Genomic DNA, 72,089 nt, shown 5'->3' with positions numbered 1-72,089 from the left:
GCGATCCCGCATTTTTTGAATTTTTAAAAACTGCTGATGGTGTCTTTTGTAAGACATTTCAAGAAGCATGTAAAAAACATGGTTTTCAAAATGATGATAATGAATGAGATGAAATAATGAGAGAATGTTTACAATGCGACTAATCAGATTAGAGAGCTATTTGTACATATTATCGTGAATTGTCAAGTGTCTGATATTAGAGGTTTGTGGAACACACACTGGAAGGAAATGTCTCACGACATTGTCATGCAGCAGACCAGAAATAAGCCACAGTCTGATGGTTTTTTGAGTGAGAAACAATTGGAATATAAAGTCCTCAAACTTTTTTTATTTAAAAATTTATTTTCCTATGTTTGTCGTGTTACAAGTATTTGTTTATTGAAGATCAACATATTTTTTATAGAGGTTGATAAATTGCTCAGATGTAATGGGAAGTCGCTAAAGCAATTTGGTCAGCTACCCCAACCTCCTGCAGCCTATCTCCAAACTGGTTGTCTGATCAATGACGAGACAAGTTATGGTGTCCAAGTTATGGATGATGAATTTGGTAAGCTTTTCCTCAACTGTAATGCTGAACAACTTGAGGTTTATAATGTTGTAATGGATTCAGTTGATACGGGTGACGGGGGTATTTTTTGTTTATGGTAGCGGGGGTTGTGGGAAGACTTATGTATGGAAGACACTAATATATAAGCTTAGATCACTTGGGAAGATTGTACTGGCGGTAGCATCTTCTGGCATTGCTGCAACTTTAATGCCCGGAGGGTGTACTGCTCATTCGCGTTTTAAAGTCCCAATTGTCTTGGATGAGGATTTCTCTTGCTCAATATCTGATAGTTTAGATATTGCTGAGCTTATCAAACGAACCAGTCTCATTATTTGGGATGAAGCTCTTATGCCAGGCATGTATGTGTTTGAATGCCTAGATCGTTTATTAAGAGATATAATCAAATCAGTGAGCAAGGAGCGGGGTCTACTGCCCTTTGGAGGTATCACAGTTCTTCTTGGTGGTGATTTTAGGCAGATTCTCTCAGTTATATCACTCGGTCACAGGGCTGATATTGTATCTTTATGTATTGCGCATGCAAGATTATGGCTTTCAGCCACCATTTTTATCCTGAAGCAAACCATGCGTCTTAACCAAGGTAATACTGAAGAGGAAAGAGAAAATTTGAAGCTTTTTGCCGACTGGGTACTTAAGATTGGAGATGGTAAGGTTCATCATCTTGAGAGTGATTTTGTTACCTATGATAGGTTATTCCACCAAAATTTTGTGACGTACAAGTGCAAAACACCATGAAAAATATGATTAAATGGATATATCCCAATTTTTTTGCAAATTACCAAAAACCCCAAGTATATTAGTGAGCGTGCAATTTTGACACCTACCAACCAAACAGTTGGGCATCTCAATTTGCTATTGTCGACACTATTCCCGATGAAATATTTACGTATTATAGTATTGAAAAAGCTGAATATTTTGGTGGTACAGCATCTGATCTGGACTTTGCCTTTCCTCCAGAATATTTTAATTAATTTAACATTCTTGGCCTTCCCCCACGTGAACTGAAACTCAAAGTCGTTGTTGTTGTCATGCTTATACGCAATTTGAATCAGACTCTTGGTCTTTGCAATGGAACATTTATGATGGTTACCAAGTGCTTAAAGCATTGTGTACAATGTGAGGTAATCTGTGGTGGTTTTGTTGGAACTAGACATTTTATTGCTCGAATGAAACTATGTCCCAGTGAATCTAAGCCTCATTTCAAGTTGTTACGGAAGCAAATGCCTTTACATATATGCTATTCGATGACTATTAACAAAGCTCAGTGTTAGTCCCTACAAACAGTTAGATTATTTTTACCAAAATTGATTTTTACTAATGGTCAACTATATTTGCTTTGAGTAGCGTAATATCTCCAAAAGGCGTACAAATCTTCATTAATGCAAACAATGATAAATCTACTAATGTGACCAAGAACATTGTATATCATGAAGTATTCTACAATTAGCCGGTTATTTAAACTTCAGATTCACATATCTTTTTTGAAGGCAAATTTTTGTAGTTAGACCTTGAATCTTATTGTCTAGAACTGACCACAATGTTGAAAATGTAGTATAATATTTTGTATCTACATTGTGCATCAAATATTCTTTTTCTTATGTGTACGTATATGAACTTTAATATTTTGTTTAATACAAGGCTTGCTGCTCATTGATTTCTTTTTCCATTCTTATCTCATAAAGATTTATCTCATTATTTTGTTTTAAGAACATTTCCCTTTTATGTATATGTCATGATATATCATCGAATTGATGGCTAATTCCAATTTTTATGAGAATAAATATTTATCGAGGTTGTATTGTATTTATAAAAATATGTCTTCTACAGATTTTCGAAATCATATACTTTATACATTTTGTCATTACCACATCATTACGATATCATAAAAGTCTTATTTAATACTGTTCATAATTGCTTATATATTTAAATAGATATATTAATGTAATTTAATAGAATCGTTGAAAAACTTATTTTGTGCAAAGAAGATTTCATACATATTCCGTATGAAATGAGATACTATATTATAATTTTTAATATAATACTCAATATTGTTAGAATAAAGAGGAATCCAATGTTTAGACAAGAATATTCACAAATATATTGTACGGTAATAAAAATACAGTATCTTTGTCCAATGATGTGTCCCAGAAACAGTTGTAAGGTTGATAATTCAGTAATTCACCAACGCATACTATGTTAGTCAAAATTTATCTATTTACTGTATAGTGTATTATTGAACTGTATAGAAGCTATAATCCACAGACCATCTACTCAAGCAACCAGCCCATAAATAAAAACAATCCAAAACACAACCTATGTTATCAAAGGCCAAAGTCACCAAATAAATAAAAAAGAAACCGGCGATACTTGCTTTCATCGAAACTCATCTGAACCTAGCTCATTTAAGTACTGAACACTGCTGTTGCCTACTGAAATTATTGAAAATTTGATATAAAAAATGAGATTTTTGTCGAATCAGAGTCTTTGTCATATAGTTATTTAATTATTATATTTATAATTATTCTAATATATATATATATATAATTTTATTAAATCATAATAATTAAATATTCTAAAAATTGGCTGATTAATCAATAATCAGACGGATTTTTATTCCGATTTGACGAAATTCGATTAAATCGATGATTAATTGGCCATGCGGAACACACGATATTGGCTAGCTAATTTTCAGGGATAACGTGTTTTAAAAACAATTCAACCACGATCATGCGAAATTGAGAAATTTTATCAAGATTTCCTACACCAAAGCAAATGGCTCCGTATGTTTTTTCAACACAAAGTGATATTTTTGTTGCTTGTTTTGTTGTTCACAATTTTATAAGAATGCAAAAAGGGCTGACAGGGATCGAGAAGGAAATGAAATCATGTCAGAAGAATCCTAATATGAATCACAACACTGTACCGAAGAAACATAATTTATGAATAATTTGTGTGATCAAATTGCTTTAAAGCTTTTGACAAGTTCTTAAACTTTATATTTTATTAGAATTGATGACCTGACATTTAGATGGTACTAGAATATATAATATACTTCCTCCGTCCCATTATATTCTTCACGTTACTTTTTGACACACATTTTAAAGTTTCTGTAAAGTATACTTACATTATATATATATATTTTTAAAAGAATTCTGAATTTTTTTTTGCAATTTAAACTTTTATTAAAAAAAGAAAAAATTGAAAATACATTTTAGAATTATATTTTACAAGAGTCTCAAAATACGTGCAAATAGTGTACGTAAAATACGTTATAAGACTATATTTTTTTGTTAATAAATTTCATTCAGATATTATTTAAAAAAAGTGTCAAATAGCTTCGAGTAAAACTAGAAAAATATTTCATTCATATTTTATGAAAAAAATTTCATCAAATTATATTATCTATTCAGATATTCAGATCATTCAGATAAATTTGCCAAATGATCCCTTTATTTTTTGCAAGTTTAAATAAATACATATGAGGCCTCTAACCCAAAAACTTCTTTAAAATGAAATTAGATTTGAGGATCCAAACAGCTATATATTTCAATGTGCCAGCTACCGAACATCAAAATCAAATGATTGCTCGAACCTCTAATTTCTCGGGAAAAAACTCCGAATTCCTAACAAGGTCAATATATAGGTATCTTATATGGTATTGAGTTATTTTACAAGAACAGAAGTAGGGTAGATTTTGTTTGCATTTCTTGAGCAATATTATGTTCCAAGTTCAGCCATTATGAGCAAGATTAAATATTAAATACTTAATGAATAGTGGTTACCTGAAAATAAAGACCGGCAAAGAAGTTTGGAGATGTGCTAGTGATAAGGATGGAGTTGCATTTTTTGACACATTACCTAAATATAAGTTTAGGACAATGAGAGCATCTCCAATGGTGCTCTTAACTCACTCTTTAAAATATAATATAATATTTGGCTCCTAATGAGTTAAGACATTGAAAAAGATTTCAACTCCAATGCTCCTTTTTATACTTGCTCTTTATTCATATTTTATTCATATAAATGAGAGAAAAAAGTAAAAGAAGAAGATTGTTGGAGATAAAGTTGGAGGAAAATCAATATTATATTCATGAAAAAGAAATTAAGAGCTCTTACATGCTCTTTAAAAGAGAGGAGAGATGATGAGCTCCTAAATTTTTAAAGAGCATCTAGGAGCCCATTGGAGCACTAAATTTTGATTTGCTCTTTAAATTTTGATTTAAGAGCTTGTTTAGAGAGCCTATTGGAGATGCTCTAAGTAACCTATTGAACTTGCTCTAACATTAAACAATCGCCATCCTCCATTAGCCCAAATCCTTTCAAACTGCGCAATCTCCCAAAACGTTGTTATCCATTTTCTCCTGACAATGAATTTGTGCCAGATCGAAAAGAAATGAATATGCATGCAGAGCATAGACAGTGGCTCTCTTCTTCACTTTCACTCAACGTTTTCAATTAGTTCCAACCAGCTGAAAATTGAGATTGAAAAATAAAACCGGTGAGCTCAGAAAATTTGAATACCATGTTGTTTAATTAATTAATTATAACTTTAACAACACGAGATTCATTAATTCTCAGTGTAGTTTAATTAATAAGTAGTATGTGAAGGGGAAATGATACTAACTTGGTGTAGAGTGAAAGCAAAATAATTGAACGAGGCAGATTGGCATTTGTTGTCCGCCTTTCTTGGGTTGATTCTAAACTAATCAAACCAACCAACCAAACCAACTCATTAGCTTAGTCCCTACTCCCTACAACATCAATTCTGCTGTTCTGAATATGCATAAATTTCCAGTCTGCAAATATTTCTCCACAAGGTAGAGCTATATATACTCCGGTTACTCGATTTTTTCTAGAATATGAGTAGTTAATCGTTAAAATAATTACTTGGGACTTTGGAGGTAATTTTCAATAGTATGCATTATATGTATAGATACTGTACTACTTGAACATATATATTACCTTATAATAAGTAAAATATGCAAATGGAAGAGTTTTGATAGCTAGAAGTGACCGTTTCAAGATCCATTTTATTCCTTTTTGTGCATTGTTGAGAGTGTTGAGAGTATATATATCGTAAAAGATAGACGGATTTTGAGGGAAATAACAAAGGAGGAAAAATTTTAGAGAGCATTTGGAAACGTGCATTTCAATTTAAATGAAAAATTCCAAATGATGAGATTTGAATTGTTAATTCAAATTTTCAAATTTATATTAATATTTCAATGTGTTGGATTTTAAATGAAATACATTTCCATTTTATCAAACAGGTTATTTGTTATAATGCAGAATTTTAAATGAAATTCAAGTTACCAAATCGACAATTTCATATCATCAAATAGATTATACGCTAAAATTCTAAATTTCAAATGAAATTCAGATTCTCAAACCGACATTAAACTAATTGCAAGCAAGGGTTTAGGATGGGTGACAGCACATCAAAGTGAAGGTGGGTAAATCTCATTATGCATGCATGGGTCCTTGTCTTTCACGTTAGAGAAAAATGATCAAAGCGATCTCATCACCCCAAGTTTGGTCGTCTCCATCATCATATACATGCACAGGCAGCTGGCCGGTGATACTCGTTGGAATTATGATGAATTTAAAGTAAAAAAATTAATTAAATAAAAGGAGTCCAAGAACCGTAGAAATGGAGTGCATGAATAGAGCTGCTATAAATATCACCAATTCTTGTGGCTAGTCTCATACATTACCTTATTGTTCTCTCTTCATGCTCAAGGCAGACATGACTTGTCATAACACTATCATTTTCTTAGGTTTCATCTGCATTGCCATTGTTGCTGTCTCTGCTCAATCTCCTCCCACCACCCAAGCCCCGCCAAGCACGCAGACCCCACCCACCACACAAGCACCACCAACCACCCAAGCACCACCTATTACACAGGCACCACCAACCACCCAAGCACCACCGACCACCCAGGCACCACCCACCCCTCAATCACCACCAACCACCCAAGCACCACCCACACCGCAATCACCACCATCCACACCCCAAACACCACCAACCACCCAAGCTCCCCCCACCCCTCAAACCCCACCAACCACCACCCCTTCACCTCCCACCACCTCTCCACCTCCAGTCGTCACCGCTCCTCCGGCCTCCACTACGCCACCTCCCGCCAACATTCCCCCACCAGTCTCCACACCACCAGCAACCCCTCCTCCAGTCTCCACTCCACCACCAGCTCCCACCACCCCACCACCTCCATCCCCCACTCCACCTCCTCCCGCAGTCCCCCCGCCAGCATCATCTCCAGCACCAGCCCCAACCAAGCCCGCCTCTCCGTCGCCACTTCCCTCTCTAACAACCCCTCCTGCATCACCCACCGCAGCTCCCACGCCAAGCCTAGGCGGTGCCTCCGTTCCATCAGCCACCGACGCAGTATGTCCCCATTAAAAATACTAAAAATATTTTATACAATTTTTTTTTCCTATAATAATATTTCTAACACACTTTTAATTGTCACGCAGAGTTCAGCAGAGAAAATGTGGTGTCCGCAGAGCATGGCTAGGGGCTTAGCCCTGGGATTCGCTCTAATTTATTTTCTGCTTTAGATTTCATTTTCCCAGTGTCTCTGTTTTTTTGATGCCTGTACTATATATATATATTGCTTCTTTATTGTGATTCGGATTATTATAATATTTTATCGGTTGTATTCTTTTGGAGAGGAAGGCTATTGTATTGACCACATTTATTTGATATTACGAGAGTTTTGTCCCTTGTTGATTCTTTGTTCACTTTTCCTCACAAGCTCGGCCCATATATTATGGGCTTCCAAATATTAAACATTTAGCTAATTAAAGAAACAGCAATGGACCTAAATTAGGAAACCAGTTTGCAATATAAGCCCATCCAGTTGTCGAAAAGTATTCCGGCTCCACATGATTAAGAGCCCAGTGAAGTTAGCATTGAAGAGGAGGCCACCAAAAGCTGATGTATGCATATAGCACCACTGTACAACGAAAGTCTAAAGGGCATTTAAGAAGAATAATTTAGGGAATGGTCCTTTCTTTGTCTGTTGTTGTAAGTACTTGTACCATTTCAAGATTTTGTGTAAATTCACAGCTACCCCTTAACATCGAAAACTGCTCAGGCCTATACAACACAAAAATATAGGATGCAGGATAAGACTCAGTCCTGCAACTCCTTTCAGATTGGTTGTGCTGCAGCAAATTTCTCGCTTCGTACCAAAAACTCTACGTATTAAAATTAAATATTTATATCAATATATTAAAAAATATAATTATATAGCTTCAAATTTGATTTTATTTAAATAATATCTCAATAGATTAATTATATATATTTTCCATAACTTAATTATATTGTCCCGCTTCAACTCTAACTAGGGTATATAGCATTATATCCTTGTATACAATAAGTGTAATGAGGATATTTTTTGGTTGGATATAGTACGGCTGAACAAATATCAAACCTTAACTCTTATATATTTGATATAAAGTTGAGATTTTATTTTTTATAATAGTTAAATATAAAATAAAAATTTATACATCAATGTTTTATAGTGCAATCAAGTATGAAAGACTTTAAAGCGGAGACATTCTTTTATAAACGGGACCGGTATGAGTTTATAGTGCAATGCATGTATGAAAGACTAGCTGACTTCAATTTTTTCTATAGGATTAGTTACTCATATTGAGAGGTTATGTAGAAAAAAGCTGGAGTCCAGTGTGCATGACGGCTCAAGGGAATGGGTTTGGCTTCGAGCACCGCCATGGAGGGTGGCGGGACAGGGAAGGAGCAAGTGGTTGCGTGATGAGCAGGACGAAGATTGGGGGAGCAATCTTGGGGACGAAAATTACTATCAACAATTTACGGAGAATCAAACGGGTGGTTTTAACTAAGGAAGGTAATCAGAGTCATTATTATCACAATAACAAACAAGAGAAAGAAATAACTTCGGGAGTTAGTGATGTGAGTGAAAAATTCAAATTTGAGTCTATCACGTCAAGGCGTGAACTCTGTTATTGGGCCTATAGAGGAAGAACTAGTTGGGCTTAACTTTGAGGACAGAAAAAAATTCATTGAGGAAGAACTCTGCTCTATTTGTATTATTAATATTAATATTTGATAATTGATTGATGCATTTGGATTTGAGGATTTGTTTGGTTTGCGTGATTATTAATATATGTTGCGTGTTTTTCGTTAAAATAAGTAATAACATTTATATTATCGTTAACGACTACAACCCACCGTGTGACATTTACATGACACGATTATTCTAATTAATAAACAAGTAAAATTTTATATCCTTAAACCCATGATAAATATTTTGACTGCGCCGATTACCCGTCAAATTTGGGCTTAGTCAAGACATAAAGTACAAAGTATAGATTAAGTAGATAAAAAGTCAGAGAATCATACCCGTGTGTGTAGCACGGGTAAAAAATGCTAGTTATCACAATAACGAATAAGGGAAAACAATAACTTCAGGAGTTAGTGATGTGGGTGGAAATTCAAATTTGAGTTTATCACGTCAAGGCGCGAACTCAGCTGTTGGGCCTATATAGGAAGAACTAGTTGGGCTTAACTTTGAGGATAGAAAACGCAAACGTAGTGGGCCTGATCAGAATGAACCCATGACTCTGAATGAAGGTGTTAAAGTGTCTCTTAAGTAGTGTGCATCTTCTCACTCAAACTCATTGGCTACGCTTGCTAAACAAGCTAGCCAGAAATTATGAATCTCTTAAGTTGGAATTGTCGAGGGTTAGGGAACTCTCGTACAGTTCGTGCTCTAGGTGATCTACTATGGACACGTAAACCCGAATTTTTGTTTTTATTTGAAAATATTTCTGCATCAAAGAAAGTAGAAAGTATTTGAGTTCATTTTTGATTTGCCTAATGTTTTTCAGTTGATCATGTGGGTTGAAGTAGGGTCTTGGAGATTTTTTGAAAGCATCATGTAGCTTGTGAAATTTTGTCTTATTCCAATAATCATATAGACGTTTGTTTTCTCGATAATAATACAGCCTCGTAAAGGCTCTCTTACTTTTATGGTTTCACAGAAACTTCAAAACATAAGGATTCCTAGGATTTGATCAGACTACTAGTTGCTAGATCTCAACTTCGTTAGTGTATATTTGGCAATTTCAACAACCTTCTTCATCCGTCTAGAATAAGATGGGTAAGTTTCCATACCATGTCATTTTAATTATAGGGTTTTTGGAAGGTGATTGAGGATTGTTCTTTGTTTGAGATGCATCTTTATGGTGATAAGTTCATGTTAGAAAAGAGTCTTGGGACGGCTAACTGGGTTATGGAGAGGTTAGATAGAGCTTTTGTCACTCAAGAGTGGTGGAATAAGTTTCCCATGGGTAAGCTTTCGGTCTCTCGTGTATATGTTGCCGATCATGACCCCAATTAAGTGTACTTGTTGAGTGTGTGTTTCACTAAAAAAACAATTCTGTTTTAGATTTGAAAACACTTAGTAGGAGGAACCGGATTTTCGTAAAGAAGTAAGTGATTTTTGGCTTCAACTTTCTCCTACTCATCTTCTTTCTAAACTGATTTCAGTTTCCTCGGTTAGGGCTCGTCGGGGAAGGAACTTTTTTCATACGTTTCGAGATAAAATTAAACAGTACCACTTTGGTAGATCGTACTGATGATTCAGGGCTGAAACTGTATTTTGATGAGAGAAGTAAACTTAATGAACTCTTGTTCCATGAAGAAATATATTGGAAACAGCGTGCTAAAGCTTTCTGTCTTACAGAAGGAGATAAGAATACAAAATTTTTCTATGCTAATGCCTCAACCAAAAAGAAGACAAATCATATTGATTTTCTATTGTCTGATAATGGCGAACGAATTGAAGATCGGAATGTTATGTGTGATGCGGTCAAGAATTATTTTGAGGTTATCTTTTGTAGCGAATCTGGCAGTACTGCACCTTGCGTGTTTAAGGTAGAATCATGTGTTACAGCTAAGCAAAATGATAGTTTGTTGACTGACATCTCTTTTGAAGAGTTTTAAATAGCAGTGAAACAAATGCAGCTCAATAAAGCTTGTGGTACAGATGGCTTAAACCAGCCTTTTTTCAACAATTTGGTCGATATTAGGTGTGGAGGTTTTTCCCAGCTGCAAGGAATGGATGCATAAAGGTTCTTTTCTAGCCAATCTCAATGATATAAATGTTTTTCTAATACCAAAGAAGGAGAATGCTTGTTGCATGAAGGATCTACGTTTGATAGCTTTATGCAACGTATTGTATAAAATCCTTGCAAAAGTTTTGGCAAATAGTTTAAAACTTATTCTTCTGGGTTTAATCTCAGAGAATCAATCCGCTTTTATTCCTGGTCGTTCTATTATTGACAATGTTTTAGTGGCCTTTGAAGTTGTGCATTACAGGAAAAAAAAATCGTGGTGGGGTTGGCGAAATAGCTTTAAAATTAGATATCGGCAAGGCCTGTGATAGAGTCGACTGCGCATATTTTAAATCATGTATGCAAGGAATTGGTTTTATAGAAAATGGGTGGGGTCGACCATAATGTGTGTAACTACAGTTTCATATGGGTTTTGTTTCAAGGGAATTATCATTGGTCATATTGCTCCAACGAGATGGTTACGCCGGGAGACCCTCTCTCCCCGTATTTATTCTTTCTGGGCGTGGAAAGATTATCTCGATCTATCAATAGTGTTGTTACTAATAGAATGGTTCATGGGATGCAAATTAGTCCTTCTACACCTGTGATTTCACATTTGATATTTTTCGACGACGACTTCCTATTTTTTTCATGCCACAACTGAGGAAACACAAGCTATCAAAGCATGCTAAACGAATATGAATAGCTCCGTTTTAGGCAATCTATTAATTTCAAAAGTCCGGGGTGTTCAGCAGTGCTAATGTTAGGAGAGTTAGACGTACCGATCTTTCGAGCATTCTTGGAGTCACTGCTGATCTCTCTCAAGGCAAGTACCTTGGACTTCCTTCTTTTGTGGGAAAATCAAAGAAGGAAGTTTTTCAATTCGTACAATACAAAGTTTGGAAGAGATTGCTAGGGTGGAAAGAAAAACCTATATCAAGAGCTGGAGAGAGTGTATTGATAAAGAATGTTGCTCAGTCAATACCAACTTATTGTATGTCATGCTTCCTTCTTCCCAAGTCTTTATGTCAAGAAATAGAAAGTAGGCGTAACAAATTTTGGTAGAACTCCAGCTCGGGTGATAGTAAGGGTGTTACCTGGTTGTCTCGGAATGGGATGAGCATGTCCAAAGGCAAGGGTGGGTTAGATTTCCGAAGCCTCTTGATTTTAGTATTACACTTCTGGGCAAACTATGTTGGCACATTATCGAAAATCCTTGGTCTCTGGTTACTAGGGTTTTTGCAATAAGGTACCATCCTAACGCTGAGTTCTTGCAAGCACAACTAGGTACGGGTTTGAGTTTTGTCTGGACTGGAATCATAATTATAAAAAAACGCATTAGCTGACAGCTTCAGATGGGTGTTGGAAAATGGAAGGGATATCAATGCCGTCAAAGATACATGGCTTCGAGGAAAACATGATTTTTTGGTGAACAAGGAGATTGCATATAATGAAAGAGTTATTCATGTATCTTCCTTGATAGTGCCAGGGTAGCATTATCGGAATACAAGCCAAGTGTTTGAAGAGGAGGATGCCGAGCTCATTCTCTCTACTTGAATTCCACGGAATAATGCGAGGGAAAGGTTAGCATGGTCTCTTAGACCTGATGGTTAGTTTACTGTTAAATCTGGTTATTATTTGTGGCATAATCAAAATATTGGTACCGATAATGTCATTCTTCTATAAGTTAGGGAAAACTTTAAAAAATGACTTTACCTCATAAGGTCAAGGTATTCTTTTGGAGTTTTTGCAGAAACAACATTCTTATAAGGAACAGGCTTCGGGAAAAAGGAGTTTCCCTTCCTATTTTGTGCCTTATGTGAGGAGTGGATGTTGAACATATGATGCATGTTTTTTTGATTGTTATTTTGCTCAAAACTACTGGAGACATGTAGGTTTTAACTATGAAATGAGTGTCCACATGTTGCTCCTGATTAGCTCTTTTAGAAAATTAACCTCGCATCCGCGGAGGAAATCAAATTAATTGCTCGAGTCATCTGGGGAGTGTTAGTTTTTCGAAAAAAGAAAATGTGGGAAGGACGAGAGGTTACCCGTCTTATTGCTATGTAATGGAGCTTCAAGTTTTTCAATGACTAGGAATTAGTTGTGGCTACCAAGTCCGCTAATTAGACAACTACTTTATCGCTTGAAATCATCAACCGAAGTGGATTTCTCCTGATATCAATACGCTGAAACTTAACATTGATATTGTTGTTCAAACTAGGTTGGACAAGTTCTCTGTTGGGCTAGTTATTCGAGATCACTTAGTTGTGTTTCTAGCAGGAAAGGTGATGTGCTTTCCTGAGGTGGGCTCGATATTTGCAGCAAAGCTTACTACTATCTTCGAGAGGGTGAATGGCTATTATCATTATCATACCAAAAGGTTATCATCGAGTCTGATTCCCTTCTTTCTATTCAAGCCATAACACGTGAATACGATGACTAGAAGAAGGCCATGGCATTGATATGTGTCGTCAGCTGTCGACATCAATAATGGGATTTAAACTTTATTTTTTTTAAAAGACAAGCGAATAGAGTAGCACATACTATGGCGGGAAGTCCTTGTTTATTAAATTATCAAAACATTTTCGAGCTTTCTCCGCAGTTTTGGTTGAAGACTCTCATGTACGATCTTTCGTCTTAATGAAATTGCTTCCTTTATTCAAAATAAAAATAAAAAAAATCATTCATTTACTCTCTATATATTGTACTCCCTCTGTCCCATTTAATTGTATACGTTTTTCTTCAACTGCTCGACACGCATTTCAATGCTTTTATAAAATATAGTTCCGTAACTTATTTTTAAGATTTTCTTTTTCTGAATAAAAATATAACATCCAAACTTTAATTCAGAAAAAGAAAATTTTAAAAATAAATTACACAACTACACTTTACAGGAGCATTAAAGTCCGTGCCGCGTCCCCGTCCCCCAATGTATACTACTCAGGGGGACGGAGGGAGTATTATTCATTTTTCTTTGTAAATTACATTCCACCTAAATAAACCACTTGGCATATGTGTCCTCTGGTCCCTGCGTGTAAATGGTACATTACCTGGAGTCGGGGGCCATGATACTGAATATCCTGACACGCTCATAAATACATAAATCCAAAAATAGTTTTTAATATTAAATATATAATAAGGTACTTGCCGACATTTTTATATTTATTTTAATTATTCTTTCCAACTTCAAAATTTATCTTGCAAAATAAGTATCTGCTTCGAAACGCTCACCATGTTGATTAAATAAAGCAACTTCGTTTGTCACTGCGATACAAAATATTATTAAAAATTAGAAGAAATGGTCAACGAAGATGCCAAAGAAAATTAGCCGTTCACCAGGAAGTTTCCATGAATTGGTGTTCGATTTTAATTCAATTGAACTCCTATATGTTTAGATTTCCTTTTTTGAAAGATTCCAAATACGATAATCTTATAATTGTAACTCCAAATCGCGTAAATATTATTCTTTTTTCGTTTTTAAATTCAACTTGGCAAATTTGTCTCGCTTATACTCCCTCTGTCCCCCTCATTTGTTTACACTTTTTTCACACTGCTCGACACGCATTTCAAGGCGCATATAAAACATAGTTCTACAGCTTATTTCAAAAAATTTTCTTTTTTGTATAAAAATTTAAATATCAAATTTTTATTCAGAATAAAAAAAATTCAAAATAATTTATCAAACTACTTTTTACGAGCGCATTAAAATGCGTGCCGAGCCCCCGTTCCCCAATGTCAACAAATGAGGGGGACAGAGGGAGTATGAATTTTTCTGAATAATAATTCCTTTCATTGTTTCCGGGAAATAATCAATCTCTTCTGACATTTATCAAATCAAAGCATGAAGACTTTTTTTTTTTTTTTTTTTTGAAAATGAGAATAAATCTCAACGAGAATCGGCAATTCACCGTGATAATTCTTTCATTTAAGAAAGCTTATTATCTAACCGTCGGACATGCAAGATGACCGGGGAAATTTAGACAATAAAACTTTAATGTCCGAAAAGAAAAACCGGTCTTCTTCCAAGAATCCTGAAAATAAAACAAGAGAAACAAGAAAAATATAAGTCGATATATTTAACAGATTATATTAAAATATTCCCACAATCATGATAACTCATGATTGAGACAATTAAGCTCTTAATTAAGGCATAATAATAAAATATTATTGTCCTTAATTAAGACACAATTAACGCCTTCAAATAAGGCAAACGCCCTCAATAAAGAGGCATAATTTACGCCCTCAATGGCACAATTAACGCCCTCAATTAGGAGGCACAATTAACGCCCTCAATTAAGGCACAATTAGTGCTTTCCATTCTGAAACCGAATCCCATCCCGAAACCGCCGTCGCCGTCACCGCAACCATCGGCCTCCACCGCTATGCTGTCGGTCAGGTTGCCTCGTCGTATGCGAAATGAACAACGAAGCGTCTCATTTGTAACACGAAAAATCGCCAAAAACACCAAAAACCAAACAAAACACAAGGATTAAACAAACAAACAAATACTCACAAACAAACAAGATTAAAGTCAACACATCTTCACAATTCCACTCAAAATAAATCAGAAAATGAAAGTAGCAAACCGTAGTTTATTTAACTGAACTAACATGTGTATATTCATATGGTGGTGAGAAAGTTATTATATTACTATCATTCAAACACGACAAATCACATGAATATCACCGCAACGAACCCCAGTAATAAATTAAAATGCAGACAGTAAAACATCAATCAAAAAATAATAATCTCGATGATAATAAACTCAATGAGGATCAAACACTATAAAATACAATGCAGAATCAAAAACACGTGTTGAGTTGAATGAAGCAAAGAGAAGAAAACCTGATTGGAGCCGAAACGACAGTGAATGCGAAAAGACTGGAATTAATATATATTTGTATGTATATGCGTGGTGATATTTTCAAAGTAAACTCAAACCCTAACCCTAGAAAAATTAGGTGGGTATGGTTTGACATTGAGCTTTTAAGCATGAAGACTTTGAAATTAGAGTTCAAACTCACTTTAAAAAAAAATAAAAATACTTCAAGTCACTAAGCTTTGAACAGATGAAGGGAGGTGACTCCGCGAGTGTCGTTGTCTATTTGACTGGTTGTTATGAATTACAGTAAATGATTAGAATATTGTTTACAAACTTAAAACACATGCCGAATATACAAGCATCATTTTATATAATACTAGTCTTTAAAGCACGAGCGGATATAGAATTCGTAATTTATTAATTATAATTTAAATTTTAATATCATCTTATTAGTATTTTAGTAATAATGGATTGGATTTTAACCAAATTATATTTACCAACTCATTATATTTTTTGGACGACTACAAATTATACCAATGTCGATTTATTATAATATAGTATATAAATAGTGTATAAAATATATTTAAAAGAATAAAGGGGAGTTTTTATCTTATTTAAACGGTATAAAACTCTTTAATATTGTAAGAGAAGTCTACATGTGACATGTACTTATAAAGCAGATCACCAAACCAAAATTTTGTAAGACCAATTATACATATCTGGATTTATTATATTATAGTATAGTATAGACGGCTCTGACTTGGGGCCTGTCGTTTGAACGCACTCCCTCCATCCCAAATTAGATGAGCTTGTTAACTTTAAAATCCATTGACCGCATAGTTATATTAAATTATTTAATTGAGTATGAATATTATTTTTTTACATCTCAATACAAATACACGTGTTAAAAAGTCAAACATCAGTTAATACCACATTGAGAAATGGGACCCAGAAAGTAACATGGAAAAGTGGCCTTCGGCTCTAACCTCTAAGAGCTCAACATTGATGCTCGGGCTCACTTGGGGTTCTTCGCACCAATTCTGGGATCAAAATATACATAATCCTTAACCCTTCTCATTTATTTAATTTTTTAACTTTTTGACTAAGATGCATATAAAATATAAATTTTATTTTAAAATATTTTCTTGTTTTTTATAAAAATTCAAACATTAAGTTTTTGTTCAGAATTTTTTTTTTAAATAATTTATCAAATTATATTTTATATGGATCTTAAAATGCGTACCAAACACCCGATTCTTAATGTAAATAATTTAGGGGAAGGAGTGATTATATATCAATTTTTCAGATTATTTTTCATTAAATATGTTAGAATTTTAACAGAACGGTAAAAAGATAGTCAATACTCTTTAAAATTTTATGAAATTATTAAAAAATTAAGTTTAGTAAATAGAGTTTGCTATTTTCACTAAATATAATTCTATAAAATTTTAGTGGGAAAACGGATGTTGGCCAGAGAAATAATTAAAATATAATATATTTTAAAGTATAGTAAGCATAGTTTGATTTTTCATTTAATAAAAAAAAAAAAAAAAAAAAGCTTGTTACCATAACTAGGAGACACATATTTAGAAATTAGAATGCATCTTATTTAATACAGTACTCTGCCACGTGCGCGTGTCTATCAGCATATGCTTGCATCTATTTTGAGTTTAAATGTACACCTAATTCTGAAGCTAGAGACAAAACTTATATACTCACGATTCTGATTTGTTTATTGCACATACTCTCATTTAATGTCCAGCAGTTTTTCCAAGCCGTCACATATTTCCGGACCGGTTAGTCGATAACGATAGATTTGAAACCCAAAATGCTTGCAGGGATTTTTTTCAAAGTTAGAAATTTGTCTATGCCTGCAAAATGGTGGTGGAAATGCTACGGTGAGAGAGGGAAGCTTTGGTCTGAGATTCTGAGATCAAAATATGGTAATCAAGTCCAGTATAACTTGGGTAATGTGGATCAATCCTTTCGTTGTTCTCGTATATTTAAGAGCATAACCTCCATTAATTCTCATGAATCAATATCTAATATATTATCCAGTGTATGCTTTGAATGAAAAGTGGGAAATGGTGAAAAGGTTCTTTTTGTTGGAAAAGACGGTGAAAATCACGGCAATAATGTACAGAGCTTTTATATTTTGTTAATTAAATTAATATAGCAAACCCGCAGGTCGTATACAAAATAATCAGATACTGTTATGATTGAGATAAAAAGAAGGACGTACCTTTCATCGTCGCTCAAAAATAATCCCGAAAGGCTGAGTCGCCTAACCTCCTCGAAGAAGACTAGACTATTCTTGAAGTGAATATTACCCCCACTTACGTTGTATTGGGTTGCTGCAATTTCGCTTCTAAAATAAAACAGCTCTGAGCGATGCGCTCATAGACACGACAGAGATCAACGACGACTATCACCTCAATTGGTCTAAAAATTCTGTGCAACTCATATATGTTTGCAAGATATGCACTTAGAAATATTTTTATCTCAAGCCTACCTCTCAATATATATAGGCATCTTAGGTTGCTATTCTTCTGTTTTACTCAATGCGGGATCAAAAGTCACAAAAGAGAAAAATTAAACGAAACGTGTTATTCATTATTTATATTATTCAGATTTAGTTAATATTAATATTATTGAATATATTTAGAGTTTGATTATTAAAATAATCCTGACTCAATATATGTAATATTAATAATTAAATAATCAATATAAATAAATAAACTTGTAAAAGATATCGAAGTTTTTACTAACACTAGACCACACAAGCATTCCACTTATACTAGTAGCTGCAACCAACATTAATACAAGATGCTATAAAATCTTTATAACTTTCTTTTACAATATCAATGTGTGACTAAATCCACATAACCCATTTCAACTAAGCAACTTTGCCTCAATATATTTATGGATTTTGTTAAGAAAATGTCTCAGATCCTAATATGAAAGTTTAAGTCATCATGACAAGGAAAAACCTCCAATTGATAGTTTATGAAAATTACATCAAGAAGATATATAAAATATGACTCAAATTTTCCATTTTCTAACAATCCCCCACAAATCCATAATAGAATTGTATATCAGATTTCATCATGACTTCTTTCTGTATCCTTCCGGGTTGAACCCTCCTAAGTCCTCTACTTCGATGGCTCCTAGATATAAATGGAATGTTTCACCTTGAATCTTTATCCATTGGGTGTAACCACACTCCATAGACGACGACAAGTCAAAGGCTATGGTGCCAATCTATAGCTCTGAGACATTAATGGTCGTGTCTCGATTCTGTTCGTCGAATGATTCAAGGAATAACCCTTTCCTCTAATTGCGACCACAAAATTACATTTACTTAGCTAGGCATCTCTAGAAATGTAATGCAACCATATCGTCTAATGACTTAACCCCATTCAGAGTTCTAAAAACTCTTGTTATACTTGAAGTGTCGGTACCTTTACATCACTACCTAATTGTAGTTAAAGGTACTACCGGTCCACCCTTACAGCTTGTTATTACCACATTGAATACACTTCGAGGGATCTCCTCTCAGGTGTATTCGGTTCCCGCTGTAGATGAATCATGATGGGTTATCAGTCCCATCCTCAACCTCGACTTAAGGACACCAATATGCTCAAGTCCTTTAGTTAGTGGATCGGCTATGTTATCTTTAGTTCCAATAAACTCAATAGCAATAGTCCGATCAGAAACCAAGCCCCTTATAGACTTAAGTCTAACTTGGATGTGTCTCTTTGTTTTAGCATTATACTTGGCACTTCTGATCTTGTCGATAGTTGTACAGATATCACAATGAACAGAAATTACAAGTAGCGGAAGACTTACTACAGGTAACACAGACATAAGTCCATGTAACCATTCAGCCTCCGTCCCCGTGGAATCTAATGCACACAACTCAGCCTCAAAAGTAGACCGAGTTACTATAGTCTATTTAGTTGACTTCCATGATACTGCTCCACCCGCAAGGGTAAAAAGATATCCAGTCACTCCATTAGAACCAGACTTCTTAGCTATCCAACTTGTATCACTATATCCTAAAGCACACCAGGATATCTCGTGTAGTGCAACCCAAGATATATGGTGCCTTTTAGATATCTAAGTACTCTATCTAGAGCATCCCAATGAATTCTGTTTGGACAACTTGTGTGTGTGTGTGTGTGTGTATCTGGCTAACTTAGACACAAAATATTAAATATCTGATCTAGTACCATTAGCAAGATATTGCAAACTCCTAATAATCAAAGAATATCTTAACTAAGACACAGGCACACCTGATACATTCTTGATAAGAGCAATTTTAGGATCATATGATGTACTAGCAATTCTATAATATGAATAACAATACTTCTCAAGTATAGATTTCTCTATATAATGAGATTGTGACAAGATTATTCCCTCACTTGATTGAGTCAACTTGAGTCCAAGAATCACACTAGCCTCACCCATATCCTTCATTTCAAAGTGCCTTTTCAAGAAATTCTTTGTCTCGAATAATCTCAATATTGGTTCGAAATAGTAGTATAGCATCCACATACAAGCACAACAAAATATGTTCATTTCCTTTAACCTTATAGTAGACACACTTGTCATTATCATTAAATATAAAATCTGAAGTCATAACAGTGTCATCAAACTTCTTGTACCAGTCTCTAGGTGCTTGGTTTAAGCCATAGATAGATTTGACTAACTTACATACTTTCCTCTCATTGCCAGATGCAACAAATCCCTCAGGCTGATCCATATAAATCTCTTCTTCGAAATCACCATGAAGAAATGTTGTCTTTACATCCATTTGATGGTTGATAAGACCATGTACAGAAGTCAATGCTACAAGCATTCGAATTGATTTCAATCTTGCAACAGGTGAGTATGGATCAAAGTAGTCAATACCTTCTTTTTGCCTAAGACCCTTAGCAACCAATCTAGCCTTGTACTTATCTATTGAGCCATCTAGTTTCATCTTTCTTTTGAAGATCCACTTACATCTTATAGTAGAACACCCAGGAGGGAGGTCAACCAACTCCCATGTTCCATTAGATACAATTGAGTAAACTTCACTCTTCGCAACGCCTTTCTAGTGCCTAGACTCAGAAGAATCCATGGCTTGTTCGAAAAGTTAAAGATTCGTCCTCGACATTGTAAGTGATAAAATCACTTCCAAAGTCCTTAACTACCTTTACCCGCTTACTCCCAATTTCCTCCACTTTATTAGGAATAGAGCTACTAGCAGGATCCGCCCCACATTTGTTATCTTTTCCACATGATTAGGAATGGAACTAGATATGTGAGTGGGATCATCATTAGAAGAACTTTGAGGCATACCAGTCTTCAGAGGAAAAACATCCTCAAAGAATGTTGCATCACGAAACTCAACTATCGTGTTTGCCACTATACCATCTATGTCAGATTTTAATACTAAAAATATCGTAGTTGTGGTGGTTTCAAAATAGTCTAGAAAGATGCAATCATCAGTTTTCGACCCTAGTTTCTTTCTCTTGTGTTCAGGGACAAGTACCTTAGCAAGGCATCCGCACACACGAAGATACTTTAGACCAGTTCTTTTACCTTTCCATAATTCGAAAGGTGTCTTGTTCGTATGTTTCAGAAGGACTTTATTCAGAATACGGCAAGCCGTATTCAAAGCCTCTCCCCACATGTACTCAGGCAACCCCGAATTAATCAACATACTGTTAATCATATCTTTAAAAGTTCTGTTCTTTCGTTCTGCCACCTCATGAGACTCAGGTTTATATGGTAAAGTCACCTAATCAATTATACCATTGCTCTTGCAAAATTCATTAAAGGTGTTTCCCATGTATTCACCACCTCTATCACATCTTAAACGTTTAAATACTTACCAGTTTGTGTTTCAACTTCAGTTTTAAATATAATGAAACTTTTTTAAGTGCTCAATCTTTATGTTTAAGCAAATAAAGATAACAATATCTACTACAATCATCTATAAAGGTAATGAAATATTTACAGTGTTCCTTAGTCAACACACCACCAAATTCACATATGTCCGAGTGTACTAAATCTAACAAGTCTGAATCCCTAACCACATTACGAAAAGGTTTCTTTGTTTTTTTAGCAGTCACACATACTTTGACATTTAGTTTTCTTATAAATGGTATGCTTTGGAATCAACTCTAATTTCATCTTATTATTCAGACTACCAAAATTTAAATGACCAAGTCATAAGTGCCACAAATCAGACGATTCAACACAATTAATAGGAGGAACAACACTGTCATTAATAAAACCATCCAAAACAGGCTCCACATTTATTAAAAACAATGCATCTAACAAGTAACTCTTGCCAAAAAATACACTAGTATGAGTATTAGCAGAGGATACTTACAAGAAACGAATACAAACAGAAGTATCATACATAATCGGCTGTCGAATTGTTTAAACAAGCTTGCATGAGTTTGGTTTAGAAGTTACCTTCAAAATCAAGAATTTCCATTTCGAAACTACTACCACCATGATCAACGTCTCGTCACTTTCTTTACATTTTCCAAACCTCCCGAAACAGCTCAAGCTCTAACAAATTTAATAAAAACAGAGAAGAAAATTGAGTAATAACAATGGAGGTGAAGGAATATATGCGCGGGAGTATATGTGTCGGGAGTTGTTAGTAAATGTAGTTGTTCGTGTGTGCATGTGTGTTAAATGGACAAAAAAGTCCTTTGTCCTTTGTTTTAGTTTTAACGTCCGTTAACCCAACTTTATACAAGCACACATATATGTCGCACCCTTTTAAATGATTTAAATACTCTTTTTATTTAAGGGAAAATAAATTTTTTTGCCACTCAACTTATTGTGTTCTTAGAAACTTACCACCCAACTAATTTTTTTTTCCTTTTACTCACTAATGTTAGGTTTGATTTTATGTTTAGCCACCAACTGAGGTTCGGATTTGATTACTAGCATTATGGTAATTTTTTGTAACATCATTTATGCATAGTGATACTATGTAATATTTTGATGATCTGTCGTATGTTTATATCTTTATATATAGCAACAATAATATAAAATGAGCCGATGAAAAATTAAATTCAGGAAAAATTGTTATTAGAATTCTAAAAATTCAATAAATCATGAATTATGAAATCAATGACTTCAAACAATTCACCCTCTCTCATAAGATAAAGTGTATTTGAGTGACATGATGCATCATCTTTCGCTATTAAAGTTTCAATCGACTAACTCAGTCTACGATCTCTTCCAAATTTATCTTCAAAAATTTTAATAACTTTATCTTATTACAATTTTCAAGATAAATAGATAGATAGGAAAACTTAATTTTCGATGATTGTCCTCTGTAATGCATCATTTTATGTTATTATTACTCCCTCCGTCCCTCTCATTAGCTTACAGTTTTTCTACTGCTTAGCACGTATTTAAGACTCTTATAAACATAGTTTCACAACTTATTTTTGTGATTTTTTTTTTGTGTGTAAAAATTTAAACGCTGAATTTTCATTCGGAAGAAAAAAAAAATTATTTATGAAACTACATCTTTTAAAAGCCATAAAATACGTGTAACATTCTTATCACCCAAGGTAAACGACATTGGAGACATAAAAAATATTATATATAAAGATACAAACATATATCAAATCATCAAAACATTACAGACTACCACTATATTTTAATAATGCTACACGGAAAATGTAATGCTAATAATCAAATCTGAAACTACCTTCAGTGACCAAAAAAAAAAACCTGAACCTAACATTAATGAGTAAAATTGAAAAAATTATAGTTGAGTGGTTAGTTTCTAAAGACGCAAGAAGTTTAGTGACAAAAAAGTTTTTTATCATAATGATAGTAATCAAATCTGAACATAAGTTGGGGACTAAAAATAAATCCAAACCTAACATTAGTGAGTAAAAGGAAAAAAAAATTTAATTGGGTGGTAAGTTTTTAAAAGTACAATAAGTTGAGTGGCAAAAAGATCTATTTTCCCTTTATTTAATTGATTGTTGAGATACACATTATTAGGGGGGAGTAAAATCGAACCGGAACTGAAAAACCAAACCGAACCGTGTAAATTCGGTTAGGTCCTAATTTCTTGAAAATTCGGTCTATTCGATCCGGACCGAATAGACCGAAATAAAGTTCGGTCCGGTCTGGTCCGTGAAAAAAATATTTTGGTCCGGACCGAATAGACAGAATAGTCCAAAATATATATAATTTATATTTATATTTATATTATATATATCTTATACGTTATAATTATAATATCTAATTTGTAAATTTAATAATATTTATCTTTAATGAAATGGTGGTGATTAATTAAAATTAAAATTTCAAAATAAATCATGAATTTTAGTTCTATTTATAATTATTGATTTTTTATTTTTAAAATAATTTTGGTTCTTTTGGTCTGGACTGGACCGAACCAAATTATTTCGGTTCGGACCGAAAAAAATTCAAACTTTGATTCTCAGTCTATTCGGTTCAGTCTGATTTTGAATCCAACCGCCCGAATGCTGACCCCTGCACGTTATACCCAAGATTCATAGTTTGGGCCCAAATATTGCATATTAGTCTTTAAACTGAGCAAAACATCCACTCAGTTCTACAGTCCACGGGCAAGTCGGAGAGATGAGTTTAATCATGTTTAATTTAACCGCTTCCTTATGTTGGTTTGTACTCCTACTCCCGAGTCCTAAGTGCCCGGGTGCTTGACTGCTTTGTTTAGAAATTGGTTGCATTTTGATTGTTTAGATTTTGCACTCGTGTGAATGCCTTATTCTTTGTTTAACAGCATCGGGTTATAGTCAAATCTATTAATCCCTTTCACACGCTGCATTAATGGTTCTCCTGCCCTGCTGAACATATTTAACTATTTATACATAGTCCCTGTTGAACACATTTAATATTTATACATAGTCAATTCTACATACTCTACACAAATATGCTCGTATGCTTCAATACTGAAATGGGGAAGAAAGCCTGTTTAGGATTGTATGGCGTGACATTCCTTAACATTTACGCTTTACAATTTTAATGAGCACTTGGCTACTGGAATTGCTGGACACAATTCAAATCACATGGGGCCAGGCTAAATAATGGTGGGATGAAATCAACTCTAATTGTGCTGTGAGTCTGTGACTGAACTAAAGGCTTTAGAAAGTAGGATAAATATTCCAAGAGTTGACAAATAACAGAAGGAAAAAGAGCTGTACCACTGAGGGGCGGTTTGACTGGACTTAAAAGAAGTGACTTATTGCTTATTGCATGAAGTAATAAAGTGAATCATAAGTGAAAAGTTGGCTTAAACTTATAAGTTATTAAAAGTGTTTGGATGCCCGTGACTTATAAATTGCAAAGAAGCTCCAAATAAAATTAGAAAAAAAGCTATGTTTTCTAGCTTTTTTTCTTGGCTTCTCAAACACCATTTTAACTTTTAAGTACTATCGGCTACCCAGACGGTCCAAAAAAAGCTGAAACCCACTTCTTTTATAAATAAGCAATAAGCCGGGGTTGCCAAACACCCACTAAAGATGCTCGAAGAATCTCTAACTTTTGAGATTTCCTACAACTGCATTGATACTCCCTAGCAAAAGTAGGTGAAGAACATCCAGTGAAGAAGTGTTTGTTTCAACTACATATATCCAGCTCCCAGCTTTACATTCAAGGCAACAATGTGATAAGTTATGAGCTTTTTCGTCGAGAGGAATGAAATGAAGCATGAACCAAGAATACGAACCATGGTGAAAAAACGTTTGCTTGGTCGACAGAGAAACAAAGAATTTGATATCACAGATTACAATTTACAAATCTATGAAAGAAAAGCATACCGGTAAGAACATGCATATAGACTTAAAACATCAAGAAACTTTTAAATAGATTAATAAAACAACCCACCTGATTCAACACAAAGTATACATGGACAAGTAAAAGTAAAAACACTAGTGTCAAGAGCAAGGTTCTGCTAATGAAACATACATGAGACAAAGAAATCAGAAAAACATAGGACCGACAGTGTTCTCTTTGAAGTTTCACCGAGTTCCTCTGCATTCATGGAAGGCAAACATAAAAACTATAACCCCCCTTTGCTCCCTCCGTTACTGGGATAACTGAGCTCCAACTCCGTAGTTGGATCCTGCAGTGAGAGTATAAAAATTCACCCAAGTTTTGGAAGAACCTGTGAATATTTATGCCCTATTTACAGATCAATAGAGGACCAGGCGAACAGAGTCGATCAACCTAACTTCTATCTGTAATTTATGTGTAAGAATCAGAAACTACCTCACCTACCAATATAAACAAACTAATTTACTTCTGCTATCCTAGGGTTATACTTCGACCTTCCAAACCATGTCATCGTCATTTGTGTTCTCCAGTGCTGCAACCTTTGCCCGATGAACTGCAAGAGCTGTAGCACTCATTTCCCTTCCACCCTGAGGGAGTTCACGTGCTTCGCTGATGGATCCAGATCGCAAGTCCGCTGGGGGAATGAAGCAGTCCAAAGATAGGCCTGGCACATTGAAAGCAACTTCTTCAATAGTCCAAGCTTCTTCCATCCTAGTTTTCGTATGGCTCATTGCCGTTTCCCCAAACCTGAATAGTGTCACCACAGAATGGCCTGAGTGAGCAATCATAATACCTTCGACAGGCCGGTAGTCATCCATAAAAGAATTGATAGTAGTTTCCCAATAAACTGCTTCACCGCCACTGGATTGGATGCGGGTTAGGTGAGAATCTTCCATGAGAACAAGCAGTCCTGTTTTCTGACTGAAGTAGCCAAATAGAACATGCCTTATTATCTCTGCTGGACCTTCACTTCTGGCCTTCAATGTCTTGGGATCAGCACAAAGCTTTAAGATGAAGCATTCCTCTCCGTTAATCATCTTCTCTCCTATACACTTTGAATCAGCAAACAGACTAGCTGTAGTTCTTGGATCAAGACCCTACAAGTGAATATAATATATCTCAAAATCCAAATATAACGGAAAGGAGACACAAAACATGACACATATCAACACAAACTTTACCTGAAGAGCACGACGCAAGGGTCTAGCAGGACCTTTTGCAGTGTGAGCACCAAGCCATGGAGTGTGCCTCCACACAAGCTTCCCGTTGCAGCCTGCATGAACTTTACTCCCTCCAACCGCAAGCTCCACATACCACATATCTGGATTCATCTGCCACAGAACAAAACCACCCGATTCAGCATCTCTCGTGGCATTCTTGTTCTTCATTACTCGTGTGGCAGTTTCAAACTCCGAAGCCAACATCTTCACTTTCCCCATGGCATACGCATTCCTGATGGAGTTCTGCACCTTCTGTCCTCCCGATGCAGCAGTATACTGCTGCAATATGTACTGAGCCGACGATGTTTCCTGCAGCAACAAAACCCCAACATTACAACTCAAAATCATTTCAAACATAATATCACCCAGTACCAAGCACTAATCCAATGATCCACTTATTCACTAAAGTCCTAGAAAAATAACCATGAACAAACAATAACTAAAGGACAAACACAATCCATCAAAAAAAAAAAATCAAAGTCAAATTCAAATAATTTCTACAGCAGAGCACTACCTAGTAAAAACAAATATACACTACCCCAGTACCAAGTACTGTAGAAATATTAAACTCCCCAGTCAGTACTTATACATACACACATACAAATGATTTATGCAACATACTTATCGCGCTTATTAAACACGTAAATACGGTGCAATATAAAATATATATTGAATGGGAGAGGAATTTACAATGGGGGTATCTTTGATGCTGAGATGGGGCAAAGGATCAGTAGCATTAACATAAACAGGAGCTAAAGGAGCGCCCATTACACCAAGCAACAACCTCAAATCAGACTTCTTATTATCAAAACTCGCATTTAAAGAAGATGGTGTTCTTGTTAGCTGACCCGTTATCCACTGGCCCAACCCGACCCGTTTAGAGTCCCCAATCTCACCCCCATCCGGATCCGGACCCTCCATCAGCGGCGTTAGAGTCCTCATCGACCCGGATCTCGATATCACATTCTCCGAGATGCCCAAGTTGCTGGACCTGGAGCTGGCCTTGCGGCGTCGGAGTAGACCCGACAAGGGTGACCCGACCCGACCCGGAGTCCTGTCGCGTGACCTTCGTGGGGATAACCCTCGTACCACTTCTTCTCGTAATGCTGTGAAGAATCCTTGTTTTTTGTCCATCTTCTTCGAAGCCCAAAACGCCAAAAAGCTGTATGTAATGTATGTAAGTATATGTATATATGATGAAACGGTGGGGTGTTGCAGTTGTAGAAAGTGGGGGTTGTGGTTGCTGAAATAGCGGAGGTTGGGTTGGGTTTACAGAGTTGTTACGAGAATGAGGAAAGAAAGGGAAGTGGTAACAGAATATCACTGTAGTGTGTGTTGAGAGAGAGAGAGAGAGATGTGACTGTGTTCTGTTCGAGAGAGATCTTGAGAGAGAGTTGAGTAGCAGTGGGGGTGTGTGAGGAGTAGTGTGCAAAAGTTGGTCAAGCAATTTTATAGAATCTTTAGAGAGAGAAAATTGGTTTGTAATTTTGGAGAAACAGATGGAAATTGTCCAAGTTGTGAAATTTTTCTTTAAATCACAGAAAATCAAGGAACTTTCATTTAAATTCGGTAAATCGCGTCATCCTATATCAAGTATTACTCCCTCGATCTCCGACCCGTCCTCGTCCTTTTTTAGTTGTCAGTTTTGTACCGGTTAAATTGACTGTAGTTTGACTGAAATTTATTAATATTTTATCAATTAAAAAAATAAAAAAAATATGTTATCGGAAATAACCTTTAATTTACTTTAAGATATAATTTTCAATTTTTTAAAATAATAAAATAGTGACTTATAATCTTTAATCAAAAGTTAGTCAATTTGACCAACAAAAATCAAAATTTGACAACTAAAAAAGGACGAAAAAAGTAATATAATTAATAGCTTTTCATACATATTTAAAATAATAACTGATTTTCATAAGTTGTTAACGAAATTCAAAGCATACCGAGTAATACATTTAATTTAACAATTCTCATTTATTTAATTTAAGTGATCCAATGCTAATAATAAACTACATGCTCATCACAAAACCGTCTAAACTATACGACAAAATACGATTTTTATTTCCGTGGTTCAATTGCGGTTTGAAAATTTCACAAATTACGCGTTGCGGTGTAGATTGGTATTTAACATATTACCAGTGTGGTTCAAACCGCACTACACCATAATATAATAATTTTTTTTGAGCACGCAATATATATAAATATATTAGTAATTGTTAAATAAAATTATATTATATATATAAGAATAGGATTAAATAAAAAGTTTTTTAAGTTAAAAACTTACAAACTCTTTTTTGAATTTTTTTTATTCTCCTAACGTGTTAATTTTTAGTTATAGAAAGTATTCATGTTGAAAATCATTCAAAAAACAGCATATTTTTCAAAAAAATAACGTATAAATATATTGTGCATTCAACTCATTTGTAACTGGGGTTCAACATCGGGTATAGAACACTATGATTGTTGAATATATTTATAGAGATCCTTGAACTATACCTTGGGTTTGGTTAGGGTCTGGAAACACAAATATTGGTCATATAACTAGCTTTTTTGGCCCGTGCTACGCACACGGTATTAATTCTTTGATTTTTATCGACTTAATCTATACTTTGCTTTAAAAAAAAAAAACTTAATCTATACTTTATGTCGTGATTAACCCCAAATCTGGCGGGTAATCAGCGCAGTCAAATTATTTATTATGAGTTTTAAATTATAGAATTTTAAATGTTTATTAGCATTTTGTCTCGTGCTACGCACACGTGTATGTTTTTTTTTTTTATCGAGTTAACCTATACATTTTTATTAACAAACAGTATGATATGAGATATAAGTTATGAAAGCAACGTACGTAAGAGTCAAAATACTCGAGTTTTGTTATTAGCAAACAGTACGTTGTAGATGTTAAAAATAATATATACAAATGTCGATTGAAAAAATAAAATCAAGCAACAAAAATTATAACGACGCGGACTATATAAATCTTTGTATTTAGAAATATATATAATTATTAACTTAACCTGATTATGCAGATTACAGAGCTTCCATCCATTCCTCAATTATAAAATTAAGGTGAATATGCTGATGATAGAGTTTCCTCCCGTCCTTAATAAAAATTGATAAATATGTTAAGAAATAATTAACCTTAAAGTAATACATCAATTAGGGAATACATATGTATTCATAATTTAGTTACATTACTAAAATTATATAATGCTATAATTATTGCCTATATTGAAAATTGATACTAAGAGAATATACGTGATAAATATCTATAATGGAATAGATTCTGTATTGATTTTATAACGGAATAGATTTTTCATTAATATCATTACAATAACCAAATATTTAATATAATAATAATATTTCATGTTTGGAATAAAAATTTATATGTTCATGAATCTATGATCAAATCATTATTTGTATAGTTAAAATAATAAAAAAATATTCGATAATTGTTTCTAAAACATTTATAAACGATATGAAAAATAGTAATGACTATATAATTAAAATTTCTCAGGCGACGCCTCGAATCTTAAATAAAACAACAAAAACTATAATAAACTATATGTAAAAATTTTATTGTTTAGTTATTTAAATGAAAATTTTCTCATTTATGAAAAATTTATTTAAATAAAAATATACATGTAGCATTTTCGCCTGTGCTACGCACACGGGTATGATTTTTTTTTATCTAGTTAAATTATAAATTTTTTATTAACAACAGTATGATATGAGATATAAGTTATGAAAACTAACGTATGTAACATTCAAAATACTCGAGTTGTTATTGACGATCAATACGTTGCAAATGTTAAAAATAATATATACGAATGTCAATTTAAAAAAAAAATCACACAACGGAAATTATGACGACACGGACTATATAAATCTTTGAATTTAGAAACATAAATAATTATAAACTTAACCTGATTATACGTATTATAAAACTTCCATCCATTCCTTAATTATAGAATTAAGGTGAATATGTTGAGAAATAATTAGCCTTAAAGTAATACATCAATAAAGGAATACATATGTAGTCATAATTCAGTTACATACTAAAACTATACATATGCTATAATTATTGCCTATTGAAAATTGATAATAAGAGGATATACATCATAAATATCTACAATGGAATAGATTCTGCATTGATTTTATAACGGAATAGATTTTTCATTAGTATCATTAATATAACCAAATATTTAATATAATAATATTTCGTATTTGGAATAAAAATTTATATCTTCATGGATCTATGATCAAATCATTATTTGTATAGTTAAAATAATAAAAAAAATATTCGGTAATTGTTTCTAAAATATTTATAAAAGACATAAAAATAGTAATGACTATAAAATTAAAATTTCTTGACGATGCCTCGAATCTTAAATAAAATAACAAAAAATATAATAAATTATATGTAAAAATTTTATTGTTAAGTTATTTAAATGACAATTTGCTCATTTATGAAAAATTTATTTAAATAAAAATATACTCGTAGCATTTTGGCCCTTGCTACGCGCACGAGTATGATTTTTTGTTTTTTTATCTAGTTGAACTATACATTTTTTATTAACAAACAGTATAATATGAGATATAAGTTATGAAAGGCAACGTATGTAAGAGTCAAAATACTCGAGTTATGTTATTGACGATCAGTACGTTGTAGATGTTAAAGATAATATATACAAATATCGATTGAAAAAAAATAAACTCATGCAACAGATTTTATGAGGACGCGGACTATATAAATCTTTGTATTTAGAACATAAATAATTATAAACACTTAACCTGATTATGCGTATTATAATTCTTCCATCCATACTTCATTATAAAATTAAGGTGAATATGCAAATGATAGAGTATTCTCCCTTCCTTAATAAAAATTGATAAATAAGTTAAGCAATAATTAACCTTAAGGTAATACATCAATAAAGAAATACATATGTAGTCATAATTCAGTTACATTACTAAAATTATATGCTACGATTATTGCATGTAATGAAAATTGATAATAAGAAGAGATATGTGCGATAAACATCTATAATCGAATAGATTCTGTATTGATTTTATACCGGAATAGATTTTTAATTAGTGTCATTAATATAAATAAATATTTAATATAATAATAATAATTCATGTTTGGAATAAAAATTTATAATTTTATGGATCTATTATCGAATCATTATTTGTATAGTTAAATAATCAAAAATATTAGGTAATATGTTCCAAAAATATTTATAAAAGATATGAAAATAGTAATGATTGTATAATTAAAATTTCTTGGCGTCGTCTAAAGGCGACGCCTCGAATGTTAAATAAAATAACAAAAAATATAATAAACTATATGTAAAATTTTTATTATGAAGTTATTTAAATGAAAATATGCTCATTTATGAAATTTTTATTTAAATAAAAATATACTCGTAGCATTTTGGCCCGTGCTACGCACACGGGTATAATTTTTTGTTTTTTAATTTAGTTAAACTATACATTTTTTATTAATAAACAGTATGATATAAGATATAAGTTATGAAAGACAACGTATGTAAGAGTCAAAATACTCGAGTTATGTTATTGACGATCAGTGCGTTGTAGATGTTAAGCATAATATATACGAATGTCGATTGAAAAAAAATAAAATCACGCAACAAAAATTATAATGACGCGGACGATATAAATCTTTGTGTTTAGAAACATAAATGATTATAAACTTAACCTGATTATGCGTATCATAAAGCTTCCATCCATACCTTAATTATAAAATTAAGGTGAATATGCAAATGATAGAGTTTCCTCCCTTCCTTAATAAAAATTGATAAATAGGTTAAGAAATAAATAACCTTAAGGTAATACATCAATAAAGAAATACATATGTAGTCATCATTTAGTTAGATTACTACAATTATATGCTACGATTATTGCTTATATTGAAAATTGATAATAAAAAGATATACGTGATAAATATTTATAATGGAATAGATTCTGTATTGATTTTATAACGGAATAGATTTTTAATTAGTATCATTAATATAATCAAATATTTAATATAATAATAATATTTCATGTTTGGAATAAAAATTTATAACTTTATGGATCTATTATCAAATCATTATATGTATTGTTAAATAATCAAAAATATCAGGTATTATTTTCTAAAATATTTATAAAAGACACCAAAATAATAACGACTATAGAATTAAAATTTCTCGGCGTCGCCTAACGGCGACTCCTCGAATCTTAAATAAAATAACAAAAAATTATAGTACACCGTATGTAAAATTTTTTATTGTCAAGTTATTTAAATAAAAATATGCTCCTTTATCAAATTTTTATTTCAATAAAAATATGCTCATAGCATTTTGGCCCGTGCTATGCACACGGGTATGATTTTTTGATTTTTTTTATGTAGTTAAACTATACATTTTTTTATTGACAAACGGTATGATATGAGATATAAGTTCAGAAAAGCAGCGTAGGTAACAGTCAAAATACCCGAGTTATGTTATTGGCGATCAATACGCTGTAGATGTTAAAGGTAATATATGCGAATGTCGAATGAAAAAAATAAAGTCACACAACAGAAATTATAACGACGCGTACTATATAAATTTTTGTATTTTGAAACATAAATAACAATAAACTTAACCCAGTTATGCAAGTTATAAAGCTTCCTTCCATTCCTTAATTATAAAATTATGATGAATATGCTGCTGATAGAGTTTCCTCCCGTCCTTAATAAAAATTGATAAATATTTATAACAGGATATATTTTTCATTAATATCATTAATATAATCAAATATTTGATATAATAATAGTATTTCATGTTTGGAATAAAAATCTATAAGTTTATGGATATATTATTAAATCATTATTTGTATAGTTAAAATAATAAAAAAATATTAAGTAATTTTTATCTAAAATATTTATAAAAAAACATGAAAATAGTAATGATTATATAATTAAAATTTCTCGGCGTCGCCTAACGGAGATGCCTCATACCTTAAATAAAATAGCAAAAAATAATAATAAACTGTATGCAAAGAATTTTATTGTTAAGTTATTTGAATAAAACGATGCTCATCTATCAAATTTTAATTCAAATAAAAAATGCTCATAGCATTTTAACCCGTGCTACGTACACAGATAGGATTTTTTTGTTTTTTTTTCCAGTTAAGCTATACATTTTTTTATTAACAAACAGTATGATATGAGATATAAGTTATGAAAGACAACGTAATAGATTTTTCATTAGTATCATTAATTAAAGTGAATATGCTGATGATAGAGTTTCCTCACGTCCTTAGTAAAAATTGATAAACATGTTAAAAAATAACTAACCTTGAAGGAATAATCAATAAAGAAATACATGTGTGATTTAAAAAGAAAAAAGAAATACATATGTAGTCATAATTGAGTTACATTACCAAAATTATATGCTACAATTATCGTCTATATTAGAAATTGACAATAAGAATATATACGTCATAAATATCAATAATGGAATAGATTCTGTATCGATTTTATAACGGAACAGATTTTTCATTAGTATCATTAATATAACCAAATTTTAATATAATAATAATAATTTATGTTTGAAATAAGTTTATGGATCTATTATTAAATCATTAATTGTATAGTTAAAATAATTAAAAACTAAATTTTTTTCAAAAATATTTATAAAAGACATGAAAATAGTAATGACTATGTAATTAAAATTTATCGTTGTCGCCTAATGGCAACACCTCGTATCTTGAATAAAAATAACAAAAAATTATAATAAACCGCATGTAAAAAATTTTATTGTTAATTTATTTAAATAAAAATATGCTCATTTATTACCACATGAAAATTATTTAAGCATTTTGGCCCGTGCTACACACACAGGTATGATACAGGTATGAAAAAAAAAATGCTCTATTAGTAATGAAATTATAACAAAAATTCTTGATCTGGAAATTGAATGTAATGAACATGAAAACTGTATAAATTAAACGAAAAAGTATTGTTGTAGTAATAAATGTCAAAAAAGTATTGTTGTAGTAATAAATGTCAAAAAGTATTCGCATATAAGCTATTACAGTCCAGATTCATGTATCGAAAATTTGTAAAACCGAGTGTATGAATACTTCCTTATATATCAAGAGCTGAAATTATGGAATGAGAAAAGACTCCATTAATATGAATTTATAACAAAAAGTTTTGATTTGAAAATTAAATGTAGTGTATATGTAAACCACCACATTTTATACAAAAATGGATTGTAATAATAAATGCCAAAATTATTGAAAATCAAATAAAATTTGACTATTTTTCCTTATTTACATATAAGTTATAGCAGGCTAGATTCATGTATCTGAAAATTTTAAAAGTCTAATATATAGAAACTTCTTTATCAAGAGTTAAAATTGTGAAGTGAAAAAAAAATACTCCATTAATCGGAATTAAAACAAAAAGTCCATCTGAAAATTGAATATAGTAAATATGAAAACTGCACAAATTATACGAAAAAGTTTTGTAATATTAAATGCTAAAAAAAGTGGAAATCAAATTATGTTTGACTACGTTTCCTTTTTTGCTATGAATTATAGCAGTCTATATCCATGTATGAGAAAATATTCAAAAATAATAATTAATATATAAAAATATCAAAAGTCTTGATTTGAAAATTAAATGTATTGAATATGGAAACCAATATATGTTATACAAAAAAGGATTGTAATAATAACGGCCAAAATCAGTTAAATAAAATAAAATTCGACTATTTTTCCTTATTTACATATGGGTTATAGAATGATAGACTCATGTATCCAAAAATTTAAAAGGTCAAATATTTAAAAACTTTCTTATCAAGATCTAAAATTATGGAGTGAAAAAAAACTCTATTAACTTGAAATTATAACAAAAAGTCTTGATTTGAAAATTTAAATATAATGAACGTGGAAACCACAAACATTAAATGTAAATAGTATTTTAGTAATTAATGTCAACATCAATGAAAATCAAATAAAGTTTGACTTCCCTATTTGCATATGAGCTATAACAGTCTAGATCTATGTATCCGAATATTTAAAAATCTAATCTATAAAAACTTTCTTATCGAGAGCTAAAATTGTGAAGTGAAAAAGTACTCCATTAATTTGAAATTATAACAAAAGGTCTAGATTTGAAAATTGAATATAGTGAATATGGAAACCACTACATATTATACAAAAAAGAATTAATGCCAAAATCATCGAAAATCAAATATGTTTTGACTACATTTCCTTATACACATATGAGTTATAGTAGGCTAGATTCATGTATCTGGACGGAAATTAGGTCATATTCATTCTCGGTGTCTCTTGTCAAAATACAATGACACGCAATAAGAAGTAAACAAAAAGCCTTGATCAGATGTTGAGAAAAAGTGAATATAAATCTTCACACGGTGAGCATCCGATAGTGGCCTGGACGAATCATCTCTTTTCAGCAGCTGCAAGGAAAACTCAATCATAAAAAAAAAAAGGATCAATAAATGCATTAGTGGACATATATGCATCATAATCACTATCAATACAAAAGGAAATTATGCAAAAATAATGTCAAAAAAATTAATTACAAAATATCATGTCATCTATACAGTATAAAAAACTAAAAAACTGGAACAAAAATACAAAAAAATAGAAAATACACCAATGCTAAGCCACAATCCCATATGTGGAGGTCGTATACTTTCAAAAAAGGCCTCTCCAGCTTTCCAAACTTTCACCCAATAACTACCTTAATCCAATATTAGGTGAATCATATGAGCTCCCCACATGAGAATACCTATTAATTAATAACAGACACAAACTTATTACAAATTATTGTATATCACACTAATGATTCTACATGAAGACGTTAACGACAATACGATCGCGTCTAAGACTTTTGAGGAACCAAGACCAAGAGTACTGTATCTTGAAAATGAATGCGTATGAAAACTTTACTCTAGTGCGGAAATCAATTACCTGATGCATGTGCTTTCTTTTGATTCTTGGAAATTGTCTCAACACTTTTACCACGATCCACGTCCATTTCTTTTCACACCTGCAGAAACAAAATTTTACGATTATAATCGAGGATTTCGATACTGCAACATTATCATAGAAAGGATTGCAAAACCTGTTGACGACGTTGAATCCGTCTTCATGCTAAAAAAACACGACCACCGTTATCACTGCAATATAAAATAAATGTTACTACCATACACTCTACAAATCGAGAGAGAAAAAAATGATCAAATGATTACAGATACAAGTAGATAATAAGAATTTCAAATTTTAAATAAAAAATAGCAGAGAGCATAATGGAGGAGGAAGAGATTGATTTAGATAAATAAGCACGGATTTGTTATGATTAATTATCATGTTTGAATTTGAAATCAATTAGACGTAGTAATGAGTGCCATGATTGGAGGAACCGAATTCAATGCCTTTTTCAAACTCTCATATGGTTGGAAGATGCTATGAGATCCAAAAAGTTCAATGAGTGGCTTGATCAATGGAACAACAATAAATGCCACGATCCTGATATGGCAGGAACTTGCTGCATGCCCAGTGGAAATCGGGTGGGTCGCATAAAAACCCGGAATATTCTTTCATAGTGTTAAGTTGAATGAGAAAGCTGCCGGGTCGATCCGAAGCTTAATGGGTTGATCCAAGAGAAAGTGAAATTACCAAAGCAGCCTTAAAAAATGACTCATGCTTTAAGAATTATATAGATGCGTTGGGAAATTATGAATGGTACCACTGTGTAATTGGCTTTTACAAGTGGTACCACTGCGAATTTTTGACTTACAAGTGGTACCATCGTGTTTAAATTTTAAAGCTACGAACCCACTCCGTCGAGCAACCGTTAAGCAAACGTTTGTACAAGTGTATTTAATGGTGTATTAGCAGTTGAAAATAAATAAAGAATACGGTAAAAATACAGAGACACGGGTTGAGCAGCGGATAAAAACAAAAAGCCCAAAAAAGAAACAATATAACGGGCAAAACTCTTCTTCTTCTTCTCTAATTGAGGGTTTAAGCGGAGCGGAGCGGTGGGTGATTGTACTGTTGCTTGCATCATCTCTCTTCTCAATCTCGATCACAGATTCACGGGTATTACACAGTGGTACCACTTGTAAAAGCCAATTACACAGTGGCACCATTCATAATTTCTCTAATACGTTTAACTTAGTTCTTACATTGAAAAAATAGTTTATGTTAAACAAAATATGTTAAAAAATGTTCAACAAAATATGTTAAAAAATGTTTGTTGAACACAATTTTAACCGATGTTCAACAAAATATGTTAAAAAATGTTGAACTCAAATTATATATTTGTTAAACACATAGTTTATTTATATGTATTCTAATGAAATAGTGATGTGTTTTCAATTATCTTCAACATGAATGTGTTATATAACTAATAGTTAACCTATACGAAAAAATCAGGGCCGGCCCTAGAGACTTGGATGCCCTAGACGAATTTTGAAAATGGTTCCCTTATTTTTCAAGATCGTAAAGTAAAAATTTACATACATTCAAATCAATATACAATGACATAATCAAAAACATTGTTTTAAGATTAACATCACAATCAATTCAAATGCATGTTAATATATAGATGTGTAAATTTATTATTATATATCACATATGCATAGATTTTTTGATGTCCCTGGGATAGTGATGCCCTTGGCGTTTGCCTTGGTCGCCTTACCCAAGGGCCATCCCTGGAAAAAATAATAAAAAATTTGTAAATTTGTGAGTTTGTACCGGAAACCTCCCTTGTATATGTATGTATATTGTTTATAATTATGTTATATATAATTGTTAAAACTTTTTCAAATAATAGTTAATTAATATTCTATAAATCTAAAGTTACTATTATACAAAATTCTTATAAAATAAATATATTATTATAATATATTTATTAGAACTCAATATTATTATTATATTTATATTTAGACTTTTGTTAGAAAGCAAGTAAATAAGTTGTCGCATATGATGGCTAAAATCGTTTGTGAGCTCAATGATAACTCTATTTTCTGATCTAGTCCTCTCTCATCCGCTCTTGCAGTCCTTCACGGTAGCTGCTTGTGGGTGTCCCGTAAAAACACACCTGAGAGGAGTTTTGACCCCACGATGCCCCGGCGTGAGAGTAAGTGATGGTATTGGAAAGTGATGGCCGTAGGAATTTTAGGAGGTTTCCGTAGCCGTCATGGTTGTCTGTGTTTTCAAGTACGTGTATGGTGCTTAACTTTTTCATGGGTGAATTTTGTCTTTATTTATACTGTGAGAGGTGCCTATCTGGGAGGGGTGAGTAAGCTAGTCTAACATGTAGGTTGTTGAGGAGGAACGGCTATTCAGAATGGGTGGAAGCAAATCCGGGTTTTTAGGGGTGACATGGTACTGGGATGGCTGCCACGTGTCCAGCTGCTTGAGGATAGGCAGTAGGGTGCTTACAAGTAGCTGGGTCACCTGCTTAGGTATGGCTTACGGTTTTCCTGGGAGAGTCCAGTAGACCTTGGAGGCAGATTTCGTAGGCAGTCTAGGGGCCTACGGATTTGGAAGCCATCAGATGCCCCTCGGATGGGGAGACGTCTCTTTAGGAGCTCGGAGGCATCTGAAAATCGTGTGGATCGCGGTCTTTTGGTTTGTCGGTTGTTTAAAATTTAAACAGGGGAGAGGAAACGGCAGTTCTCCTTTTCTTCATAATGGCGTGGCCGATTGTAATAGTTATGATTAGGCAGTTTATTAAAAGTTGTGCCTATTGTTTATGTCTTAATCGTGCTACTGTACATAAACGCATCTATTGCTTTCTTTTCACCTTCACTTCTATTTGGTGGCAGTTTCATTTGGTGGAGACGAAAAAAAGAGGGTTTTGAGAAAAAAGAGCACTACTGCTAATCTTGCCGCTGCCATTCTTAATCAGGTATTTTCTCTTTTTCCTTCGGATTTCTTCTAGAATGAATGAGGGACTCTTGATTAAAAGGGTAAAATTGGGCTCTTCTCTAGTAGGGCGTAGTGGGGCCCTACGATCCCGGGGAAGTTTCATTGGCCTTTTCCCCTAAAATCTTCCATATCATCCACAATCAGGGTTTTCTGTCCGGACCCAGAAGCTTCTCCTCGAGAACTGGGATAATAGGCTCGGATCCTTTCGTCCGTAGCGATATAGGAGGACGCGATGTTGTAGGCTTCGTATAGGTCCGCAGGCTCTCGGTTGCACAATTCTTTGCATATTCTTTGCATTCTTCATAACTCATGTTCCGGATAAAAGAGTCTGCGGCAATGGTTGGGCGGAGGTCGCGAACTTTCGAGGCAGCCCCCTTGAACCTGTCAATATAGTTGTGCAAATATTCCCCCACGAGTTTGCTTCACATTTTCCAAAGATACCGTATGAACTGCTTGAGGGATGTTGATCCGAAATTTAGCCAAGAACACTACCTTAAATTCTCCCTAGGAATGGATACTTCGATGGGGTAGGCAAGAAAACCACATCCTAGCGTAGGACTTGAGGGTAGAAACAAATAAACGGCAACAGGTGATGTCGTTGTACCTGTGACAAACCATCAAATTTTCGTAGTAACTTAAATGATCATTTGAGTCAGAGGTACCGTCATAGGATTCCAGCCCTGTGATTTTCACCCCAGGATTCACTTGGGCAACTTCTAGGGTCTCAGAGAAGGGTGAAATGCTCCAAGCCGGGGCCGCAGTTGGGGTTGTCAGGGCTCCTTCTAGCCGGGCTATTCTGGCAGCTATGTCCACCGGAGCAATTACGGGCCTTTCCGGATTGTAAGGCATATGATCTTGAGGAGGAGCATATCTCCACTGGCCGAGGGAACGGGACCTAGGCCAAGCCGTGGAGCCTCTCCTTCTTTCGGGCGGGGGTTCTTTATCAGAGGGCCCTCTTTTGTTTGTGCCCCTTGAACGTGCAGAGCCATGGGAGCTTGGGAATGTGAAAATCCCGCTTGGGCCTCTCTTGGCTCGAATTCGAACTCTGGTGAGAGAGTCTTTCTTGTATAGGCGGTTCAACATAATAAGGAGGATAATATAGGGGAGAGTCTGGATGGTACGAGTCGTGGGGCTCTTTTGGATAAACGGGATGTGGGGGATCATCATAGTAATTCCCTACCAGTTGGGCAGCAAGCCAGTCAACTTGATCCTGCATACATTGTTGTTGAGCATAGAGATAAAAAAGCTGACTGTGGTCCCATGAAGGGTGAGAGGTAAAGGATGATTGGGATGAAGAAGATGAACTATCTGTTTCGCTATCCATTATGGCTGTTTTTTCCTATGGTTTAAGTCTTTCAGAGTGAAAAGAAGGTAATCGGTCATTGTGGTAAGGTGGTAAGTTAATCCCCGGCGGCGGCGGCAACAACTGATGGCCGTAGGGATTTTAGGAGGTTTCCGTAGCCGTCATGGTTGTATGTGTTTTTTAGTACGTGTATGGTGCTTAACTTTTTCATGGGTGATTTTGTCTTTATTTATACTGTGAGAGGTGCCTGTTTGGGAGGGGTGAGTAAGCTAGTCTAACATGTAGGTTGTTGAGGTGGAAAAGCTATTTAAAATGGGTGGAAGCAAATCCAGATTTCTAGGGGTGACATGGTACTGGGATGGCTGCCGCGTGTCCAGCTCCTTGAGGATAGTCAGCAGGGTGCTTACAAGTAGCTGGGTCATCTGCTTAGGTATGGCTTACGGTTTTCCTAGGAGAGTCCGGTAGACCTTGAAGGCGGATAGCGTAGGCAGTCTAGGGGCCTACGGATTTGGAAGCCATCAGAAAGAGATGACAAAAACTGAGAGATGTGAGTGTGTGGGCTGTACAGGTGAAAGAGAATATATTTTTGAAGATGCAGTACCGCTAAGATTTATGAATATATTGAATATTGATATTAAATATTAAGAGAAAAGTTATATAAAGTCAACATTTATAATGAAATTTTGGAGTCCTATTCTTCAAAATGAGATAAAATATATTCTAATTGTTTCAATTTAATTTTCTTGTTTTATAATATTTTAAATTATTTGACAACCTGGAAATATCTTTTGTAATATAATCAATAATGGAAATAATTATTTTTATAAATCGCATGATACCATGCTTAATAATATACTCCCTCCCTCCGTGCAGTGAGTAGTTTACGTTCATTGTCTACACGCATTTCGAAATTTCTGTAAAATATAATTTCATAATGTTTTTTGTAAAAAAAAATTCTTGAATAAAAATTTAAACATTAAACTTTTATTTCGGGAATTTTTTTAAAAAAATATTATGAAATTATACTTTAAAAAAACCTTAAAAAATGTGTCAAAAAATAACGTATACAATTGAATAGAACAAGGGAGTAACTAATAAGTTGAACAATTATTCAAATGATTATCAAAATTGAAAGATGTTGATGATTAATTAATAACCATATTTGAATTACTTGTAAATGATAAATTATGTATAATTAATTAATAAAAAATTATAATTTATAATTAATTTATGAATTTATAGTTGTTACTCCAAAAGCCAGAAATCTTTTTTTACCAAACATGCCCAGAATAACAATTAAGTTTTCGCATCACTAACATGGCACCATCTTACTTTCTCTCCCTAAAGAGATTCATCAAACAAAAGACTGGAATTATAAAAAATATAAAATAAAACAAAGATATTGTATTTACGACCACCAAGAAAGCTGATGATCGGTGAAAACTCGACCATTTGTGAAAGTCAATCGGAAAAATATTCATTAGACATGGCTATTGATATCCAAACCATTGAAAGAAGGTACTTTTAGTTGTTTATCTGGGTTTAAATTTCATTGTTAGCTATTGTTTTTGGGTGATTGCTTGATTAAATTTGTATATTTCTTGGGTATTAGTGTGCTTCAATTTGCATTCTAGGCCAACCCATTTGTGTTATTCATATTATTTGCCTTCAGGATGCTTCAAGATCGAATTTTTATCAATTTTGCAAGTGTTTGATTTGGAACAGACCCTTTGGCAGGAATTATACATACTGTATAAATTAGTACTGAAATGCTATTTCTTGAATTTAGGTACATTGTTTCGTGCCATCAGCAAGGGATTCCACCGAATAAATCAATTTTGTTGGCATTGTTTAAGGTTGGTAGTGATGATTTTGCTGTCTATTCCCTATTTCTGGTGATGTATCTGTATTGCATAACGTTAAATTCAATTCCGGCTGTCATTTTAACTGGGAGAAGATTATATTGTTATGTATGCCGGAACTTTATTCAGGGTTTATTCCCTGTCAGATTCAGGATTTTTTTTTTTTTGACAAACAAAGGATTTTATTAATACGAAGCCCAAACCCAGCCGGGACAAACCCCCGAACTGTCAACTACAATCTGATTGTGAAACAAAAACGAACTAAACAAATAGTCGTTTTGTTTTCAGATCGCTTAACAAGTAGAATATTCATATTCTTTGATCTAAAAAGTATTACAATGATATTTCGAGCAATCCAACCTACATCAGTTATGAAACTAATAGTATCGCAATTGACATTCACATAAGCATCATCTGTAGCCCAATGTTCAGAACTATCAGTCAAATCAACTGATCCTGGAGCATCAAACGTCCCCAAAACATGAACAATTATTTGTTGTGAAAGGTGAGCTCTTGCGGTATCCACCATTGTTCCAAAATCGATGCGAGTCTTACCGATCTCCCAAAATACCGTATAAATCCTTTTCAGATTGATAATCGAACGACACATCAAGACACATAAAAATACGAAAACATAAGACACTGACATCCCAAAAAGATGGGCACTGACATCCCAAAAATATGGGCACACAACCTTGATAACAAGGTACTCAAACATGATTAGATCTTGGATTTTATTTAGTGAAAAGTTTTTATTGATCCTCAGAACTTGGGAATTATGGTAAAGAGTTTCTTTGAGCATTCGGATGATGAAACAGTGCAAACATCAATGACGAGTATTGTCAATGTAGGCATGTATGAGGCATTCCATTGCTGTTTAGTATGATTTTATCCTCTTTTCTCATCTAATATAGACCTTGTTCTTCCTAAAACTCTTTCTATATTTAGTAACTTATTATATTTGAAAATAGGCTGTTGACTTTAAAAAAGTGGTAAATATTCTTTCAAAGTGGACAGATTGGTAAACTTTGGAAGCACTAAATATTGTAGGAGATATATTCTTAGACCATAATCAGAGCTGTGAAAAATATAGAAAACATTATGATGTATTAATAGTACATGATGCTGAAAACTTCTCTTTTCTTATATGTAATTTTAGCCAGCGTATGGATTTTTCGAGATTGCGTATCTCTTAACACCTGCAATTGGAAATTCCTCCTCAGAGTTTGCGCACTGTAATTTTATCATTGTATTGTGTCTTCTGATAGAAACAGATTTCCTGATCATTTATTTTGTCTACTGTTCAGGCTAAGGTCAAGAAAAGCCATCATGAGGTTTGTAACCTTGTAATATGCATGGATGATGTGAAGGATGTAGATTTTAATCCACTTGTTAGATTACTTATGGAAATTGATGAGTCTGAGATCAACGGAGTCGACATAATTCAGAGATCATCATGCTTCATGAGTGCAGAAAATGTTCTTTTCTTGCTGCACATAATCAGGAAAAAACTTCGAGTTGTTGATCTGCTCGACATGTCCTTTGGGAAGAAATTCTTGTTGTATGTCATTAAACAATTTTATTATAACTTTCATGGCTAACATTGTTTATATGACAATGTAAACCCTTAGCACCTAAATTTTGATTGCAGGGATATATCGCAGAGAGGGTTGACATGCCAAGTTTTAAATTTGAGGTCTTCCCATTTCCGGAAGCTCAATATGATTGGGAATTTTATGCAGATGCATACACTCAACCTTGATTTCAGTACTTCACTTTCTAGCTTTCAAGAGAGTTGTTTCACTTGCATGCCTAAACTAAGATGCCTCTCATTGTGTGAAACAAGGGTTTCTAATCTTTGGACAACCAGTGCAGCACTAAATAAACTCACTTCCTTAATTGAACTCCGATTTCAGAACAGCTTGTGTGTTGATGACATAGCAGGTTCTTGTCAGGGATCATCTGGTGGGGATGTAGAATACTCTGTTGTTTCAGGCCATCTGGAAAATGTCCTACCAGCACATGACGGAGAAAGCTATGATCATTATTTCAGTGCAGATGGGGATATGGACTTATTTCCAGTGGATTTGTCTGATTTTCAACGTGAACTGCATAGTACTCCGGAGAACCTATCAGATGAAAGCGAAGGGGAATTTTCAGGTTGGGATGAGCATTTCAGTTTATCTGATCTCTTTACTGATCCTCTTCCTGTGTGGAATGAAATGATTGATTCAGAAAGTCAGGTAAGTAGATGACTATATATTTTTTTCATGGTTCCCTGAATAATCTCAACATAATGTTGGGTCAATGTGTAAATTGTTATGGATTCAATTATAAAAAAAAGTTTAAAATAGAAACTGAATCTTTGTGAGCAATGTGGATACCATTTGAAAATGAGTAGTTCAGATTGAATCAAACTTTCGATCGATCTGGATGCTTGGATGCTATGGTTTGGAGTGTTTGGAAAGAATATAGGACAGCGTGATGATATAGTCTTATTATGTTCCTATTTATTTTTAGGATCGAGCCTTCTAAATGGATATTCTTGTAGCCTTGTACACCGCCTTGACATTTTTAGAGTCTAAATGTTGGTAATAATCTAAAAGCTTTTGTCTTGCTCATCACCCTCTATTGTTTTTATCTTGTGAACCTTATTCCTGCCAGAGTCCTCTTTCATAGTATTGCTATAGTTTTTTTTTGGTTCTTTTATTGGTTGAAGTGATTGCCCTTTTTAATTGGTTGAAGTGATTGCCCTTTTTTATTGGTTGAAGTGATTGCCCTTTTTTTTTTTTTCTTGAATCGAAATATTATCTTTTTCTATTACAGAGTACATCTTTTGGCCCGTATGAAATGCAAATTGAAGAGGATGCTTCCGCAGTTTCGTCCAGTTCGAGGAACATTTCATATACCCCTCCCACGAAGTATATCTCTAGTCATCCTTCACCAATTTGCTTTGAAAAACACTATAGAGAGTACATGATAGCCGCATTACCTAATTTAAAAGTTCTTGATAATTTGCCGATCAGAAAGATAGACAGGGACACAGCAAATATTATTTTTTCAGAAAATTTTGAGTATCTACCATACAAAAGGAAGAATGAAGAGAGTCTGGTTAGTATCTTACAAAATCGTGAAATGGCAGCAAGCAGTAGTTTTTCCCACAGATGTAAAAGAAGGCCGTTTTACGCCTCAGGAAATTCTCAGTACATGTATTCCAGGTCCCTTTGTGCTGCCAAATTAGGTTCATCTGCTTGGCCTTTCTTGCGCCCTCTTTCTATATCAGGCAAGGTATCCGCAGATGATAGGACATTTCGTCCTCGACAGTTTGAGTACCATCCATCTAACTCTAGCCTTATGGTTTTTGGGACGTTGGATGGTGAAGTAGTTGCTGTGAACCATGAAAGCGAGAAGATTGTTAGCTACATTCCATCCCTGGGAGCAATGAATAGTGTCCTTGGACTGTCTTGGCTCAAGAAGTATCCTTCTAAGGTACATCACTATCAAATTAAACATACAAACTTTATTCCTGCCTCCGCATTTTGTTCATGCAAAAACACGGAAGATGAATAAATTTTGAAGCACTCTTTAAGTTCATAAAGTTATCTTATGTATATACAACCTACGATGCTTCTGTTTTTCTTAATTACTTGACAGTTGTACACTTTATATAGCTGTGATCTATCTTGCATATATTCGGTTATGGGTTTGGGACACATGGCAGATCCAAGTTTCAGAATATTAATTATTTAGAATTATTATGTATGGATTTAAAACTTGTAAAGCTTAAAAGGTGTGAAATTTATGTTACCTAGTTGGTTGTAGTTTTCTAAAAGATATTTTCTACTACTAATAAATCATAGACACAACGTATGTCAAATTTGTAGCATTAAACAAAAAGGTTAAGATAGAAGCAAGTCGTTCATTAAGCTTCCTCTTTATAAACAAACAAGGTGTAAGGACGCCTTGTATTTCTTTGAACTACTAGACTGATGGAAGGGGAAGTGTATAGTTTCAAAGTGAAGGAACCTACTTAGATTCATACTAATACACAGGTCATGTCTTGTTGACACGGGTAAGAAGACATAATTGGTGAGTTTGGATAACAGAGGGGATGTTGCACAAACCCTGACATGGGAGTTGGACACTTCTAGGATATTAGTCTGCAAATGGACGAAGGACGGGGTAAAGGAACTTTGCATTGAAGCTTAACACAAGTGAAAATCATATTGTTTAAGATTGACCCATGTTCAATCTTAGATTTTCAAGTATTATATTATAACTTTGGGAATCTGCGGTTCTCGATAAAAAGGGCTGGACTTCTTAAATAGTAATAATCATAAGAAAATGATGGGTTGAGAAACAGGTTTTCGTGGTTGATGACATCATCTTGCTTGTCAGACTAATTAAATTTATTGTTTGTGACTTGTAAAAGAAGAAAAGGTCAACAAGATTAAATTGGCCTTCAACTTCAGCGAATAAATATTATGGCAGGTCTTTTCGAGAAGAATAAATAATTACCAATTTTCTGTAATATGTTTTGTCTATGATAACATCATATAGCATTTTACTGACTTGTTCTCTATCTCTTTTCCCACCTCTCCCCTGCCTCAGCTGATTGCTGGTTCTGATAATGGATCCCTGAAGTTATATGATATTCGGCATACACCTTCGACGACCACAGGCATCTATCACAATGTTAGTTCTGTTAGCTATGTTGAGTTCGACCAGTTAACATCTGTACACGTCAATTCAACAGACGAACTGTTTCTTGCAAGTGGGTACTCTAAAGATGTTGCTTTGTATGACATCAGCAGCGGAAAACGCATCCAGGTGTTCTCTGATATGCACCGCCAGCATATTAATGTTGTTAAGTTTGCAAACCACTCCCCTTCCCTTTTTGCCACTTCGTCTTTTGATCAGGATATCAAAATGTGGGATCTAAGGCAAAAACCAGTGCAGCCTTGCTATACAACTTCAAGTTGTCGAGGAAATGTTATGGTTTGCTTTTCTCCAGACGATCACTATCTCCTTGCATCTGCTATTGATAACGAGGTAACTCTATTGTTTGTCCATACCAAACTATGAAATAATTTTTTGTGCCCCTGTAGTTATTTAACCCTGATGTTGGATTCTTGAAATTTATGCTTTAGCCATGAGGTCCATATCCAAGCACTTGGATGAGTGATAGTAATTCTGATTATTCAAGTTCAGATGTCCACCATATAACATAAGGATTTGGCAGGCACAGGTTAAGGTGCAACAATGACACCTCTTATTCTGATCACAAATGCTCATAAATTTGGTTTCTACTACTTTTCACGTCTAACAAGATTTTTATTTATTACTTCTTGATTTTTGTGCTCACTACACTTTTATATATTGATATTATATCATTAAAAAAAGTTGATAATCTCTTCAGTGTACCAAAATTCAATTTTAATATATAAATTAATAATCTGTTATTATCACTACTTTTTTATTTATAATATTTTCCTACGCTATGTGTTAATAATACCACCCATGAGTTTATGAGCTTTTTATTAACTGGTAGGAAATATTATAAATAATAAATTAGTGACAATAGCAGATTAATATTTTATATATTATAATTGAATTTTGTTTCACTAATGAGATTATCAAATTTTTAAATGATATAAACATATAAAAGTGTAGTGAGCACAATAATCAAAAAGTAAACAACTTGTTACATGTGAAAAGTATAGAAACTAAAATCACGAGCAGCTTTGATGAGGCGTCATTATTGCACCTTAACCTGTGTCTTGAGGGCAATGATAGCCTACCCGATAAAATAATCCTGCGAAAGGAGAGAACATCATTATGTCTGTATTATAACATTGAAACATAATTTAAATGCTTTTGTAGACAACTAGTTTAGATTGCTAGGAGACCTACTTCGGCTCTGTTTGATATTGTTTAATAACGCTAGCAGTAAGCATATATATGTCATATTATATATTTTGTAATATTCCTAACCATTCTTTCAAGTTAATCACAATTTTGGAGTGAAAAATCTCGACATGCTCTCCTCCCTTTCTAAAAATCGGGGGCAAGGTGTTGACTCCACTATATATTTTTGTATTTTTGAATAGTGACAGCCTGACATGAATTCATGTCAGAGTTTTTCGGGTTCAGGTTTGTTCCGGGTTGACCCAAAATTGACTTCAAAAAATCGGGTCATTTTTTGGGATTTCGGGTTACCCCAAAACTGACCCGAAATAACCAGAAAATTTACACGCATATATATATATATATATATATATATATATATATATAGAGAGAGAGAGAGAGGAGAGGTTCAAAAGAGACCGGAGACTAGCGAGAGACCATGATCTCTACCATTGATTCTCTTTTGATCTTGTGGTCTATATTTTATACATACATACTAATATTTTTCCTTGTTTAGACTCTAGGGGTAGTATATTATATTTTGAAAATACGCATTATGCATACATCATTCATACGATTTTGTTAATTGTACTTTTATAATTACGAGGATTGAATCTTAATTACCATTAAAATCACTTCCTTATAATATACGATTCAAATTGTTTCCATGTATGTCAAGATCTTAGAAATACTACCATTAATGATACATATTTTGCATTAATCTTACCATTTTTAAATAGATTGTATGAAGATTGGGTGCACTATTAACATAAATTAAAAAAATTACAATTAATATATTACTATAAATTACATTATGCAATTTCTAACAGATTCGTGGAATATGTTATGAATATTTTTACAAATATTAACAGATTCTAGTAAATATTTTATGGAATCTTACAAAATCATTTTAAAAGATTACTTAAGAGAATCTTTATAAAGATCACTATAGTAAAGATCGTAATAAAGATTATGTTAAAGATCGTATCAAAGATTATTTTAAAGATCAAAATAAAGATAATGGAGTAATAAAGATTCTTTAAGATGATCGTGATATTATTAAAATGTACATATAATGTTGTACAATCACTTGTACTTATTATATTACATAAGTAATTTATTTAAGTCATATATTTATTAAAATTCCATAACGTGTTCGTGAAAGTGATGAAGAATAATTATATTTAAATATTAAAATTAAAAAAAAAGTTCAACTTGTAATATCCGCAAAATCACTTGTATTTATTACTATTATGATTTAAAAAAGAAAATCTCATACTTTCGTTAAAGTTAAAGTAATTTTACCTACTAACTTGTATCTTTTTGATATTAAATTACCAACTTATTTTCACAAGATTTTTTAAGGTGTTCCTTAGACACCTTAAATACACTTCTGATATATTTTCTTTCAAAATATTCATTATAATTCTTCATATTTAATATGTGTTTATCGAATAATTTTTAAATAGAATTTCACCAAATATTATAAAAATATATTTTTTATTAAACTACAATAAGATTCCACTAAATTTATACTAAATATTTTGATGTAAAATTTACAAATGTTTTTTGGATGTTTACAAACTCTATATCAAACATTTTTAAGAACTTATGAGACTCAATAGTAGAATATTTATTAAATTACTTGCCAGAATCTTAATATTATATATCAATCATTTTTAAGTGTTCTCATATGTTTAATCTCATCATAAATAAATTCTATTAAACATAGTCCAACATATTTAATCATGTTTTTCCAATATTAATTAATTACCATGTAGTAGTGAATGTTTTATTAAGATTCTAATAAAATTTATACTAAATATTTTGATTTAGATTTTTCACTAATGCATCAATTAGAAGAATCTTAATAAACATATGACTTAAATAAATTATATCAAATAAATTTATTATTATTTGCTTCAAACAATTAAATAAAATTATTATTGTATGAAACACTTAATGTATAAATTAGAATAATCTTAATATAATTTTAATATTCTCTTAAGTGTTTATTAATTTAAATTATCATTTTTTAATTATCATTATATGAAACACTTAATGCATCAATTAGAAGAATCTTAATATATATATGACTTAAATAAATTATATCAAATATATTACTTTATTTAAAAATAACATATAATAAAATCATAGTATATATATATGACTGACTAATGAAACACCTAATAATAATTTTAATGAGAAACTTTTATATAATGAATGTTCTGATAAGTTTTTTTTAGTGAATTTAGTTTACTCCTTTCTTTACTAAGTGTCAAATATAATTATTGTATATAATATTTTATAGAATCTCGATTCGAATTTAAGAGATCGTATAATAAAATTTATTAAGATTGCTAACATATTTTGTTATAGAGATTCGCAAAGTGTTTTATTAAAATTTAATATATTTTTTTTGTTTTAACAACTGTTCTACTAAAATTTACTATAATTTTTTAGTCAACTAAATGTTATACTAAGTGTTTACAAAAGTGCTCTATTACATATTACTATGTTTACTAAAATATAATAATACAAAAAATTCTGCAAAAATATGTAATTAATAGTTCAACAAAAAAATTGAGGTGAGTTTTCTAAAAACAATATTATTCTATTAAGTGTTATAATCTACATTTTGTTAACGACCTAACAAAAATTTCAATGTGCCATGCTTTTAATATTATTCTGGTAAGTGTTATACTAATTTTTAATAATTTAATAAGAGATCAACATAATTTAATTATTATCATGTTTGCTACATAAACTGATCCAAGCTATGGTATTGCGTATATATTCCTTACAAATCTGAAAAGATAATTCAATATAAAAAATAAGAGCACAATATCTCATTTCCAAAAATAAAAAGATTATTCAATCTCTACATAAATGCATAATATATCCTTTCCGAATCTGAAAAGATCATTAAATCTCTACATGAAAGACATATTAAATCTTCCATAAATACACAGATTATAGAGATTTGAGATATAAAATATCTCCACCATTAATAGGAATAATTACTGTATTGCCATTGTGAGATGTATTCAAGACAATATAAATATACTGACTAACGGATGGTCTAGATGGAGTCTCCTGAGTCTCTCAATACGAAGAGTCTCTCTGAAACTCAACCATATATATATACATACATATATATATATATAGGGCATTGCTCAAAGAACACTACTCTTAAAAGAAGAACAAAAAAAAATACTTTAGAATCCAATATAGAATCTCATCTAAAACTTGAATTAAACTCTAATTTTAAGCTAATTAAACTTTTATTATGAATAATAATAGTATCTACCATGTTTAACAATAAATATGGATTAAAAATAACATGATTCTATGTAATATTAATCGTGCAAAACATACATATATGATTCTATTCTAGATTCTATTCCGGATTCTATAATATTTAATATTAATAATTTGGATGAGTTTGGATTTTAGATTTTATATATTGAGTTTAATTGGTGTTTAACTATATAATTATGATCTTAAAAAATCACATTCTGTGAAAAATAAGGTGTTATGATAGTGTTCTGTGATGTTTTTTTTTAAAGTGTTCTGTGTGGAGTGCAACTAGGGGTGGCAATATTAGACCCGACCCAACAACCCGACACGAATTCGACCCATAAAATACGAATTCGGGTTGGAGTTTTTCGGGTTCGGGTCGAATTCGGGTCGACCCAAAATCAACCCGAAAAAATCGGGTCATTTTCGGGTTGAATTCGGGTTACCCGAAATTACCGGAAAATTAATATATAGTATAAATATTATATATATTTATATAAAATACATATATTTATATTATTTTTGTAGTATTTATTAGTTAAATTCAATAAAAAATTATTTAATTTAATATAAATTAATTTATTTGAATTAAAATATTATTTATTTATTATTTAAAAAAATATATTTATTAATAAATATTATTTTTTGGGTCGGGTTCGGGTTACCCGCGGGTAATGCGGGTCGGGGTCGGGTTGGGTATTCTGACCCATTAAAATTTCGGGTCAGGTTCGGGTTGGGTAAAATTTTTGACCCGCGACTGTCAACCCGACCCAAACTCGACCCGAAACCCGAAATTGCCAGCCCTAAGTGCAACCCATATATATATTAATATATTATATATATATAATATTATAAAATGTTAAATAATTTTAAAAATACATATATTTTGTATTGTTTACACATTAATTATTATTTAAATTAATAAAGATTCTATTTTATTCTAGTGTAAATCAATTTATAAGATTATAATAATATTTATTTATTAAAATAATTAATATATTTATTAATGATTTATTATTATTACGGGTCAAGTTCGGGTTACAATTTACATATAGGTAATGCAATTTGGGTTCAGGTTGAGTATTCAGATCCATTAGAACTCGGGTCGGGTCAAGTTTTTGACCTGAAACCCGAAATTGCCAGCTTACTCGTCTTGGGCATTTCCTTTAAGAGTTATAAGTTTCCCAAATGATGTCGAAGAGGATATGCCAAATTTTGGCATCCTCCCTAGATTAATAAAATGCTTATGTTAAAAGTATTAAATCATTCATACTTTTGTGTCATATATAGTTTCTCTTTTATTTACTTTGGACACCATTTAGGTACCCTGTACGGGTTGCCAATTATTGGAGCTAGAAGTGGCCAAATATGACATGGATGAAGAGAAAATAAAAGAGAAATTTTCCTATAAGCATTGACTAATGGCCGTTACTCGTTAGTCAAATTTTGACGGAGGGACTTGAATCAGGTTTTTTAAAAGTTTAGGTATCAAGAACTTAGGTTTTTTAGTCCAGGGACCTAAACTATAAACGGCCTATATAGTTCAGGGACAAATGAATTGATTTTCCCTTAATTTAAAAAGTCCAAGTTTTTTATGTTTGATGATCGATTTATAAGTCGGGCTCCACTTAAATGACCGAATAACCATTTAAGCCCACTTAGATTTCATAAATTTTAACACGATGAAAATTTACAAACAGTACCGCTGTTTATAGGCTCCATATTTAATTATTTGATCCTTAAAAGGCTCAAATATCCCAAGTGCCCCAGAGTTAATACGGCTGTCTACTCTTCCAAGTCATTCCAAACAAAGAGTAGAGAGGTACAGAGACCCCCGGCTCAAATAAAACCATACATTAGTAGTGATAGCTCAGACTGTACCAGTATCAGTAACATGAACCACATCAGTAAGCAGTACTAACAGCAATAATAAAAGTTATACAGGGAATATTATATAAAAGAGGCAAGACAATGGGTATCATTTATGTCATAAAATAACTATACAGAAAATTGCCAAAACCCCGAAGGGCATATATATAAATTCAATGAGTAATTATGTCTGAACTCTGAAGCACTTCTTACTGCCAAACTCTATACAGTCACTCCCCTCCCAACAGGGAAGTTGCTACTCTATTTGACAACACTAACTATCTTCTGAGTCTTGTCCTCCGCGAGATTTAAAGCCTTGAAGTTTTAAGCTTAAATGCACATTTGATGGTCATTAGCAGCAGACCAGCCCTTCTCACCCCTTCCACCAAAATACTCTCAACCCTCACCTTTGTTGACGCTCACCTCCTGCGAAAGTGACAAGCCACTGTAATTTTTATTCCTGCTTTTTCCGAAATAGGTGTGGCCCCTAACTCTCTCAGGAGGACCTGATTCAGAACACGGTCTATATTTCAAATTGTTGTTTATTATCAGTGCAAGATGAAAGTGGTCTGATTTTTTCTGAAGGGATCAAAAATGTGAAAATAGAAGTGGGCTAACGGGTGTTATTGACAGGTAAAACAATTTTTGGCTGTTGACGGAAGGCTTCATCTGGACTTTGGAATAGCTTCAACCGGAAGCACCCAAAATTACACTCGTTCTTATTACATGAATGGTAGAGACTATGTTATAAGTGGAAGTTGTGATGAAAATGTAGTCCGCATTTGTTGTGCTCAAACAGGAAGAAGACTCAGGGATATAACTTTCAATGTAAGTACAGTTTTACTTTTTTCGTTTTTTCTTCTTTACTTTCAAATTCCTATAACAAAATACAAGACAGCATCAGACGTAATGTTAACAAAGTGATTTGTATGTTTGCTACTTTAAATTATGAATATACTGAAATTGTTTTATAGCTGATTTTAACTGCTAAGCTAGTTACACGGTTAATAGCCAGAGGCTAAAAAATTTGTAGGATTAGGAAAAATTGTTTTTAGTTTTCCACACTGCATGTAATGAGATGGCAGCAGGACCAGATACTGGTGGGAAATTTTGTCTGCTACACATAAAGACTGAATATGTTTTTATATTGCAGGGCAAAGGGTCGAGGACCTCAATGTTTGTGCAATCTTTGAGGAGCGATCCTTACAGAGTGAGTTTCATCATTGTTCTTTTCTCTCGTCTGTTTCTTTACAAACCCCTGGCCTACTACTTGTCCTTCCGCTGTCTAGAATGGAGATATTGAACAATGTGATTGTCATGTGTCACATCAATGTAAGGTCTTTTACTTAGGTCTGGGTGTTCGCATTCCCCCTATGATCATCAACCATATCATTTGCTCATTTTTGTAATATTCGCATTCCCCCTATGTTCATCAACCATATTAAACATATCTCGTACATTTTTTGTAATATCACAAAAGTTTCCTTATCTCGGTTTTTTGTGGTGGTTTTTTTTTTTTCAAGGATTTCAACATGAGTATATTGGCAGCATATTCGCGTCCAGGATCTAACTCTGAAATTCTCAAGGTACTAATATTAAGTGTCACATTCATACATGCTAGTGCAGTCGTTTACATTTTTAATATTTCAATATACTTAATATTATTGCAGGTAAACTTGCTAGCATCCAGTGACTATGATAAAGAGTACTTGTGCAAAGAGAAGCGTGTCCAGTCTTGCAGTATGGGGGGTTAATGCATGTACATATTTCTGTACCAAAAGGCCTTGCTGTAGAAGTGTAGTGTAATGAAAGGACTTGTTTGGTTCTGTAGTTTGTATGGTTACTACCTACCCACGCGCAAGTACACTTCTTTAAATTAGTCCGGGCTTGTGAAAATGAGAGGAAGCATTATGAAAATCAATACTTGATCTGATATCATGACAGATTTTCTTCATCCTGGATCAAGTTCTCATAGGTTGAAATAGGTGTACCAAGGTACTATCTGTTGTCAACCTGCTACTGTACAGTAACTAGAAGTAAAATTATGGACAGATCTGTCAAAAATTGTAATTCAAGTTAGTATTATTGTATGATAAAGGGGAAGCCTTTCTTTTAGCCGTTGATCCTGCATATGTTTTTTTCTGGTCATGCTTTTCGATTTCTGCTTCCAGTATTTGGGATGGCTGGTGTTGCAGCATTATCATTTGTGCAGCACAATTGTGTACCTAATGTACTTAAAAGGGACATCTTTTGTGGTAAAGAAAGGAAATGCTACTTAGTTGATTGTAAGAAGATGTTACTACTGAGTTGATGGTAAGAAGATGTTTTAAGATGTCCCTACCATCGATGTTGAAGAGAAGCAGATGAGTAGAAGGCCAAGAAGAACAATGGTAAATCCCCCATTACTCAGTATGATACATCCCTGCTGAAAGGAAGGATACACCATGCCTTCACGTCGGATCTTTCCACCAAGGTTAGTGCCATGAGTTTCATAATTTCAAGCATCAGTTGTTTATGCTAATGGCCAATGAGTAACATGGTAATGTGCGTCAAAATCAGAAAGATGGTAATGTCATTCTCATCAAGATTTGTGAAATCGTAGTATTATAGTAATTCTGCATTAATTACTGTTCTCTTCTAGTAGTTAAAAAACTATCTGATATCGATATTTGTTTGAGATTCAAACTTGAGCTTCTTTCTTCTATTTGGAAAATAGAGAATAGTCCAGAAAACAGCCAACTAGTAAAGTCTGTTTTGACAAAAGACCAAAGAAGAGTGTAATATAGTGTTTGTAATTTCTATTTTACCACCCAAGTAGGCAATTAGGTTAACTTAGATGAATTTACTGTGGGACTGGAAAATTACTGTAGTCTAGAAGAATCCACTTTCCAATGTAATAGTCCCCACACATTATAAGAAGTGCAGAAGCCATGTGACATCCTAGCTCACACACAGCTGTCTCTCTCTACATGCATTTACATGTGTACTATGTATGTGACTGTGTAATTGCTTAGCCTCCCCATCCCCTGACACTCACCAACTTTAAACGATCCCAATATTATTTGTCCACCTTACCCTTGCCTCTTGCACTCTAGATTGTTCACTATATATCAAGACCCTCTTAGTTTGTCTTAGCTATAAAGCTTTCATTTTACAGTACAGAACCATCAAGGAGCCAAAAGACTGAGAAAGGCATATTAGCTAAAAAGATGAAGATCCTTTTCGGTGCTCTTCTGGTTTTTGCTCTTCTACTTGCTACTTGCTTGATTGAACCAACCATGGCCCAGGACTCGTGTAAGACTTGCTCTTATATACCTTGCAATTATCTCTCCTTTTTAAATTTATTAGTATTCTTCTTTAGTCCCAATTACGGTCTGTAGTCAGTCAGAGTTACTGAAATTACAGTTTGGGGCTCATTGACTGTGTAACCATGTATCTTTCTCGTTTGTGTGTGTGTTTATCGGTTTGAAATGTCGTGACAGTGAATTGTGGAGGGAAATGCAAAGGAAGGTGCTCCAAGGCAGGAGTGTCGGACAGGTGCATGAAGTACTGTGGAATATGCTGTCAAAAGTGCAAGTGTGTGCCTTCCGGGACTTACGGCAACAAGCATCAGTGCCCTTGTTACAGGGACATGGTCAGCTCCAAAGGCAAGCCCAAGTGTCCCTGAATTGCCTAGCCTCTGCACTCTGTTGTGACTTGATCTTAATGCTTTCTCCAAGAAGAATCTTGTAGACATATTATTCAATAAATTATATCTTCTTGGTAATGAATAATGCCAGTTTCATTACTTGAAACCTGCCAGAATTAATATTTAATTAACCATATTCAAGCATTCTCTATAGTTTGACTGATTTTATCGGCAGACCGATCAAACTTTGAAGCACTACAACTTTTCTCTTCTATGAAAACAAAAGCTTTGATCCTTTGGTACGTTTAATTGAGAACTAAATTCCAATATCAAGTGCATATGGTATGAGAGGACAGAAAATTTTAATGCTGTGTATCCCAAATCTTGGTTCAATTTCCCCTTCCCTAATAAATGACTAATTTTAAAATGGATTGCATAAATGGATCTCATTGTTATTAATGTAATCATTTCTGAAAGCTTTTATAATCAAGTACGGAGTTGAGAAATAAATTTCAATATGCCTTTTTATAATCAAGGACGGAGTCGAGAAATAAATTTCAATATGCATTTGGATATCAATAAACATAGTTTGACAAGCGATTGATATAGAGATTTTTTTATTATCATCTTTTAAAGTTAATTCTGATTTGTGTCCATGATAATGTCTCGTTTATAAACTTTTTTTTATTATCGTCTCTAGACGTTAATTCTGATGTATGTTTAGGATTATATTTCGTCTATTTTTATTTTCATGTGAAGAAATACTCTTGTCGATGTTGAAAGATGGTTAGACGGTCGACAATTGAGAATCTTGTTAAATATCGGTGTTTCAATTATTCATTATAAAAGAAATCTTTCATTAATGAAATCAATAAATGATTACAAACAATCACTAGTTAGAGATAGTCTATTATTAAAAATGTCATAATGTTTTGGGTTTTGTTTTCGACCTCTTATTTTTTTAACAACCCTCATTAATTTTTTACGATTTGCGTTTAAGTATCGGTTCTGACTACTAAATCGAAATGATTATATTATAATTTGATTTTGGTTTTTGTGTATCTTGGTCTTTTCATCGACCAAAATACTCTTGTCGATAAAGATGTTGAAAGATGGTTACAAACTGTCGAGGGGATCTTGTTAAATATCAGCGTTTTAATTATTTATTATAAAAGAAATCTTTCATTAATGAAATCATGAATAAATGATTACAAACAATCACCGGTTAAAGATAATCTATTATTAGAAAATAACACTATAGCCCGTGCAAGGCACATGCATGTTCTCATATAACCAAACAAAACCAAACATACTCAGTATATCCCGCTTAGACCAGGATCTGAGGAGGGTAAGATGTACGCAGCCTTGCCCCTGCCTTTAAAGCAGAGAGGCTGTTTCCGTGAAGACCCCCGGCTTAGTGCACAATAAATAATATAGTGTGTGATATAATATTAAGATACCTTAGCCCATGGCCTTCTTCACATGGGACTTACCTAAACAGTTCTCGTTTGTCGATGATGGGTGACAATGATGTGAAACGGAGATATCAAACTGGGACGTTTGGCAACAACCGTCAATACACTAACCGCCACCAATCCAACGGAGTCTCTTTCTTGCCTTCCCCCACCCCATATAATACCATTGTAGAGTATGGCGACACGAATTCAGAACACTCCTTATCAAATCCTTCGACGAACCAACATCCTTGATTATCCATTAGTACGCACTAAACCTTATCAAATCCTTCGACGACCAATATCCGTGATGATCCATCTTACCAAATCCTTAAAATGCACCCTGAGACCAGTTCCCTGGATTTGCAATATTTGGTGGGATTGTCGGGTTCTTTAGAATACTTCACCATTGTTGTTACATGTTCGAAGACTGAGAAGATGAATTTATAGAGAAAGAGAGGAGAGTGTGATAATCGAATGAAAGAGAAAGAGGGTTTGAAGCCATTTCACTGACCGTTTTCATGTGTTGTCCATAATTTTGTGTACCGAGACAGTTTTTTGTCGTGGAGATAAAAGCATCAATCAACTCTACAAATGCTTCTGACTTCTAATATAAAAGGAACATAAAAAGTAGAAACCCGCTTATTATCGAAGAACTCAGTGGCGAAACATGCATTATACGTGTTTCATAATTATTATTCTACTTCAAATAGATTAAAATTGAGACAATTTCCCTCCGAATAGCACGGCAGAGAAGCAGAAGTCCATAGACGACCAACACCATCACCGTAGTATTGTTGGCACAATGGGACAAGTCTGGGCATGTTCTCATATGCTTGATGAATATTGTTATTTTCGTCATTGTTCGACAATGTCAAAAATAAAGAGTTTAAATTTTAGATCCGTGTTATTGCAGTGCAGTGTCAACATATCTTTGATTATTTAGCATGCAATAACCGTTAATGTGAGTTAAATATAGCTGTCCTTAAAACAATGTAAACAAAGTGTCAATATTCTTGTACCAGTGAAGTATAGTTTTGATATTCAACTGGTTGTGGCGTATCTTCTTCATTCATCTTCGATAGTGTTAGGTCCAAAGTATCGTAGAAGGGGGGGTTGAATACGATACTCACTACAATTTAAAATTCTTTCGAATCTTGCGGATAAATAAATTGCAGTCCTGTAATGGGTTTCGTGTTCCGGATATTTATTGGGTCGGTTTCTGAGGATATGAAAATATTAAACCAACACACAATATTTTCCAAGGTATATCTGTATATTGATAAATACCTCGAAGGTGCTACAAATCCAAACCCGAAGGTTGGCTACAATGACCACTCCTCTAAATATTACAAGCCCTATCCACTACAAATATTTATGGTACAAAACTAGGCTAGGGTGTGTGTATATTTGAGAGAGTTTGTGCATAGCACTTGGCCATCCATCCCGAAGGATGATGTAAATTGTGAGAACCACAATCACATATTTATAGGCTTTCATAAACTAACCATGGTTAACGAGTTCGTCCTGGACGACTTGAGTTCGTCCTGGACGGATTCGATTTAACAAAATAAATCTAACTCCAAGAAACTCCATATTGAATGTGCTCCCTTGTTCTCTCTCATCTCTTGGGGACGAACTTTGACTTGGTCAAAGTTTGCTCCTCAAGAGTGTGGATACTCCATTGTGATGTACTTAGAAAATTTTCTAAGTGAGGAAGAGCCTTTGACTTTTGGTCAAATGTTGCTCCTCACATAGCTTCCTTGTTCTCTCTCATCACTTGGGGACGAACTTTGACTTGGTCAAAGTTTGCTCCTCAAGAGTGCATTGTCTTCACTTGTGATGATACTTAGAGAATTTTCTAAGTGAGGAAGAGCTGTTGACTTCGGTCAAATGTTGCTCCTCACATAGCTTCCACCATAGTGTCTTTTGACTTAGTCAAAAGTTGCTCCACCATTGTAAAAGCTTTCCTTGTTATCACTCCTTTGACTGAGATTGACTTGAGTTTGCTCCTCTCCCAACTTAGCCAAATTAGCTCAAATCTTGAGTTGGTACAAATCATATATTATATATATTATATTATATTCATAATATTATATAAATATATGTATAAATAAAGATATACATATAAATATATATAATTAATATTTATATAAACATATAGTAATATATATATATACATATATTTAAATATATTCTCATATATTTAAATATATATAATATACATATAATTATATGTAAATATAAATATTAATATATATATATATAGAATATATATAATTACCTATACATATAAATATACATATATTTATGCACATAATATAATATATATATATACACACTTAAATATATAAATGTTTATGTAAAATATAAATACATATACTATATACATATATATTTATTTAAATATATATACATATAAATATACATATACATATGTTTAAAAACATATATACATATATATTATATATATTATATTTAATTAAATATACATATATACATATATAATTATATTTGTACATATACAAATATATAAGTGCACACATATATAAAATGTCACTTCCTGATATGGCTTTATGTGGAAGCTTTGACATATGGCATTTGAGCAGTAAGCTTTGGCATAGCTGACATTTGGCTTGGCTTGGCTTTGGAACAAATGACTTGATATGACTAGATCAATTCTTCGATCGATAAATACTTTGCAAAGCTCCGTACGTGCTGACGCTTAGTGCACTGGTCTGGTTCACAAGCGACTAACACTGAAGTTAAACATTGTACCGTCTTTGTCAGCAAACATTGATCAGTCGGTTCCGGGTTAGTTTATGCTTCAGTTTGTTGATTATAAATAACCAACCAAGATATATAGAAATATCTTGCTTCAAGAGTTGCACTGAAATCTTTCGAGTACTTGGACAACATCTTCATTGCTTCCGCAATCTTGAATACTTCAATCTTTATTCTTCACTGAGGCATGAACATATTAATGAACTTCTTCCAGTGAACTTATTCCTTCAAGACTGTAGATGGCTTCTTCAACCTTTGTCTTCGTATCTTCCGATTTCGGTGCAGGCGTAGTGTTATTTACTTGTCCTGTTCTACTGTTGAGTTATCATCCCTATGTAACAGATAGGGTTGTCTTTACATTTAGACTTACAATCTCCCCCTATTTGTTTGTTAATCATAACAAGCAAATCCTCTGGAGGATAACTCAACTAACACTAGAAAAAGTAAAGCCCTGGACTAGTAAATAATGCTACAAAGTTTCTGGATCATATAATACATTTCCAGATTTCATGAATAGAAATAAAAAAATGTGCATTTCACTTTTATTTCTCTAGTTCTTGCTTACCTGCCAGATAATCCTCATAGTCTGTCTTGAAGAGAATTCAAAACATTCCATTATGCAAAGAACAATCAGCAGCTTCATTGAATTCTTCAGTGGTAATGAATGAGTTCATGTCTACCACATACTGAAGAATAAATGTATCACCTTATACTTTTCCTCCCGTTACCTTGATCAGGTTCCCCTTAGTGATAAGTAGTTGTCTCCCCTTAGATGAAAGATCAATCCTCCTCCTTAGTTGAAAGAAGAATCTCCCCCTCAGTAGTACACAGCTAAAGAGTAGTTTAATCCCCCTTAGTTGTAGACAGCTAAAGAAAGCTAACTTACTTTTTCTTCCCCCTTTCATAAATTCTCCCCCTAAATATATTCTCCCCCTTAGTTGTGGAATCCTCCAAGGATATGTGGTATCAAATAGGTCAAGGAATGTGTACAATACTTCCTGTACCAAAAGATAATCTCCCCATAGAGAACTAAACAACGCTAAAGCTTGGGTCGAAGAAAGAGTTCAGAAGAAGGGTTTACTTTGATTGGGTTGGTCCCTATGCTGAAAGAATAGGTTCCAAACGGAAAAGTAATGAATAAGAACTGACATTCCAGTAACAACATCTACTCTGTCTTTAGGTATAAATTTGGTAATTAGTAGGAGTCTCACTAAAATGTTCTGCAGGTGTATCACTCAACACTCAATTTTCTCTCGGTTTTAGGGTAAGGGTGTCACTCACAAGTTCTGTAAGTGTATCCCTCCACACAAATACTGAGCTTCCAAAATGCTGAGTACCTGCAAGAAAATCACCTTAGCCACCCTTAAAGGGGGTCACCGGTGGTGCAATGGGAGTTCGTAATTCCCAGTCCCTGTAGACTCATCAGATAAATCCGAATCATGGTCCACAAGTTGCCAACCACTAAGTGGCTTATCCAATTAAGGATCCAGAGTTGTTTGCTCTGGGAGGTTAGACAAAGGCTTAATTATGGCAAAGGCCTAAGTCCTCCTCAATGTCTGTGAAGACACTTGATTCAAGAGAATCATCAACCATAGGTTCACAACGTGAAATGGAATGAACCGTAGTTGCTTCCGTCAATTCTTTCAACAACTTGTGAGCTTTCAATACCAATTATTATTATATGTACCTCACAAGTGTTTCACTCTTCTCAATATCCTATGTGTTTGCACTCACTCATGCTCACATATTTTTCATTCTGATATCTCACTGGTTCTTCTCAGAATCCCACCAAGTGTTTAACTCTCAATGTTTGGCTCACAGTGTTTCTCTCAGCACTCAAAGTATGGTCTTCTGTACCTGCATGAGAAAATCACCATAGCCCCTTCAAGAGAGGTCACTGGCGGTGCAATGAGGTTTCGTAAATCCCCGATCCTCAACTGACTCATCAATAAATTGACTCATAGTCAGAGAGTTGCCGATCTCCTATAAATAGGAAATCCATTCCGATTGGATCCAGATCTGTTCTTATCTGGGGAGGGAGACGAGAATCCTGAAGATTTGGAAATTGAGATCCTTGTTTCCTCCTTACACCTATAAAGGCATCAACCATCTTATCTACCGTAAAATGGTAAATGAAGAAGTTGCTTTTGGAACAAAACCTTTAACCTTACTGTGCACTCTCTTGTATTGTGTCCATAAGATTTTTGTTTAGGCTCTTCATCAGAGTGATTACTGATGCTTTGCTTGACTCAATACAAGATGCTCTGGCTGACGAGCGAATTTCAATGGACTCATCCTGTTGAGAGAATGATTCCAGAGACTGTTTTATTGCCTTTTCAGCTCTATATTCTTTTGAGAGAATACAGATGAGCAACAGTTACCTCAAGTTCAAAAACACCTTTTCTCCTTGAGAGGTAGAGCTGTGGGTACACTATCCCTCACATCCTTATTTGCTGCAACAAGTACAGTTTCTCCCTCATTGACCTCTAGTCTAATAAGTTCCTTATTACTTCATGGGGAAAGTTGGGATGTGTTCTGAATTTGGTTTTGTAGTCTGGGATAAAGATTGTTGGTTTTCAACCTTATGACTATCTAGGAAAGCCAAGAGGCTGATTAAGTTCCAAAGAACAGAATGAGATATAAATGCACTTTGGAAAGTCTATGATTTTGAATGAAAGCATTGCATTTTATCTTTTGAGAAAAATGAACCAGTTGTGAGTGTAAAATGATTTTCATAAAGAATGACAATCACAACCGATGAAAGAATCAAAGTTTTCCTTTAAAAACTGGTTTGAGTACGAGAGTCTGAATCTATGCATAAAAAGTTTAAATGAACTTGTCTTTGAAGAAGACACAGACTCCTGTTTCTCACTACAATTTTAAAAAGGGAAAAAGAAAATTTATGCGCTACAGTGTATAAAGCACTCACCACAATAATTAGTGAAAAGGCCTCATACTAGCACATCGTCAAAACAGACGTTGCAAGTGACAGAGATCACCAAGTACACAAATACAAGATAATCAATATCTCGTCTTATGACGCTACATGTATAGATGCAAAATATTCTAAGAAATATTTATGAAATAGAGTAGTGGATACCAATTGTGGAAATCAATTGATAAGAAAATTTTTTTTGAAGAAACTCACCACTCCAGAACATAAATATGAGACAGAATAAAGATTATGTTGTCTCCCTTGTACTCAGAATATTAAACACCTAAAATATATTAGCACCAGTGGTTTTAAGAAATATGCAACTGTAATATCCCGTAATTTTTTTAGAATAATATTAATTGATTAGTAATATTAATAAAGGATTAAAATTGGATTATGATTAGGTTTTAAAATTGAATTAGAATAATGGGCCTATAATATGGATCGGACTTGTATTCGGATAACGGGTAAGTTCAGAATTAGGGTTTTGAGACTCTTTATAAATCGATCGTGTTCCCTCGTTCTTTTATATCTTTTGCGAGCCGCCCAATCTTTTCTCTTCTTTTTATTACAAAAATTCGTAGGGTTTTTATTCAAAAATCAGCTGTCTTGTAAAAATTCATAAAAAATTCAATTCTTATCGGATTTCGATGATTTTTAATTTGTCGGAAAGCTCTTTCAATTTCCTACAACTTTCGTTCACAATGTTTTCTCAGATTCGTTTTCAAACTGTTCTCAAAATCCCAAAACATATTCAGGTCCTGTTTTTCGTTTTGAATCTGACCAGCAAACGTTTTATTTAATTCCCGATTCGTTATGAGTCCGTTTTTGATGAGCCATACCTTTTCAGAAAGGTCTTTTCGTCCTCTACAGTTTTTGTGTTTTGAGTTTTTCCAGAAAATGTCGTTTAGGAGGTCAAAACAGGTGATTAGCAGTCTGGGCAGATTGAATACAAGGAGGCTTTTGGAGTTTTAGATGACACTATTTGGGTTGGTTTCTTAAGGATTGATTATATGATCTAGGATGGTGTTGAGGTAAGTTTCTGGCCGATCTTTCTAGTGTTTTAAAAATTATGTGTTATATGTTTATATTTGATTATATAAATTTGGGTCAAGTGATTATATTTTGAATTGATTTTCGTTCTCGTATATGTGCGGTGTTGACGATGATTTCGGAACTCTGATTTATGCCATGGTTTGTGAAAATAAGAATAAGAATAAGGACCGAGTCACCGGGTTATAGTGACAGTTTTCAGAAAATTCAGGACCGTTATCACCGGGTTGTAGTGGTCGTGGTATAAACTATGAGTTCTGAGTTATTGTTCACCATGTGATTGTGGCATCGAATAAGAATATGAAAGTGTTTTGAAATTATTTGTTTCGTATATTGTTATCGTATTTTATAGAAATTATATTTTATCATATGTGTATACTTGTTACTTGGCCCGACTAGTTGGATCGATTAGTTGCTTGCTGGGCTGTATAGCTCATTACTTACATTTTTCAGGTTTGATTAAGAGCGGGTTGATTAGCATTGGAGTCGAGGATATTAGATTTGGAGAAATTTGACACATGGATTAGAGTTATTTGCTGCGCTTTTGTAATAGTCACCTTTGTAATAGAATTTTAGGTTAATAAATTGTGTTGTATTTTAGTTTTTGATTTAGTTTTAATATTCCGAAAAGTCGGGATGTAACAGTTGGTATCAGAGCCAGGTTGTCCTTCGGAGTGTGTTAGGTATGGGACTAGCTCATTCCCTAGGGTGCGATCCGAGTACTGAGGTTCAAGTTTGACTTGTCAGTGGTTAGTGAGTTTTTAGTTGTGTGTCTTGACTTTTAGATGGGTTTTGGAGAATAGATTTGGGAGAATTTGGGGACCAAATTCTTTTTAAGGAGGGTAGAATGTAATATCCCGTAATTTTTTTAGAATAATATTAATTGATTAGTAATATTAATAAAGGATTAAAATTGGATTATGATTAGGTTTTAAAATTGAATTAGAATAATGGGCCTATAATATGGATCGGACTTGTATTCGGATAACGGGTAAGTTCAGAATTAGGGTTTTGAGACTCTTTATAAATCGATCGTGTTCCCTCGTTCTTTTATATCTTTTGCGAGCCGCCCAATCTTTTCTCTTCTTTTTATTACAAAAATTCGTAGGGTTTTTATTCAAAAATCAGCTGTCTTGTAAAAATTCATAAAAAATTCAATTCTTATCGGATTTCGATGATTTTTAATTTGTCGGAAAGCTCTTTCAATTTCCTACAACTTTCGTTCACAATGTTTTCTCAGATTCGTTTTCAAACTGTTCTCAAAATCCCAAAACATATTCAGGTCCTGTTTTTCGTTTTGAATCTGACCAGCAAACGTTTTATTTAATTCCCGATTCGTTATGAGTCCGTTTTTGATGAGCCATACCTTTTCAGAAAGGTCTTTTCGTCCTCTACAGTTTTTGTGTTTTGAGTTTTTCCAGAAAATGTCGTTTAGGAGGTCAAAACAGGTGATTAGCAGTCTGGGCAGATTGAATACAAGGAGGCTTTTGGAGTTTTAGATGACACTATTTGGGTTGGTTTCTTAAGGATTGATTATATGATCTAGGATGGTGTTGAGGTAAGTTTCTGGCCGATCTTTCTAGTGTTTTAAAAATTATGTGTTATATGTTTATATTTGATTATATAAATTTGGGTCAAGTGATTATATTTTGAATTGATTTTCGTTCTCGTATATGTGCGGTGTTGACGATGATTTCGGAACTCTGATTTATGCCATGGTTTGTGAAAATAAGAATAAGAATAAGGACCGAGTCACCGGGTTATAGTGACAGTTTTCAGAAAATTCAGGACCGTTATCACCGGGTTGTAGTGGTCGTGGTATAAACTATGAGTTCTGAGTTATTGTTCACCATGTGATTGTGGCATCGAATAAGAATATGAAAGTGTTTTGAAATTATTTGTTTCGTATATTGTTATCGTATTTTATAGAAATTATATTTTATCATATGTGTATACTTGTTACTTGGCCCGACTAGTTGGATCGATTAGTTGCTTGCTGGGCTGTATAGCTCATTACTTACATTTTTCAGGTTTGATTAAGAGCGGGTTGATTAGCATTGGAGTCGAGGATATTAGATTTGGAGAAATTTGACACATGGATTAGAGTTATTTGCTGCGCTTTTGTAATAGTCACCTTTGTAATAGAATTTTAGGTTAATAAATTGTGTTGTATTTTAGTTTTTGATTTAGTTTTAATATTCCGAAAAGTCGGGATGTAACAGTTTATGAAACAACCCGGGTCAAATCCCGAGCCTTTTTCGAAAATCGGGTCAAGTCCCGAAATCCGAATCCGAAAATAAGCCTAAATATACTGGCCCAACTGCAACAACTTGGGTAATCCACAAGCCCACCACAGGCCCCCAAAAGATCATGATTTGTTGGTGCAATTGGTAGTAGTACTTATGCTTATAAACTGAACTAAAGTCTCCACACGACTCGATGTGGGACTGGGATGTTACAAACTCCCCCACTTAAATTCCTGACGTCCTCGTCAGGCCGAAACGGATAGCCCATAGGCCCAGATCGAACCTCCCTAGCCATTGTGGGATAATACCGGCTGGCTTCGTGTCCCCGCCTCCGGATCTCTGTCCATTGCGGGATAATACCACCAGCCTTCGTGTCCCCACCTCCGGCAACTTGACGAATCAAGCTTTCGAGAGCCTGCTCTGATACCATATGAAACAACCCGGGTCAAATCCCGAGCCTTTTTCGAAAATCGGGTCAAGTCCCGAAATCCGAATCCGAAAATAAGCCTAAATATACTGGCCCAACTGCAACAACTTGGGTAATCCACAAGCCCACCACAGGCCCCCAAAAGATCATGATTTGTTGGTGCAATTGGTAGTAGTACTTATGCTTATAAACTGAACTAAAGTCTCCACACGACTCGATGTGGGACTGGGATGTTACAGCAACAATATTTCACCAGTGCCAATACATCACAATCAATTCACAAATAAAACATCAATAAAGCATCAAAGAGAGATACCAATTAAATAATTCAAAATGTGAATTAATCATGCATCTATTATTCTATCAAAGTCAATCATGAAACAAATAAGCATATAATTGTCATGGATCACAATTTAACTAAGATAAAATAATAATTACCTACGCAATATCATATGATTATCAGATGAGCATATAACAACTAAAATCATGACAATCATACAAAGATATTCGCAAGCCCGAGGGAATGTTGAGGAAAAGTTCACGAGTCCTATACAAATAATCATTAAACACACGTGGACTAACACAACTCCTCGCAGAAAAATATTGACAATTAATATTAGTGATATACATATAAGCATGCAAAAAATATCACTAACACTAAAAGTATCACAACTATATGTAGTTGGACATGAAATAAAATACCAATTAATATTTCATCAAATATCTAACACACATAGCTATGCTTCAAATATATACACTAATATAAATGGATTCAGCCTAGAGAGAATCTAAGTAACTCCACAAATACTAGTATATCATGACTAAATTCTAACTAGATTTCAACCACATACCAATTACTGATACAAGTCACAAGTCTAGAAACAAATAAGTCATGCTTCAGATTTTATACCTATAAAAATGAATTCAACCTAGAACATAATCCTAAGTATTTTCACAAATACAGATATATCACGACTAGATTATGACAAAGTTCTCTACTAGATACCAATTGTTAAAGAGGTATAGATCAAGAAAAATAACATAATTAAGTCATGCTTCATGTCATCTCTAATCATTTAAATCATGAACAAATAAGTCACTTAATTGTCATGCACCATAATTTAAATAATTTGAAATAGCAAACACTCATGCTAAAACATACAATCACCATCTAAGCATGCAAAGAAACAAAACATGGCAATCACATATAATAGCAAAAGGCACGAGGTACTGGATTTTTAAATAAATTCACAAGTCCTATGTATAGACAATTTAATACTCATGAATTCATTTAAGAAATACTATAGACATACTCATGAAAGAAGTAATACCTTATAGAAAATATATCATGTGATCCACTTGCAGTTAAGTAAAGTGATAAGTTGAATACCTCTAAGACTTGACATTTCAGTTGATGTACCTTTCTTGTACTGATCAAGTCCAGTGGTTGTTGGCATAAGTCTTGGCAGGTCTAAAATCTTCCAAAATGCGCATATTCAAAAGATCCTTGTTTTCCTTTTATTGCCATCATTCTTTAGACTAGCTAGTAGACCATAAAGAATTGCAACTTTCCAACAAACTCATCATATCACTAATCTGCATTCACTTAGCAATTATCTTGCACAAGTGATGTTAGTCCACATATAATATAATCATGGTATCACAGCACATATAATTATATTGTGTGTGCCTTGTATCATAAGAGGTAATAATTTGAATACCAAATATGACTCCAGCAACAGATATTTATATAATATGCTATTCAGAAGTCATACCATGTCCGTGACGATCATCAGGTCTTGGATAACAACTCATAGAGAGCTGGTGAAGAAAGAGAATACAAATTCCGTTGGATCTGCAACTGCAAAGTCCTTGAAATGTTGCATGAATCTTCATCTTCTAGCTCACTGTAGTATCCTGAACCGGAGTCTCGTCAATGGTGCTTTAGTTCAATCATGAAGGTCGTTGAATCCCCTAAGATGTAGAGTCCTGAACTTGAAGATTCTATTTTCATCATCTTCATGACCTTCTCCTTTGAAGTAACTCTAAGCAACCAAATTTTGGCTTGTCCCTTGTAACAGAGCCAAAAACATCCAGTTGGAATCTGAATACCCGACAAGTACTAAATACTGAATTGTCTTTAAGTCAGGGTATCAGAATCCGCTTCCAAACTGATTGAGATCATCTTGCTGTGTAATCACTCAATCTGGATCCCTTTAAGAGCTTCTGAATCTTCCTCAAGTTTCACTTCAGAATGATACCTAAAGAAACAACATCCTTTCATAATAGCTCTCCTAGTCTTCACTTCACCATTCGGAACATTTAAGAACTAAAACCCGGGAATGATATTGACTCCAAACCCTTTGTCTAAGCAGATGCGTTCTTATTATGTCCTGTTCATCTTCAATGTGGTGTTGAGTTTGACTAGTGGATCCACCAAATGCTCCCCCTAAGCTGTTGATAGGATTTCTTTAATAATCATTATCCTTGCAAAGAGATTCTGCTTGGATCTGAATCATTATTATACCAATACTATCACCTTTAACAGCTTGGAGCACAATGTCATTTAATGTCCCATCCAGACTTACAATCACCTTCTGTTGATTAATCACAATCACCCTGTAGACTATAGACTTCATTGAGTAGCCAAGGAAAATATTCTTTGATCTTCAAATGCAAGACTTTCAAAGAGGCATTCTCGTCCAAACACATACCAAGAGTTAGTGTTTGCTTCTGATTAGCTACTGGCAAGAATGGTGTCTTTCTGGATTTATCAATGATCAGGGTTCATCTTGATCAACCTTCATTTGTGACGTCTCGTCCTTCGAACACATACGAACAACACGAAAGAATCTAGAGTAGTCAATGATCATCGCAAAAAGATATATGGCTTTGTTGTAGATATAACATTAACTGATCCGTAGAAATCCATATGTATCATCTGAAGCGGCTTAGTAATGTTGATCATATCTTTGCTTCTGTGCGATTCTCCTTCGACTTCCCTATTGACATAACTCATATCCTTTATCCAATTTGAATTCCAGATGAGGTAGTCCTCTCACCAATTCTCTTCTTACTAATAAAAAGAGCTCCTTGTTTTGACATACAAGTTTGAGAGCTTCAAGTGCCATAGCTAATACTCATCCGATGAAGCTTCACTATCAGAACAGCTCACTCCATCTTCAATTGAAGTTCCATATTAGCTACGAGAAAAATTCACATCCTTCTTGATTTAAGATAAAACACTATTCCATGAACTGACATAATGTCCTTTGTCAGAGAACCGTCTGATACTAGGAATTTGTGTGCTTTGACTCTTCCAAGAAAGATATTCTTCCATGATGACATTCCAGGAAAACAGGCATGTCCCGTAAGAGAATCTTTGTTGTCATCTTTCAAAGATTATTGACGGAACTGCTCACACGATCACATTTGCTAACAGGGTACTTTTGGTGAATCGTATGATTTCAGTTACTCAACAAACAGAGTGCACCAAAAATCATATGGATCATATGTAACCTGCAATCACAAATGGAAAGAGTTCTATGGTCCCCAATCATAACTGGGTCCGGATGGATTAGAGATTTTACTTTAATAGTGGTAACGATAGAAGCAACCTTAACATGCTAATTCTTATCTAGACATTGCCCTAATGTGATTCTCAAACATGCTTTTATAAAATCAATGCAATTACAAAGACATGCATTCATGACATGAAAATAAGCAGACATGATGTTGAATACATATGGCAAACAATCAAAGATAAGA

General features: G+C 33.6%; 2 protein-coding genes across 3 annotated transcripts; one reads left to right on the top strand and one right to left on the bottom strand.

The window, feature by feature from the left end:
- Positions 1-25,365: 25,365 nt before the first annotated feature.
- Positions 25,366-28,007, bottom strand: LOC108212754 (uncharacterized). Its single transcript, XM_017384470.2, has 3 exons — positions 27,275-28,007; positions 26,546-26,893; positions 25,366-26,461 (listed from the first exon to the last, which is right to left on the bottom strand). The coding sequence occupies exons 1-3, from the start codon at positions 27,716-27,718 to the stop codon at positions 25,847-25,849; spliced, it is 1,407 nt and encodes a 468-aa protein (XP_017239959.1). The 5' UTR covers positions 27,719-28,007; the 3' UTR covers positions 25,366-25,846.
- Positions 28,008-42,147: 14,140 nt separating this feature from the next.
- Positions 42,148-55,909, top strand: LOC108205239 (protein DWD HYPERSENSITIVE TO UV-B 1). Of its 2 annotated transcripts, XM_017375115.2 has the most exons (10): positions 42,148-42,374; positions 42,646-42,712; positions 44,026-44,279; positions 44,370-44,961; positions 45,545-46,207; positions 47,330-47,770; positions 54,428-54,622; positions 54,948-55,004; positions 55,318-55,380; positions 55,465-55,909. In XM_017375115.2, the coding sequence occupies exons 1-10, from the start codon at positions 42,286-42,288 to the stop codon at positions 55,546-55,548; spliced, it is 2,505 nt and encodes an 834-aa protein (XP_017230604.1). In that variant the 5' UTR covers positions 42,148-42,285; the 3' UTR covers positions 55,549-55,909. The 2 variants fall into 2 exon arrangements, with proteins under 2 accessions (XP_017230604.1, XP_063949758.1); XM_064093688.1 differs by lacking the exon at positions 55,465-55,909 and having other exon boundaries at positions 54,948-55,126; positions 55,318-55,373.
- The last annotated feature ends 16,180 nt before the right edge of the window (positions 55,910-72,089 follow it).

The sequence above is a fragment of the Daucus carota genome, chromosome 1, assembly GCF_001625215.2.
Source record: "Daucus carota subsp. sativus chromosome 1, DH1 v3.0, whole genome shotgun sequence".
Lineage (NCBI taxonomy): Eukaryota > Viridiplantae > Streptophyta > Magnoliopsida > Apiales > Apiaceae > Daucus > Daucus carota.
This window is presented reverse-complemented; position numbering and strand designations above follow the sequence as displayed.

Bases quoted from the DNA above. Each gene is read 5' to 3' on its own strand.
- LOC108212754 (XM_017384470.2), bottom strand. From the start codon at position 27,718: ATGGACAAAAAACAAGGATTCTTCACAGCATTACGAGAAGAAGTGGTA. The intron at 26,894-27,274 runs GTAAATTCCTCT...TTGTTGCTGCAG, and splicing joins GCATCAAAGATACCCCCATT to GAAACATCGTCGGCTCAGTA. The intron at 26,462-26,545 runs GTAAAGTTTGTG...ATTCACTTGTAG, and splicing joins CCTTGCGTCGTGCTCTTCAG to GGTCTTGATCCAAGAACTAC.
- LOC108205239 (XM_017375115.2), top strand. From the start codon at position 42,286: ATGATCGGTGAAAACTCGACCATTTGTGAAAGTCAATCGGAAAAATAT. The intron at 44,280-44,369 runs GTATGTCATTAA...TTTTGATTGCAG, and splicing joins TTTGGGAAGAAATTCTTGTT to GGATATATCGCAGAGAGGGT. The intron at 55,381-55,464 runs GTACTAATATTA...ATATTATTGCAG, and splicing joins CTAACTCTGAAATTCTCAAG to GTAAACTTGCTAGCATCCAG.